At 36.2% G+C, this 72,089-nt stretch overlaps 5 protein-coding genes across 7 annotated transcripts in view; all 5 read left to right on the top strand.

Annotated features, from left to right (window-relative positions):
• Nucleotides 1-12,424: 12,424 nt before the first annotated feature.
• On the top strand, nucleotides 12,425-47,261 carry rnf220b (ring finger protein 220b). Its single transcript, XM_067395614.1, has 16 exons — nucleotides 12,425-13,035; nucleotides 17,181-17,191; nucleotides 32,793-32,801; nucleotides 34,227-34,353; nucleotides 36,270-36,315; nucleotides 36,428-36,496; nucleotides 37,131-37,173; nucleotides 38,967-39,010; nucleotides 39,413-39,528; nucleotides 40,971-41,063; nucleotides 41,165-41,251; nucleotides 41,341-41,393; nucleotides 41,609-41,693; nucleotides 44,578-44,686; nucleotides 46,974-47,048; nucleotides 47,190-47,261. The coding sequence occupies exons 1-16, from the start codon at nucleotides 12,425-12,427 to the stop codon at nucleotides 47,259-47,261; spliced, it is 1,650 nt and encodes a 549-aa protein (XP_067251715.1).
• Nucleotides 47,262-51,862: 4,601 nt separating this feature from the next.
• Nucleotides 51,863-56,087, top strand: guk1b (guanylate kinase 1b). The gene is made up of 7 exons (XM_067393608.1): nucleotides 51,863-51,974; nucleotides 52,078-52,119; nucleotides 55,189-55,285; nucleotides 55,493-55,631; nucleotides 55,711-55,795; nucleotides 55,870-55,955; nucleotides 56,055-56,087. The coding sequence occupies exons 1-7, from the start codon at nucleotides 51,863-51,865 to the stop codon at nucleotides 56,085-56,087; spliced, it is 594 nt and encodes a 197-aa protein (XP_067249709.1).
• Nucleotides 56,088-56,853: 766 nt separating this feature from the next.
• On the top strand, nucleotides 56,854-62,060 carry armh1 (armadillo like helical domain containing 1). 2 transcript variants are annotated; one of them, XM_067393606.1, is made up of 11 exons: nucleotides 56,854-57,543; nucleotides 57,685-57,753; nucleotides 58,025-58,191; nucleotides 58,466-58,662; nucleotides 59,553-59,637; nucleotides 59,727-59,843; nucleotides 60,206-60,272; nucleotides 60,391-60,520; nucleotides 60,630-60,707; nucleotides 61,713-61,794; nucleotides 61,941-62,060. In XM_067393606.1, the coding sequence occupies exons 1-11, from the start codon at nucleotides 57,338-57,340 to the stop codon at nucleotides 61,967-61,969; spliced, it is 1,227 nt and encodes a 408-aa protein (XP_067249707.1). In that variant the 5' UTR covers nucleotides 56,854-57,337; the 3' UTR covers nucleotides 61,970-62,060. The 2 variants fall into 2 exon arrangements, with proteins under 2 accessions (XP_067249707.1, XP_067249706.1); XM_067393605.1 differs by having other exon boundaries at nucleotides 60,200-60,272.
• Nucleotides 62,061-66,308: 4,248 nt separating this feature from the next.
• On the top strand, nucleotides 66,309-71,018 carry mutyh (mutY DNA glycosylase). The gene is made up of 15 exons (XM_067393604.1): nucleotides 66,309-66,612; nucleotides 66,731-66,858; nucleotides 67,053-67,092; nucleotides 67,191-67,264; nucleotides 67,344-67,385; nucleotides 67,477-67,548; nucleotides 67,658-67,771; nucleotides 67,963-68,060; nucleotides 68,846-68,990; nucleotides 69,081-69,171; nucleotides 69,280-69,462; nucleotides 69,568-69,713; nucleotides 69,859-70,008; nucleotides 70,543-70,584; nucleotides 70,709-71,018. Exons 1-15 carry the CDS (start codon nucleotides 66,507-66,509, stop codon nucleotides 70,826-70,828), a joined length of 1,551 nt encoding a protein of 516 aa, XP_067249705.1. The 5' UTR covers nucleotides 66,309-66,506; the 3' UTR covers nucleotides 70,829-71,018.
• A 516-nt stretch (nucleotides 71,019-71,534) lies between these two features.
• The window catches only part of elovl8b (ELOVL fatty acid elongase 8b), a 3,670-nt gene continuing 3,115 nt past the window's right edge, over nucleotides 71,535-72,089 (top strand). Inside the window, exons 1-2 of one of the 2 annotated variants that reach the window (XM_067394651.1) lie at nucleotides 71,535-71,668; nucleotides 72,054-72,089. The exon at nucleotides 72,054-72,089 is cut by the window's right edge and continues 91 nt beyond it. The gene's annotated coding sequence lies outside the window, so the exon portion shown is untranslated. The remainder of the gene's footprint in view (nucleotides 71,669-72,053) is intronic. The other variant, XM_067394652.1, reaches the window with a different exon arrangement.

Genomic DNA, 72,089 nt, shown 5'->3' with positions numbered 1-72,089 from the left:
TGTATAGATGTAACTGGATGCAATCTGTAAAGTGATGATCCCATGATCTCTACTGTGCATTCAAGAATGTGTGCGCTTGTATTTTTTTGTGTACACGTGCAAATCTTGCTTTATTGTACCGACCCAGATTTGCATTTTTATCTGGGAAGCACATCTGTGCATAAGCATAAATCAAGTTGACAAACAGATTAGTAGATTGTAGATTAGTCTGTAGGTTTTTTTAATTGGAGACTTGGAAAGAGTGAGTGAAAAGTTGAGTCAAACCAAAAAATTTAACAATTTTTTATTTTAACGACTTAAACTCAAATTTAAAGGGGTGGTTCATTGCGATTTCACTTTAGTTAGTGTGTAATGTTGCTGCTTGAGCATAAACAGTATCTGCAAAGTTACAGCGCTGAAAGCTCAATGCAAACGAAGACATTGTCTTTTAAAGATATGGCAGTTTAATGCCTACAATTACGACCGGTTTGGACTACAACAAGCTTCTTCCCGGGTTGGTGACATCATAAACCCTGCAATTATCATAAACCCGGGGCAAGGTCATGTCATGTGGCATTATGGAAGCGGAAGAGTTGTCTACACTGGACAAGCGCGACGCAACGCGTCAAAAGATAATAGAACCCATGATAATCAGTGACTGATTTTACAAGAGACAGCATTTCTAAACACTTTGACACAAATACAAACGGAAATACTTACCATTCAGAAAAGTCCTTTAAAAACCGTGCTTGCAGCGGTTCTGCTTCACCCTCTTCATTACTGCTATCTGGGTCTGATTCAGGCTCAATTTGATATGGCAATATAGACGCCATTAGACGCAGCAAGATCATTTTGATAGTGGCTGGTTCTGAAACAGATCTTCGTCTTGTGGTGCCGTCTAATATTATCACCGTATCTACACCAGACGCAACTTTTTTTGCGTCGTGTTGCGCCGCAACAGCTAAAAGCTGTCTACACAGAACGCGACAAACCGACCATTGCAAAGCACTTGGACTACGTCAAAAACAGAACGGGGAATCCGTTTACTGTCGGGAATGTGTTGTGTCGCGTGACTTGCATCACACCGCGCTGCATCCAGTGTAGACAATATCACTGATTAAAATGGATTCTGTGATGCAAGTTGGTGAATGAAGATACTTGCCAGGTCACTACTCCGCTTTATTAATTTATCCAGTGTAAAACCCGGACACCGCCATACAGATGTGGCTTTTTGTTAATGACTGTCCTACTACAGGATTTAACACAGAGTAACAGCTCAATACCAGTTATAAAAGATACTGTAACAGTCTGTCACAGGCAATTCTAGTTGCATTTTTCATCAGTTACTTTAAATTATCCTTTGACTATGTTCTGGCCCGTCATCTAGTGGCGATCACAGATTCAATCACCTTTGGTAGCGCGATTTATTGTAATATTTTATTTCTCATTTGGTCAGAACAAAAGTGGCATATTTGTTACTTACTTGTTCAGATTACATTTTCTGGTGAAAATTCTTGTTTTGGAATACTTCCAAGACTACAATCTGTGATTCCAAAGTACGGTGTCTACCAGTGCAGTGACTGACAGCCACACATTCTCCTCAAAACATTAGATTCATCCGCACTGAGGAGCTGTGCTGATGCACAACCCACATAAAGATGATGATTCTGCAAATAACTGCAATTGCATGTTTCAAACAGAGATGGTGACAAAGAGGCAAAACTTACAGACTGCAGCTTTAATTATTTTAAAATATTATTTTATCCTATATTGATTGCCATCACAAATGTTTCAAACATTTGGCATTGCAATATTCTCGGTAAAACTGCTTTGGAATAATATTTGTTGTGAAAAGTGTTATACAAATAATTTAGCATTTAATTGAAAATGTTTTCTTTTTTGTTTTATACATCTAACAGCACTTTAATAATGGGTATATAAAAAAGATATGCTGTCAACTTAAAGTTTTTAATTTTGGTTATATGTCTCTGTTCTTGCAAGGTGAGCGTCTTATTTGGAAGTCCTTGGCATCACCATGTTAAGGTAAGAGGAGGATGAAGCAGATTAAACTCCTCCATATGGAAGGTTAAGGAGACATGCATATTAATGACACTGATGTGGCACATGATCAATGGCTTTTAATTGCTTTTCCTGGTTTGTGGAACAAAGTGCCATTAACTATTGATCTGCTAAAGAAAAGGCAACTCACGCGCCAGCACTGGGTGAAGCCTGCCATAATGGGTATCAGGAAGGATACAAGAAAGCGGCGGTGTTAACAAGCCATGCATCAGTGTCAGTCCTGGAGGATGCTGTTGTCTTTTTATGCACACCTGGGTAGTCTGCTTGACTGCACGCCAACTGCCACAGCAGGTGCTGCTGGGTGATAGAGAGAAATCCAAACTGATTTTTATTGCAGCAGCTTGTTATAGTACACAACAACTCACAGCACCAGATATTCACAACATGAAGAGACGGGATTAAGAATATATTTTAAATCAAATAGACCAAACAGCTTCTGTTTTGCAGTGTTGATATTTTTCAGGGAAGCCACAAGACTAATGTGATGTGAGGGAATACCTTCATTTTTATGAGCCAAAGTGTATTTGTATAGCTGACATGACATGCTTTTTTCACCTATACAGGAAAGTCAATTTTTTTGGGTGATTTTTTATTTTTTTTTACTTTGAATATTCATGGCAAGTTTTGTTTATATGTGGTGTCACACTGATCTATGGAAGCCCATTTTCATTTCAGAGTGAAAAATAAGATACAAAGGTAATTATAGATTAAATAAGGTTCAATATAGTCACAATAAAGTGCCGCAGGGATGACGCGTTTTTGTAGGCAAAACCCGAAAGCAAGTTAGCATTTTAGGACTTCCGGTTCCAACGCCGGGTTTTTTGAATGGGTTTTTACTAAATCGCATGAAATAAGGTCTGTGGTAAACAAAGCCTCTAAATACTTTCACGTTTTGATCTATGACATAAAACACACCAGTTATAACCCACTTGTGATTTTTTTAAACTTTTACTGTGTCTTAAATTCGGCGGTTGCTAACAAATTGCTAAAAGGGACTACTTCCTTTGGCGGGGACTTTAGACGTCATCATGACAAACAGGACATTTGGACAGCATTTCTCATGAAAAAGTGGATAAGTATTCATACACAGCGCAGATCATAATCAGTGAGCATGTTTTTAAATAGAGTTGTTTTCTAAATAAAGTTTGAGGACGCTTGGTGGTGACGACGTTGATCCACGACCATGGTGTGCTGTAGTCCGTTTATAGCCTACTGTTAACCTTTTATATCTGATGACTTTATTTAGGCTTCAAAATCTATAAATGTTGTGTTAACTTGTAAAGATTATCTTGATAGACAAAACGTGTACGTGCCATAACCCTTTGTTAAACACAGAGCTTATTTTCTGCGATTTTCCAAAAGTCTATGGGAAAAATGAATAGGCTTTCAGTCGAGGGAACCCGTGCGACGCTAACTTCTGGGTTGGCCTACAAAAACGCGTCATCCCTGGGGCACTCTATTGCAAAATATAAAATTGCAATTATTTATTTATTTACTCTGATGAGGAAACAGGTTTCTATACTGATCACACATAAACGCAATAACTTTTGACATGGTTTGTAGTTTTTATTACTGACTTAGCTGAATAAAACATTACATGGTATTTGCATTTACATTACCATTGAAAAGTATGGGATTGGTTTTAGTTTTAGTGTTTTAGTGTTTTTGAAATGAGTCTCTTGTATATGCTTAACCAGCCTGTTGTCACAGTTGGGTAGACAAATGAAGAGGAAAGGGATCTATTGCAGTACTTCTTTTAAATAAACACCATTTTCGCAAATTTGAGTTTTTGTAGTTTACATGGAGACGATAACAGTATCGTTTTTAAAATTTGCACTTTGAAATCCTTTTTCAAAAGTTTGTGTTTTCAGGCCGTTGTCTTGTAAATGAACGGGCAAAATGCATAAAAAGTTTAACAGTTTTCAATTGAAAATGGTGTCATATAAGCAGCCCCTAAATCTTAAATGAAGTTACAGAACTAAACATAACCCTTACAGCTGTATTTATCTGATTAATCTTGTAAAACATAACAACTTTTTGCTTAATAACAATTGCTTAAGGATTCTTTGATAAATAAAATTTTCAAAAGAATAGCATTTATTTGAAATATAGAAATCCTTTTTAACATTACAAATGTATTTACCGTCACTTTTGGCCAAATTAATGTCTTTTTTAAGAAAAAATAAAAATAAACGTGATATTCATGTCTTGTACACTATAAACTGACACTTCACACTTATTGGTGTTTTATTTTATCTGTTGATACAGTCAACAATATCAGATCTTTCAGAGAAGATCTGTTGCTCACAAAAATATAATACAACTACAAATGTCTGCCCTTCAGTATGATTGAATTAGTCTACGCAATCGCAAGCCCTGTGTATGCCAGGTTGGCCCCTCCTGGCCCTCTTTTCTGTTTCTCCTTTTCGTCCCCCCTTCTCTTTTCCTTCCTTGAAAGAGGCTGTAATCAGAAGTAAGTCAAGCACGACAGAGAAACATTTAAGAGGAGTAATGAAAGGAGATTGGGGAGCCATTGAAGAATAACACCCAGGCTGCTTTGCCACTGTCAAATTGCATCAGACTCTAGGTAATAGATTCTCCAGCAGACACTCAATTTCATTCAAAGGGGAGCCCTCTTTATCCCAGTGCATCAAATATTTAAACACTTGTATTAGAGACAGTGTCAGTTCCTCAACTCTGAGCCTAGGCCACTGATCCCCCCACCACCTCAGTTCTTTTTCACTCGATGTCACCCATTCTCAAGGTGTTATCTCTCGCTCTGAAGCTGCATATATAGGCTTTCATTTCATTCCAGATACTTAAAATGGTATTAGCTCTTTTTTCGATATTACAGTCTTTGTTGCTGCCTTGACTTTTCGATTTCTTGGCGAACGGCTTAAGGATCTCTGGAGAAAAGAAGATTGAGGAGTCATGGTGGAAGAGGAGGAGGAGGAGAAGAGAGAGAGAGAGATTGGCAGCAGCGGAGCGTTTGACCAACGCTGTTCAGACTCAGTCTAGCTTGTCAAATCTTTGGACACAAAATGAATTGGCATATCTGCACCCTGCATAGAGATATCTTTCACAGAGGCCAGTGCCGCCGAATTGTGAACCGTTAGGGTAAGTGCTGTTCTGAAGTGTCTTCGACCTAACATTTATCATTACGGGGATTCGACACTCTCAAGAAAGTTATTCATTCACCCTCTTAAATCACATCAGATTGAATCTCTCAGCATCTAGCTTTTCCACTCTACATTAGAGTCTGCAAATTAGGAGAAGGTGCTAGACTACCCTCTCCTCCTTTCCATCTCCCTCTCTTTTACCACTCCCCCTACTCATTTCCTCTCCTCCTCCCCCACGCCTCTCCATCTCATCTCCATCTCTCCCAGCTTCGTCTCCTCCGCCGGGGCCCCCATTAGTTTAGTGACCAACGTTGTATGAAAGCCAGCAGTAATACTGTCCCAATCCTCAGCCGACTGTGACAGCCAGCGGTAATGCCGTCCCCCCGGCTGAGTGGATGGAGCTCTTCCATTAACGCCTCTAACATGGTGACACCTAACCCAGCCTGATATTACGCTCACACACTGATTAGGGGCCGGGAATAGAGCCGGCGAAGGTCCTGGGCGACGGTAGACTAGCCGAGTGTGGCTTTAACAGAGCAAGACCTGTCTCCTCTGCCCCCGCCAGTCACTCACACAGCCGGAATTGTTTAATTGGGATAGCGGGCGTGGGAGACTTGAGTTTTAAAGGGATAGTTCACTTAAAAATGAAAATTCTCTCATCAATTACTCTTCCTTATGTCTTTTTAAACTTGTATGGCTTTCTGTTGGTGCTTGTGATGATAAGTTATGTGACATGCAATAACCAATGAGGTTTCATGTTATTGACGTGTTGCTATATTTGATTTAGGGTCTGTATACATGCTTTGAGCAATCATTTTCTTTGTTTGAGGGTAAATAAAGGTGTAAAAACATGAAGAACCTTTAGTGCATCACCAAGTGCAATAGCGTCATTTTAGTATAACAGTATTTAATAATATTATAGTTTATATCAAAATTTAAAATTAGATTTTTATATTTTCAGTTTTAATTTTAGTTTGTTTTTAGCAATTTTGTGTGCTTTTGTCATTATTATATATATAATTTACTATTTAATGATATATACATATATTATTTTGTTATATATATTTATTTCATTTTTAGTCATTTTGGTAATTCAACTTATTTTAGTACAACAAACTTATTTTATTTTAGTTTATATATATATATATAATTTTATTATTTTATATATATATATATATATATATATATATATATATATATATATATATATATATATATATATATATATATATATATATATATATATAATTATTTCAGTTTTAGTCATTTTGGTACTTCAACTTATTTTAGTACAACAAACTTATTTTATTTCAGTTAGTTGCCAACTTTATTATATAACTATTTTTAAGTGTAAGTTTTTCGTGTTTTGATGTAATATATATATTTTGTTTTAATTCAGATTTATTTCTATCAACGAAAATGATTTTCAATAGCTTTGATTTTAGTTAACAAGAACACTGACTGGAACTGCAAAAATAACCCCGTCTTCCATTGGTTGGACAAACAGAAAAAACTCATTCCATTGATAATATCAGCCCCCAAAATAAAATCTGTGTCCCAATGTTGTTATATTAGAATCAAGGTTTTAAGTATTTAACAATGAAAATGTTACATCACCTTTAAGAATTTATGATTTTTTTTAGCTCTTCAATGATGGACCGTCCTTTTAAGTCACAGAGAGAAAATCACACTGCACTGAAAATCTGAAAATAAAGCCCCACGACACATGCACAAAAAACCTAAGGGGTATTTGCATGTGATAAAATCATTTGTGTTTGATTTAAGAGCGCTGTCCTCGGGCAAGACAGTAAGGTGTTTCTATCACGGCGGCTACACCTCATTGCCTGTGATTATTCAACTCTCGGAGAGCCCCCTCTGCCCCAACACTTTCAGCCCCAAAATAATATCTCATATATGCATTATCCAGCCCCCACGGCGGCCCCTCATTACTAAGGATCATTCCAGAATTAGATTCCGTCCTTCCAATATTGGTTCCAAGAGCTGGTTCCTTTGTACTGTAGTCAAAGGTTAAAATACCAATCACGATAGCCCCGACTGATGGAGCCAGACATTTTAATATTCGCTTAGCTTTGGTAATTGTGGAGGGACGTAATATCATTCTTTCTCCTTCTCTGTGTCCTAAAGGTAACATGTAGTAACGTCAGAGAACAGACGTGCGGCCCGGTATGTCTGTAGGGCTTTTGAAGACATGAATACGGGTGAGGGTAATGACTTTTCCTACACACTTCTCCTGCATTTGTGAAATAAAGCAATTGTGTATTTTTGCTATTAGTCCCTCCGGTAACACTGTATAGCTGGTATAAGAAAGTTGGTCATGTTGTGTTTATTTGCTGCATTACACCTTCAACCACAAACCATCTTTTGGTGTTTCTGTCTGTAGTGACGCCGGGGTCTTTGTTAATCACTGTTGACGCTGTGAGGAAGGGAGAAGACCGTTTGCGCTCAGGCAAGAAGTGTTTGTTGATCATTAGTTTGGGAGTGTCATGTCAATGTCAGCCCTGTGGCGAGGAGAGACAGAGCTTACAGAGGGAGGCGGGGAGGAGGAGGCAGTGGGTTTGGGGGTCTCAGCCTGTCATTGCCTCTCACTGTTACTCACTTCACAGCCCATACACTCCTGATCAGCCCTCTAAGCTCTGTGTGCCCGGACTGTTTTCCTTGACCAAAAAGACATGAGGATTTTGCTGTCCTTTTTAGAAACCCTTATGCATGCTGGCATAAATTATTTCAGTGCAGAATAAGAATAAACTGTTTTTCCAGCGTCTTTCTTGTTTAGAAAATACTCTACACTCTTAAAAATAAAAGTTCTTTATTAGCATCAAGAGTTCTATGAAGAATCTTTCCCATCCGTGTAACCTTTCTATTGCACAAAAGGTTCTTTCTAGTGGAAAAAGGTTCTTTAGATTGATCTTCACATTCTTTTAGTAACTATTCACTGAATGGTTCTTTGGGGAACCCAAAATGGTTCTTCTACAGCATTATTGTGAAACACCCCTTTTGGGAACATTTGCATTGCACAAACGGTTCTTTAGATTATTTAAATGAAGATAAGACTAAGATGTTCACTAAAAGGTTCAAAACCCCATTTTAGAACCTTTATTTTTATGAGTGTATGATGTCAGATTTTAAGACTGCATTGTTTCGATTCTGTTGTGGAAATGTGGTGGCGGGATATTCTGAGTGAAAGAGAACGCGCTGTGAATTTGTAAACAGAGGTGCTGCTGGGACACTGAGGGGGAGAGAACAGGGGAGTATCATATTTTAACCTTTTGTTTCCTGGTAGCAGGCGCCAAGACTCCTGGGAGGAAGCGATCAATGATGGACACCATAATGCGTCTCGCTGTATTCCTTGTCACACTCAAGCCTTCTGCCTGTTTTGGGAGTTCGTCGGTTAACATGCACACATATGCACAGATGGTGAGGCAGTGCAGACAGCTCATCACTTTGACACTTACTACAGCTCTCCATCCTGAGTCTGTCACCAGTCTTTCTTTCTTTCTTTCTTTCTTTCTTTCTTTCTTTCTTTCTTTCTTTCTTTCTTTCTTTCTTTCTTTCTTTCTTTCTTTCTTTCTTTCTTTCTTTCTTTCTTTCTTTCCCTTTACAGTCTTCTATCTATCTATACGACAAAAGAACATTTTCATTCTTAACTCCTCCAAAACTGAAAAAAAAACTGAATATTGAAATAAAGCTTTCTATCACTGCATGATATTATATGAAGCATCTTTACTCACACCGTTCTCTCGCTTGTCCCGAAAACTTAAAAATGGCAATTAAACTCCAATTAGGTTCATGGCTTTGCAGAATTAACTGAACTAATTCGATTCACCACTGAATAAATGAATTTCAAAAAGAAGAGTTAGATTCAATATTCAAAAATGTGCCTTCTAGCATACGGATTTATTCGTTTATTTTCATTTAAGCACTCGGATTATGAAGCAAGAGACTTAAAAGACTTTGTTAATGATCTTGGAAGTCATAATTAGCAAGTCTGAAACCTCTATTAAACTGTGATTTAATTTACTCAAGCTAATACCTTAGTTGTTTATGAGAGAGTAACTTTAGGCCTATTTTATGTTCTCTCTCCATACAGTTTCTCAATATGAGACACTGGCCAATATCTCCAATAAATGTGTTTGTTTTTATTTATACTATACATTAACCAAATTATATATGTGTTGTTATATATAATAAATATATGTAAAGTATTATTATATTTATATTTATAATGTACACTCTAAAAAATGTTGGGTTAAAAACAACCCAAGTTGGGTTGAAAATGGATAAACCCAGCAGTTGGGATAAATGTTTGCCCAATCTGCTCGGTAGTTTAATTTAACTCAGCTATTGTTTAAAAATGACTGTATTGCTTGTTTAAAATGAACCCAAAGTATGTTGGAAATTAACATTAATATGTTTAATAAATGAACATTTATTAATAAGTTTAACAAACAATAATTAAACAATAAGCATTTATTAAATTGCTTATTAATAAATGTTCACATTTTGATTATTATGTTGACTCTATTATATGTCAGATTTTTAATTTTCAACCTTTTGGGTTCAATTTTAAGCCAGCCATATGGTAATTTGTAAATAATAGTTGGGTTAAGTAAAAAAAAAAAAAAAAAAAAAAAAACATTTAACACAATCGCTGGTTGTCCATTTTCAACCCAACTTGGGTTGTTTTTAACCCAGCATTTTTTAGAGTGTAGATATAATGACTAAGTGATCTAAAACAGATATAATACAGGAAGGTTTTCTCACGAATTTTCTACATATTTCAACAACTGAACTTTTGATATGAGGAAAAATGTAATAATAATTTGGCTTGCTGTTTGTGTGTCTTATTTACACTGCATGATTCATATGGGCATCATGTCAAATCAGATTCACCAAAGTGACATTCTGGCCAATATGGGCGGCTTTGGGTGGTCGTTTGTTCTGAGGCCGAAGAGCACACTGTGTGTTGGCATCCCTTAAAATAACATAATTAAAGTCGCATTTGTGCATTCCAACAGGCCAAGTTGTTTTCACAGGTTTATTTGTGCCACAGTTTTCACTAACACTGTTCACTTTGTTTGAAGGATGCCAGCTAAAGTGCATTGAATGACCCTACCACTAAAGGTGCTATATGATGTTTAACCAGCAGATGGACACCCGTGGTAGCGTTTTGAGTCCGTATAGCCTAATACAGATAGAAAAAAGGTATGTTTGAAGCATTGGATTTTTGGGTGTTCAAATTTATGTCTCAGATTAACTGACATCATTCACTGTAGAGGCGCAGAATGGAGATCTACATTTGACAAAATATCCAAGTCGGACAGGGAGGTGGAAGATGATAAATTTAAAGTTAACAGAGCGGGACAGGCTGAGTGGGGAGAGAGAGAGAGAGCGAGAGAGAGAGAGAGAGCGCGCGCGAGAGAGAGAGAGAGCGCGTGGCGGTACAGTGAGTGGCTCGCGCGCATCAACAGAAGTGCGAGCGGATCGGATGTTGACATATCACGCGCATCTGCATAATCTATATCACAGCGGTGCCACGCGCTAAACAGCTCAACTCTTTAAACCTCCACGATTGTTTTCAAAATTGCAAAAAAAAGCTTCTAACGTGTCTTTTTTTTTCAGTCATCTGCGAACTCTTCTGACTGACATCATCTGGACTGTTTAATGTCCGACTGAGATGATTAAGATGTTTGACTTCATTGTGAGTATAATGAGTCCTTCTTTGTTATATTTTACTGATGTGATATTTGGGTGGACATTATGTTTTCTTAAGTGTTTTTGTTGTGTTATTCTACATTTTTAGTTTTATAAGGATCAATTAGCCTACAGTTTGTTGTTGTATGATAGCCTAAGCATTAGTTAAGTTTTCCAGAGTGAAACTTTAAGTGTAAAATGCATCAAATTTTTACGCGGTGTTCAAGAAACTTGTAGCCTATGACATTACTTTTTGCTAGAGATATCTCATTCAGCTGCATTATTACATCTTTTATTGAACTGAATAACACCTGTGTGACCTGAACAAGTCATAAAGCCTGAAAATAGAAAGTTGCACTTAAACTTTTGACGTAAATTTAAAATCTGTCAGAAACCGAAATGAAATAGGCCTTTTTAGATCGAATGTAGTCAAAAGTAGATTTCAGACTCAATATCACGTCTTAAAAGCAATATTTAAAAGCTTATTCTCTGTCTTGAAGAAAATCACTCACGTTATGTGAACTGTTGTAAAAAAAAAAAAATAAAAGAAAAAACTTTTTTATCAGTTTATTTCTATTATAAAAACAATGATAGGCATCTGTTTAATAATTAACTATTTAATTAGCTTAATCTAAACCTCCTTAAGTTTTTTATATTTGTTTTATTATTAGCCTATTATTATTACGGGATGTTATTGTTTAAATTATTTCCAAATGACCGAGAGCGTATATAGGTCGGTCTTTAAAAGAATGTATCCGGGATTTAAATTACTGTTATAATACGGTCTAGTTTTTTTTTTTTTTTTTTTTTCATTTAAAATTAGCAATCCGAAAAGTTCAGTAACATCATTAATCTTAAAACATGGGACAATCTTAAAAAGTGGGATTACCAATGAAATAATGAGAGTAAATTCGGAAGTTTACATTAATAAAAAAAATATATATACAACACGTGACATTTTTTTCTTCGTGGACAGCACAGAATGTTTAAAATTGATAAATGCTAATTAACGCAGAATGGCAGTTCTAATACACTAGACACACAAAAATAATTAAACTAATCATTATATATAGGCCTAGAGATTTTCTGTATGAAAATGCATTTTACAAAGATAATTTATTTTGCATTATTTAGCTCAATCTTTAGGCAATATTAAAAGTATAGTCTACTTTGTTAATAACATCTCATTGGTTAAGTTCACACAATAATATGCCTCCTGAACACACTAGTAGACATTTCTTTTAATAAGGACTCATTTGTAGTCTATTTATTTTATCCATTAAGTATTACTGTCTCAGTCATGTGACACACATCTTAAAAAATGTCTCTGAAATATAGACTTAAAGGAAATTTTACATGTCTTTTGACCACCTGAAGTTGTTTGCAGGATCATAATACTGACTTTTTTTTCCTAAAAGCTTTCTGTCAGAGAATGACTGCTCTGTAAGGCTTAAGCATTGTAAGCATTGAGTCCAGTGCCCTTCAGGCCTCTTCATCACATTACACTGAGTTTGGGTGGACACTGCACTGCTCAAATGGACCTCCATCGGACTGCCTTTAAAATGGAGAACACCTCCTACATGCCCAATCCGCTGACCTCCCCTGCCCTCATGGTCCTGGCATCAACAGCCGAGGCTGGACGAGATGCCTCTGTACCCTGCCAGCCCCCTCGGCCGTTTGGAGTGCCAGTCACTTTGGAAAAGGACATGCACCTTCCGTTCCCCAGCGGCTCATACACCTTTGCCTCCGTGTACCATCGGCAAGGAGGCTTTCCTACTCGAGACTTTCCCACCCCTCTGCTTCACCTTCACCCACAGTTTGCCCCACCTAATCTTGACTGCTCACCACTGGGTATGCTCAACCATGGAGCGGTGGGGGCCTTCCGACCGTTCTCCTCCCCAACTGAGGAGCGTGATGCAGGGGCTTACCAGTCTGCCTTCCTCCCTGCCAAGCGCTTGAAAGGCTGTCTGGATCCAGAGGTATCACCCCACCTCCGCTACACAGATGTGGAGGGAAAAGATTTTGACTTTGGGGGTGCTCATGTCCCTGCTGGTTCTCCAAATGCCCTGAAGGTAGTGGAGGATGCTGGGAAGAAGCTCTTTGGCTTGTCTGGGCTGTTGGCAGAGGGTTCATCTGGCCCAGAGGAGCACAAAGAACCAAGTAAGTATCTCACATCACAGTCTCTGTGATTCAAATGCGAATAGATGGTTATTTTGCGGCACAGCGCATGTATACTTACAGATTTTATTTATATATATATATATATATATATATATATATATATATATATAATGTATAAAGGCTCTAAATATATATATATATATATAAAGGCAAAAAGTACCCCCCCAAAAAAATTTTTGAAAAAGTGTATTATTATTATTAATGTTGCAAAAATATTAAATTTAAAATATGTATTTTAAAATATAATTATAATATATAATAAATACTATATATCATATAATAATTATATATTATTATATGTATTATATTACAATAAATACTATTATGATTATTAATTATATAATATAAAATAAAACTAATTTTTTAAATAAATTTGGGGGTCTTATTGCCTTTATTCTTAAAGGATAGTAACATGCAGATAGGAAAGCAGAGGTGAGAAAGGAAAGGGAGAATGGGATTGGGACAGCAGCCAAGAGCCCTTATATGTCCTGAGCATATGCAAAGCCCACTGTTCCACTTTTTTTTTTTTTTATATAAATATTTATTGGTGCAATTGGAAATGTGTTGTAAACAATATACAGGTTAATACAGATCAGCTTGAGAGTACACAAAGATCTGCAAGCAAGACTTTCATAAAACTAAGTTTTGTTTGTATGTGTTAAGTGTAACTTACAGCTCCTGATTTTGTTATATAAGTCCCATGCAGTCCACAGACAAATGCCAAAAGTAGGTCTAGTCTAACTGAGAAGGCTATAACCGTTAGGCTATGCATGGAATACGTACCAAATCACGAACAAATGATCTTGAGATGACAAAGGCGAAGGATTCGCAAATCTCTCAGCTCTAGACAACTTGTCAATGATAACGAGCAAGAGATGCTGCTCGGCAACCGCGTCTCTGAGTGCGACACCTCCGGCTCAATATCGCCCCCATGCCATCCATCCTGATTTGTTGACAAATGAGTGGGAGAGAGTGTCAATCTGGGCTGTAAGGAGAACGTGGCTGCTCATTACCTTGCTCTGTAATTGGCCGCCGAGGCGAAGGACCCCACGTTCGTGTGGCGCGGCGGGACGGGGAAAAAAACTCTCAAGCTTAAAATCGTAGGACATCAGAACTCCTCGTGGGGGCGGAGGGGTAGAACCTGCAACATGAAAGACACGACAGAGGTGGCTGATGAGACACGCTATATCAGAAATGAATGTCAATAGGAAAAATAATGACTGACTTTGACAGGTAGAAGAGATATTGTAGGGAAAAAGAGCACTACATCAAGGTTCTTTTAGAAAAGTTTTTGCCTCATCTAGAAGTGGGTTACCGACATACTTTGTTTTGAGTGTGACAGAGGATAGGGTGCATATCCATACACCTCAATACACCAAATTAGACTTGTATGTGTACACATGCAGTTGCCTATTGGTTACATTGTCCTTTCAGAAAAATCTAGAAATATATATATATATATGATTTATTTTATTATTTTCATTAAGATTTTACAGAGTCTATATGTTTAGTAAGTAAGTAAGGGTGTTATGCTTGAGAAATAATTTAGGTTCATGAACTTTAAATCAGAGTTTAGATTCATGTGGCCTGATACACCATAACCTGTACACAACCTCACACACATGCTGTTGTGTCATCAGAAAGAGATTTGTCATTTGTCTAATATCTGACCCTTGGGCCATGACTTCAAGCACTGTGTTATTTCAGTGCTTGTCTCTCAAAAACGTTCAAAAGGACAGAGTATCCTCACAGCTGTTTAAACAGTTAGATCTTTTATATTCTTTTCGAAGGACAGATGTCTTCACTGGGCCGAATCATGTTTATTTTCCTTCGGGAGGCATTTTACATTTTTTTGGTCAAGAGCTGATGAGAAAGAAAGAGTAACAGTAAGTGTGGGTAAATGCCTTGTGCCCTGCTGATTTCTGGGCTTAGGCAGTGTGTGCTTGGCATAAACTTTCTCAGACAGTGTACTTGTGAAATTTGCATGGTCAGACTCAGAATGTTAGTGCAAGTAGCTTTTCACTTTTTTTACTTAGATGTGCCTGGGTTTCCACAATACTTTTCTATATTAATACCTTTCTCAAAGTCTCACGAGAACGAGACGAGGCAATGTTTTTAACACTATTTTTAAGAAATCTTCAACGACTAAATATATGACTGCAAAAATAGTCTTTTATTCGACTGAAAGTCACAAAATGGAAAACAATGCAAGTGCATTTTAAAATGTTTTAACTAATCCTAATTAATAGACTAATAGTCACTTACAGGGCTAGTTCAACCAAAAATGAAAATTATGTAATTTATTGCTCACCCTCATGTCATTCCACACCCGTAAGACCTTTGTTCATCTTCGGAACACAAATTAAGATATTTTTGATGAAATCCGATGGCTCAGTGAGGCCTGCCAGCAAGATAATTAACACTTTCAGATGTCCAAAAAGGTACTCTTAAACATATTTAAAACAGTTCATGTGACTACAGTGGTTCAACCTTAATTATACTTAATTATACGAGAATACTTTCTGTGCACCAAAAAAACAAAATAATGACTTTTTAACAATATCTAGTGATGGGCGATTTCAAAACACTGCCTTATGAAGCTTTACAAATCTTTTGTTTCGAATCAGTGGTTCGGATCGCATATCAAACTGCCAAAGTCACGTGAACTATTGAAATTACGAAACACTTATGACATGACGAAGCCTCATTTACTGAAATCACGAGACTTTGGCTCTCCGAACCACTGATTCGAAACAAAAGATTCGTAAAGCTTCGAAGCAGCGTTTTGAAATCAGCCATTACTAGATATTGTTGAAAAGTCGTTATTTTGTTTTTTTGGCACACAAAAATTTATTCTCGTCGCTTTATAATATTAAGGTAGAACCACTGTACTCACATGAATTGTTTTTAATATGTTTTAGTACCTTTCGAAATCTGAAAGAGTTAATTATCTTGCTGGAAATAGAGGCCTCACTTAGCCATCGGATTTTATCAAAAATATCTTAATTTGTGTTCCGAAGATGAACGAAGGTCTTACGGGTGTGGGACAACACGAGGGTAATTAATTAATGACATAATTTTCATTTTTGGGTGAACTAACCCTTAACATTCTACTTTCTGAGTAACAATTTATTTGCAATCTCTGTAAAAAAAAGATCTATCTATCTATATACAAAGTTCTGTCATGAAACTCTAGAAGGCACAGGCTAATAGGTCCTTCAACTCAACTGATTGGTTTCTGCTGTGTCAGTAGCCAATTAACGTGGTCAGCCTTCAAATACTTGGGTAGCATTTGCCTTAGCAGTGCAGCGCGCCTTCAGAAACCCTACACCTTCCCCAGATCCACCTGTATAGATCTGCTACGTGTAATTCATGTACGCTATATTATACAGGAGCAGCATGTCTTACTTGCTCACAGCAGTGTGTCATGTCTGTATTGGCATTTAGCAAGTCCCGTATCTATCTATCTATCTATCTATCTATCTATCTATCTATCTATCTATCTATCTATCTATCTATCTATCTATCTATCTATCTATCTATCTATCTATCTATCTATCTATCTATCTATCTATCTATCTATCTATCTATCTATCTATCTATCTCAAAAGAGAAAATATTCAGTGACGAGGGAAAACATCAGGTTTTCAGTATATGGCAGTATGTTCAGGTTTAGTTTAGGATCATATATTTTGCATCAATAACTCTCATAGTCATCAGCAGGCTTTAAGCAGAAACCCTTAGTATTATAAGCTTGACAAAGTGAGTTTCACGTTCTTGCTATCAATTACCTCAAAGCTAAACATGTGTTGAAGATATGGGTTGATCTGATCCAGTCAGACTGTGTGAATTTGCCCCTTCTGTTAGACGTGCGATCAGCGAATGTGCAGAACCGGTAGAAACACATCTGAGCTAGATAGAATAAACAAGATGGCCTTTAAGTTAAATTTCCCATTGAAATACAGGAGTGCCATTTCATAATATGTTGAACTTTGTAGGGTTTTCCCAAGAAACCATGGGAGACAGAGCTGTCAGTGTTTGGAATTCCGGTTCTAATTGGTTGTTTGGACCATCCTGCCAGTTTATCTCAAGTGATTTGGTGATTCACAGTCAGAATGACAGTTTTATCATTTAAGCTATTTGTCGTGTATTCTCTCTGTGCCAGAGGCTGCTGTAAGATGTCAGGTTTTCATTGATGTTGGAAATTACATGGATCACCTCATTCAAAGAGAGAGACAGAGGCAAACAAAAGTCAGAAGATATAAAGCTTATCAGTGGGACAGCGCCACTGACTGGTGCTTAAAATAAGAATAATTTATATCCAGAATAACGCCCTGTTTATTGCTGCTTATTAGTACAGATGAGACGTAATAAGAAGCCAACTAATCTACGGCCAAGGTGAAGGTGTACATCACCGAACCCTGTTGTGGGTTGACTTTATTGCCTGGGGTGGTGAATTGCATTTTCCATTGTAAATATTAAGTCTTTTGTTTCTTATCACACAGCAGGTACTATCTCTAATCCCCATGATCAAACCTGAATGGTAGGGGAGGGTAAAATTATAAATCTGCCCAGACCCTAAAAATGTTATCACTGCTTTGCCTTCTATTCTGACAGTGCCAAGAGAAGTTAATTCTTGTCTCTATGGCAGTACAGCCCATATGAAGCAAAGTGATTGGGCGGCCTAATTAAGGGTGCCTGTAAGGGACAAAAAAGAGCATATGTATGAGCTACAGCTGGCAGATGCTATAAAATGTGGCTCATTGTGAGAACTGCAGATGGACTGTATTCAACTGGCTGCCATAGAGATCATAAATCTGGAGAGATTGTCCGGCAGCCACAGTGTTGTATTGATCTGCTGAATGTTCCTCTCATCCTCTTTCTGTCCTTAAAGTTAGAGGTTTGCAAGGGCCGTTTATTTAGTTAATAATATATTTTGACCAGCAGGTTTTGCAAAAAAGTCTTTATATTATATTATATTATATTATATTATATTATATTATATTATATTATATTATATTATATTATATTATATTATATTATATTATATTATATTATATTATACATTTAATATGTGTTTATAAATGACATAATATAATAATGTTATGTAATATATAATATACATGTGAGCGTAAGTGTTGAATTTATTTTTGCAGGTGAAACAAAAAAAAAAAGTAGTCATTTACTTTCACTTAATGTGTTTGATGTTAAATGAGGCTAATTTGATATTTCACCTCCTGCTGCTAAAGTAGTTTACTCTCCTAATATTCTGTTAAGTGGGAGAGCTTTCATCCTGGTCGGGGGGCTTGATGTTCTTCTCTTGTTTTCTTCCTAATTCATCTTCTCTGGATGGAAGGAATGTGAATGAGAGGGGAGGTCTGTATACCACCCATACTGTACATCACAGCAGCCTTCAAACAAACTCCAATCAGCCCAGCACAGTTATTTCTTAGTTGCTGTTTAGATACTGCATTTCCTTTTTTTTGTGTGTGTGTGATGTAAGGTTTATTTGATAATTAAAATATTTAGCACAATAACAGTTACATCCAGTTCAGTTTAAGAGTTTATGCATGCCTAATAGGTTTCTATTACAATGTTTTGTATGTTCAAACAGTAACCAGATGTGCAAACTTTTGTGCTCGTGTACAGCAGTTCTGCTATTAAACTTGAATATGTCAGTACGTCAAGCCTAATAATGTTCTTCATTGGCATTAGACAAACACCTCACCACAAATATTCTATCATTGAGATATCATAGTCGTACCCTCTTAAACCTCTAGCATAAAAAAAATCTCTTTTTGTTTTGGCTTTTGACTGCAGATCAGATTCATTAACATGCCAAACAAGGGGGTTGTAGGCCCATTACTGGCAGGATCAGCATGCTTGTCGTCTGAGGGCTTCAGACTCTTGGGGCTCTTGTTAAAGCAGCGCTACTCCACCCAGGGCTTTTATGTGTTATTGGGAACGTGAGACAAATAAAATAGGGGCTTTAGCCCCCGAGGCTCAATCAGAGCTACGATAACAGCTACTTGCCCGGCATTACAAACAAAATTCTGCACTTTTTTTTAAGCAATCCTATGCAAACCCTATTGCATTTTTATTTGGACTGTATTTTAATTAATTAAATAATATGCTCAGTAATGAATCAATTAACAGAATTTTCCATCATTTATGACCAGTGTTGGGGGTACGTAATCAGATTACTTATATCAAGTAACTAGTAATGTAATGCATTACTTTTAAATTTACAACAAAATATCGGAGTTACTTTTTAAAATAAGTAACTCAAGTTACTTTATTTTCTCATTTATTGACTGACATCTCTTCTGTCCCCATGTTGACAGAAATCAGTAGTAGCATTGTGTTTGCTGTGTTAACATGATGGTTATTGTAGTGTTAGATTAAATGTGAGCGTGCGTTTACTCATTTGCACAAAAACAGATTCAGTATTCAAAAACAGTGAAATGAAAACTCAGAATATTAATAAAACCTGCAGTAATTAAATGTTAAATTACAAAAATATACTTTATGTATTTAATCTCACTTTATTAACCAATGTCTTTGCTGCTGACCTTCGAACCTATTTGTGTTCCTTTTTCTGAAGCAAGCATGTTGAACTTCTCTTGAGTCCTATTCTTCTTCAATTCAGAATGGCAGCACTTTCTCCAACACTGTTTATGACACAACACTTCCCCACCATTGACAGAATTTCCCGGTAATCCATGTTTTCAATGTTGTTGGAGTATTGATATGGTAGGGGGTGCTATTACGCATCTTCTGAAAGAGTACAGAATCTCTGGATCTAAAAACAATTTTAGAAGAAGCAGAAACAAGCGACAGAAGCTCGCGCACATGTAAGTTAGTGTGGTCATCAAACATTCAACAGCAGCAAATAAATCAAAACTGTTTTAACGTTACTGAATGAAATGTCGATCCAGGAGGAGGTATAGGACTGTGTAAGCTTTGAGGGTGTTGATGGACTCGATCTACTCTATCTATGTTTTGATCATCGTTCTGAATCCGATTTGGATGTAGTTTTTGACAAAAATGTGATTTTCTCAGCTTTTTGTTCAAAATGTTGCTTTTTTTAAAGGTGCCCTAGAATGAAAATTGAATTTACCTTGGCATAGTTGAATAACAAGAGTTCAGTACATGGAAATGACATACAGTGAGTCTCAAACTCCATTGTTTCCTCCTTCTTATATAAATCTAATTTGTTTAAAAGACCTCAGAAGAACAGGCAAATCTCAACATAACACTGACTGTTACGTAACAGTCGGGGTGTACGCCCCCAATATTTGCATATGCCAGCTCATGTTCAAGCCATTAGACAAGGGCAGAACGTCTGGATGTGCACAGCTGAATCAACAGACTAGGTAAGCAAGCAAGGACAATAGTGAAAAATGGCAGATGGAGCAATAATAACTGACATGATTCATGATATCATGATATTTTTAGTGATATTTGTAAATTGTCTTTCTAAATGTTTCGTTAGCATGTTGCTAATGTACTGTTAAATGTGATTAAAGTTACCATCGTTTCTTACTGTATTCACAGAGACAAGACTGTCGTTATTTTCATTTTTTAAACACTTGCAGTCTGTATAATTCATAAACACAACTTCATTCTTTATAAATCTCTCCAACAGTGTAGCATTAGCCATTAGTCACGGAGCACAATCAAACTCATTCAGAATCAAATGTAAACATCCAAATAAACACTGTACTTATGCGATTAGACATGCTGCATGACAAACTCTTTGTAAAGATCTATTTTGAGGGTTATATTAGCTGTGTGAACTTTTTTATGCTGGTTAATGCAGTCGAGAGCTCCGGGGGCGGGAGCACGAGAATTAAAGAGGCGGCAGCCTGAATCGGCGCATTTATAATAATGCCCCAAAATAGGCAGTTAAAAAAATTTATTAAAAAAAACTATGGGGTATTTTGAGCTGAACCTTCACAGACACATTCAGGGGACACCTTAGACTTACATTACATCTTTTTAAAACATGTTCTTTGGCACCTTTAAATGAAACCTACCCACATTCAAGTGCTGATAAAAAAGAAAGCATGAAGCTAGAATTATTATTATTATTTTTTTTTTTGCTGTTGTCGTTTAAAAGCAGAGGTTCTGTTATGTCTTTTATATATTGAATGTTCAAATATTTATTAAACAAAATATTCTGTGGGTCATTAAAATTTATGTGAAAATGGTGCTGGCTGGCAACCTTTTTAAAAAATGCTGGTGTGGAAAGATTTAACAGCCTGTGTTTTAATTCAGTGGTGTGGCAAAAGAAAATCTTCATTAAATGCTGTTTAAGAGCAGTTTGGACTTATTTAGGCAATAGACAGCTCTTGACACCGCACCTGATTGACCAGCATTGTGTGTGCCAAAGCGGCTCTCTCTGATCTCACATCAAAGACCGGCAAGAGGAAGACTGGAAGCATGTGGGGCAGGCCAAGGTGGAGAGGGAGGGAAGCAAAGTCTGTCGATTGCTGGCTCAGTACAAAATAGTACATCTCGATTCCCATGAGCCCACAAATCACTCAAGCAAATGCAGAGGGCAGAAAGGGCAGAATGTGGGTTTAAATAGTCATTACAGAGGGCCGACAGAGTCAAAGATAACAGGCAGACGATGGCTTGACATCTACCTCTCGGGCAACTGCTCCATGTTCTCCGTCTCATCTTGTCTCTCTGTATATCTCTTAAATGTGTATGCCGTTCAGTTTAAGAGCATGTGTATAGCCTTGCATTAAGCCAGTGATTGACACATGACTGTTTAAAAATGATAATCAGGTTTGAGTGATACTATTGAACTTTAGATTTGTTCATGACTGACATGTTTCTGTGTACGGAGGTCTTTAGAGAGCACCGATTTGGGCACAGTGTTGTTTCTGTGAATGACCCTTGAAACTCAGTCCACCTGTAGGGCCTCTAACATCTGGGGCTGTCATTAGTGACTGATGCTTGGCTGATGTTTGTAATAATATCCAAATGGCTATTCAGCCTTTTTACACAAGTCACACTAAACACGCAGCTGGCTCACCGCAAACCACACTTGAGCTGCGTTTTAGAGGTTTAGACGATATTATGAAAAGATGACACATGGCACTTTTCTCGTGTGTAATGAGTGAATTGGATTCACATAAAACAATGCTGTTTTAATATAAAGGGTTCATAAGCATTTCTAATATAATAGAAGAATGCAATGTTCATATGGCTCATATTTTTCCAGTTACTTTGACTAGACCCGCAAAAAGTAGATACATGATTTATTGTTACCATATTGGTTATTTGCTGATTGTTTTTCCAATGTCTGCCAATATTGGATATTTATTTGTGCATGCTCATTTCCCCATTTTTACATTTACATTATATTTTCCATCATCAGATGTCACATCTTGAAAAACACTAATAAATTAAGGTAACACTTTACAATAAGATTTAATTTAACTACATTAGTTAACATGAACTAACAGCATTTGTTAATCTTAGTTAATGCAGTAACACTATATATAACAGTGCTGTAGTTACACGTTACTTCATGTACTTACTATAGTAAAATCATAACAGTAACAATAACAGTAAATCATGCATAATTATAAGTAACTAATCCTAAACCAAACCCTAACCGTAACTGTAACTCTATAGTAAGCACATGTAGTTAATTAATAGTACTCAGTACTTACGAAATTTCAGTGGTTCACCACTGGGGGGTGTGACTTTGGCAGTTTGATACACGGTCCAAACCACTGATAGATGATGTTAGTTAAAACATTAACTAATGTTAACAAATGAGATCTTATTATAAAGTGTTACTTGTTGTATAGTGCAAAATTAACACAATTTGATGTCATCTTTAGCAAAGCTCATAATAAATACTTATTTTAATGATTATGTGAAGCATAAGTCCCCCTTTTTTAATAAAATCTATTATTTTATATCAGTGCATGCCTTTCAGAATCTATATTCAGCATTCTGAAACATTGGCTCTGATTTCAAAGTTTTCATAACATCAAATATTTGATTTACTGGTTTACAAAGTCTTATTTCATCACTGACCCCTGTGCACCTTGTTATATGTGTGTATTTGCATGGGAGCGTGAAAGAGCCTGGGGAAATGTAGTTTAAAATCTATTGGGGATTTGTGTCATAACCATAAATCAGTCCTTTGCTAATTGGTAAGAAAACAACAGTCAAGCAGTATATAATGTTTTATGTGCCTCTTATGTTTTTACTGCGGTACTAACGAGGGGCTATGTCACAGAGTGGACAGGGAATTAGCCTGAAAGATGGCTGCTGTCCTTAAGCTTCAGTGTTCTTCAGCTTCTGTTGCTTGAGATGCCCCTGATTTGCATGTGGCAATTAGTATGCTAATTGGCCTAATTAGCCCATGGGACCACACAAGCACTGTGGCATTAAAAGGTTCAGTCTCATTATGACTCAACAATTCCCATGAGTTAGCGCAATGAAAAGGCCATCACACCCTCCAGAGCATATCTGTGGTTTTCTTCCTTAAACGTGCTTTGTGTTGATTACTCTTAATCAGAAATTTATTTGAAAGTCTTATAGTTATGCGTTGTTACCGTAGGCATTCGGGCAAGACCTAATTAGGAGAATTTGGTCTCATTAGTGGATGCTAAGCGGGCATTTGATAGCTGCGTCCTGAGCAGATAAGATGGGAGATTGAACTTTTAGCTCAAAGTGCCCTTACTGCTGATTTGTTTCATGACCTGATTGAACAAGAACAGAGACCTGTGGATCTATATCAGCTCAGCTGGCAGTGGCCTTTGTTCCTCTGTGCTAGCAGACACGGAGTATTGGCTCGTGGGATTGCTGGGGTATTGATAGGGGAAGGATGAGGTGAGCACACACACATACACACCCAGAGAATGACTTTGGCAGGCTGGGTAGATGAGGAGCATCGGCTATTGTATTTACTCAGGGCTGTGTGAAGGCTCTGTATGTTTGGTTATCCTTGGCTAGGTGAACAAGGCAGAGACGCTGTCTGCCCATGACCTGAAATAATGTCACCCGTTGACTGCTATTTAAAAAGGTACACAGACAATTGATAAAATGGGACATATGGGACCTTATTAAAGTAAAATATACTGCCACTTTTTTAAAATAACATGGTACAACATAGTAAGGCATGAATTCTTTAAAAAAAAAAAAATGCAAAAGGCCAGTTAACCTTCAGAACAATTTCGATAGTCAAACTAAATATTATATGAGCTGTTTTACTATTCTATTCATTTTAAATGAGGTTTGCACAGTATGTGAGGCTGTTTACAGTAAACATTAAATAAACATCAAAATGAATTATACAAAATATGTAAAAATTTTAAAAATACATTTTATATAGTGCACATTTTTATCACTTTTTTATATAAATATTTATATATTTGTTTGAACATTTTTGTACAATAACTTAAGCCCAATGAATGTAGTCAACAAAATAATAATTGTAAAATTTGAGAAATCGGAACAAGATTTTTCCCAAATTGTCCCATAATGCTGTTGAAAATGTCAAATAATAGCATTTCCTGGATGTCACAGTTTTAGGGAATGTTACATTTTTTTTTGTAATGGGTGAAAATTATGTGGTAACGAGCTAAATATGGAACCACATATAAATATTATGCTTTTGATTTTTTTTTTTTTTTTGTCAAAAATTGTATTGCTGTTTTATGATTTTAATTGTTAAAAACACTTAAATAAATGTTTAATAATCTTATAAAAACTAATCTAATAACATGTAATAAGATATAGATCTTATTTTATATATATATATATATATATATATATATAAAATTATTACAAGATAAGTATATATAAACTAGATATGTATGGGATTTTTAAATACAAAAAATGTACAAAAAATTCCTAATATATTTTTCTCACCTTTGGTGCATCAGTGACTTTTCAGTCTCTTGCGTCTCAATCTTCATGGTTTTACTGCCTCCAAGACAACGCAGTGTGATTCTCTTGCACCCTCCCCACTCTGCACTGCTACCCTCCACTCGTTAGCTGTCTAATTAGCCTTTAGCTACTTAATGAGCTGAACAATGCAGCGTTAGTGGAGCAACAAGCTCAGGGCATGTTAGTGGGCTGGGGTTAAGGATGTTGTGCTGAATTGGTTGCCTGGTGGCCGTTTTCCCATTGGTTGCTTGAATTATGCCTTGTTTTGTGGCCTTTCACAGAGTTAAGTTTTATAGGGTGATGGTTTGTTGCTTTTGTTTGGTTTAAAATGGCCAGAGTAAGATTTGAATGGGCTCCTTAGACAAGTCACAGACACAAATACTCTATCAGTATTCTGTATCAGTGAGGTCAAATTCTTACTATGAAAAGTTTAAATTAACTTTTTAATTTATCAACGTTATTACAGTTCACTGCTTATTTTGGCCATGTAAAGCAACCAAACACAATTCTTTTGTTTTTAATATATACTGTATTTAGTTCTGCGCATGATGCAATTTGATGCAGCTGACCCAGAAGTTGCATATTGATTCTGGCAATCTGATTGGAGCTTGTTGAAGAAAGACTGGAAGAAGAATATTTGGTTTTGATGCATGTTGTTGCAACCACAACAATACATGTAATATAACTTTGTCAGTCAGTGTGCTTCTAGGATTAAAAACCTGCCAAAATCCTACTGACATATAATGTCTTACATAAACTGTCTGTTTGAGTTAAGAACCGAATTCCCAAGCATACATGGTCGAATGCCGTCCAAAACACAGATGCTATTTCAGCCCATAATGGGCTTCTAGACGTTCAAGATGAAGTCATGTTTTTCTGTGCTGCAGGAGCTCGTCTGTGTTAAACTCTCTTCAGACTGGGTGGCCCAGTCCTCCCACAGCTTCCACAGCAGGTGGAAACCAAGAATTGCTATTAAACGAAGGTCAGAGGACTGTCATTAATAACAAAGTGTTTGTGTTTTTTCCTCCATCATGAAAAAAGGCAAAATAGTACAGATTTAACTAATGTCAGGTTCTGGGAATTTGAGCAGTTGAAATTGTATTAACAACCAAGACTGCTTTGCTTCTTTCACACGTTTTTTTGCAACTATTGCCAATATTTTGTGCATTTTTACACCTTTGAAGGTCACTTTTTTAATTTTAGCGAAGTGCACATAAAATGATGCCTTTTAGGAAGTACTATTTGCATCTATGAATATATGATCTTGGGTAACACATCTTCGCAATTCATTTTAAAATCTTAGGTAATTTATTTATCTTACCTGAGATTTTGCACACCGAAGAATTATATCAGTGCCCTGTATTACATATTTCAGTGTCTTTAAACCAAAATGAAATGGACCAAATTTCCTTTCTTTCACCCAATTATTTCTGAATCATTTTGTCAGCTATTTCCTCCGTGGAGGGCAACCTAACGTTAGAGTTTCTCTCTCTGTGTTTGGCACTGGTAGAGACTCCAGTGAGGCAGTTGTGTGCTTAGGCTGACTGTGTCTCGCTGGCTGGCTCTGAACAAGCACAGGCCTGTTCTACCCCGGTGGCCAATAAAATGAGAAAATCAACCACTGTGCCACCATCCACAGGCCAGCCAGATAAATACACTTGTCTCTGTGTGGATGTGTGTCAGCATGGCTGTTGTGATCCAAAGATTTCATCCGACTGTTCAAAGAGTGATACAGGAAATCATTAAAGGGATAGGTCACCCAAAATGAAAATTATCTCATTTTCTCACCCCTTTTCTTTCGTTTGGCTTTTCCAATTGCAAGTATTTATTGCAGAAATTTCAAGCTGCTCCTTTCCATACAATAAAAGTGAATAGAGATTTTTAGTGAATAACTTTAATTTTTAAACTATCACATGACTTGGAATGTAGCACTTAAATAATTTAGTTTATGATATTTTTTTGAGCTTCACCATCCACTGTTCTTGCATAGAAAAGAGTTTGTTTTCCACAGAAGAGAGTGTCATACGGGACATGAGGGTGGGTGAGTAAATGATGATTTTCATTTTTCTGTCCCTTTAATCAAGTCCACTAATGGTGTTATTCAGATAACTTGCAGGTGCGCTTAATCAGGGTGATCAATTTTGCTCTTTCATCCTTGGGTTATTATTAATTTTCAGAGTGCTTCCGGCTTTTGTGAAAGCCCTGTTACCCTCTTTGAGGATCCTCTGATCACATCCTCCAAAAGCTGTCACAAAATCTGTATTATTCCAAAACAAGTTCCTCTTCAAAGCATCACAGGCTTTCTTTACCTTGTAAGGGTGGCTGTATTTGACACAGAGAGTGCAAGGCTATCTTGATCTTATCAGCATGTATGTGGGAGTATGTTGCATTAGATTCAAATGGATTATTATGGTCTATCTGCCTCATTAGTTTGAGCTGCTCACACCTGCTCCATAAGAATGTATTGAATGAGGGTGGGTGAGACTTATATTGAGGGAGCATAATGACAATCATATGGTTATTCTGTATTTGTAATAATAACAACGTACAGTGTAGCTTAGCACCGTACCTGTGTGGTTGGTGGCCAAACCATAAACAGGAACACACAAAACTGTAAAAAATGTGTATCGATACATGCGTCTGTGTGTATTTAAGAATGTTTGTTGTGTATTTGGATGTGTGTGTGCATTTCTAATTGTTTGTGCATGTATTTTACAGTGAGGCTTAGTTCAGCTCAGCCCCTCAAACTCAAGGTTTATGAGGTGTTAGCTGTCACTTCATTGACTCCCGACTGGCCCATTACACTCCGTGCAGACAGAGCTGTCTCAGGTGGGGAGTTTGGGTTTGGCCCCACACACACTTACACAAATGAATACACAAACATACATAGTCAGAAGCATTCAGATTGAGTTACACTTGAATGTTTTTAATACAAGATACAAGTAAATAGGTGTGTAAAAAAAATGATATATCTCATTTTTATATATAGATTTTTTAGAGTATTTATTGATCTCTGTTAATTTATAAGTATATTATTGTTCATTCATTATTGATCATACATTAATGTTCACCTAACCTAAGTCTCTGAGATCCTGACACCTCACACTTCTGAAGACTCCAGGTAGGTTTCAGTACTGGGAAATGGTGGCGCTGGAGACTAAAGGGTTCCTGATGGTTTCACACTTAATTCTTCACCTTAACTCTTAATTATTTTGCAGTTAACGTGTCTTTTCTTCTCCAGCTGTTTTTGTATGACCCCGCTGACCCAATGAGCATTTCACTGTCCAATGGTCATGCTTTAACTGTGCAATTTCTAGTATTACATTAGTATTGCGTCCTTCTCATGAGTATTTAATAATGATGAGTTAAATCTCTTTTTTGGCTCATTTTATCTGTAAAAGAAAACCTGCCTAATAATTCTGCACACCTGAATATAGGGCATTCTTCAATTCCAGCCTTCATGAACAATTATATATCACTTATAAATGATTAAAAACAATATTAATAGTAGTTATTAAGATTGATGTGGATTGGAATTGGTAAAATGAGCTTGGAAAAAAAATATGATCAGAAAATCAACTTGCCTAATAATTCTGCACTCCCTGTATAATTATTATTTATATAATATATAATTATTTATTAAGTCAGGATTTAAACTTCAAAAATCCAAATCCTAGATACCACTTAGTGTCCCCTCAAAAAAAAAAAAAAAGTTACATGATAGTCCTGTACATGGGTACACATGCACTTGCATTCCCTTATTTGCACACAGAAGGTATGTGCATACATATGCACTCTCTCTTTTACATTTACACCTTTGCATCCACATGTTTACACACACACACACACACACACACACACACACACACACACACACACACACACACACACACACACACACACACACACACACACACACACACACACACACACACACACACACACAGGTGTAGTACAGATATTTTAGTTACTCTGTCTGTGTGGACCTCAGACAGGACTGTCTCTCTGGTTTGCAGGTGTGCATCTTCATTTGGCCAGTTTCTCAGACTTGGTTTATTTGAAGTGTCTGCCTTCACAGCCCTGTAACTCTTGCTGATGAGTTCTCGGGGAGACCATAAAAAGGCAGCACATACCCGTCAAATAATGGGAGTTTATCTCAGAAGGGAATGATAGTGTATGACCATCTCTCCACAGTTTGAGTCATGACACATGGGATGGATGATGGTTAATGAGTGTCATTAGAATATCATGCTGACTGCATCATATTATTCCGGTGTGTATTGCGTAATTGTTCCTCCAAAGGCCTGACCTTACACAATGCCATTCATTTTCCCCGGTGTCATTTTCTTGTTGTCTTTCTCTTGTTTTCTTTTACACACACTCTCTCACATAGTGGTCTCTTGTTCATCACTACTATTGATCTGACAGTCTCTGTTATTTAAGATTCCCTGAATGCTCATTAATTAAGCCTGTTGAGGAGATCTAGAGAATAATTCCCACCCTCAATATCAATTACTATCAAAATAACCTTTTGAAAAGACACACTGTAGCCTAGTTGTCTGACAATAAAAATCTACAGCAGATTTCTTTATTAGCAGCTGCACAGATATATGTGTTTTATTATAAGTAAAAACCTTTTTTTTTTTTTTTTTCAAATAAAAATAGTTTTTAACAATGTCCTTCACAAAAATCTACATATTTTGAGATTTAAATCTATGTTGGTTCTCTGTAGTCGGATTTCCTGAGAATCTTAAAGATTGCATGTTTGAATACCTGCTTTTCTTGACAAACCTGTTAATGGAACATTCTATTTCGCAAACCTCATAGAATTGCTACTTTTGAATGTTCTCTAAACATTCTGAAATAAGTTGTAACAATTAAAAATATTCGATGATTGTTCAACTAAAAATGTTCCTTGAACGTTGTATAGATAATGTTTTTGTGCTAAAGTTTTGAGAACATTATTAAAGACAGATAACTTTCAAATGTTCTATTAACATTACAGGAAGAAACGTTTGTCCATAATTTTGAGTGAACTTTTCTAGAACATTAGGGAAGTTCTGAGAATGTTCCCAATTAGCTGGGATGGAAGAAAAGCTAATGGAAATATAAGTTTCATGATTTTATTTATTTAATTACATAAATTCATAATATTTCATGCTTTAAATGTGTAAATTCCAAGAGATTTCATAAGAGATTCACTTGAGTCTGAGCTCAGGGAATCAGCTGTATTTGTTGTCACTTACCTGTCTTCCTGTAGGGCTGAACCTGGTCTTAAATGTTTCTCCAGGGCTGAACTCTTTGGCACAGCACACAGTTAAAGGCAGCAATCAGCTCTCTGGAGTGATGAGTGCCACAGCTTTATCAGCCAGCTGTATAGATGTCTATACCTCATCTTTATGAGGACATTTATGATGGAGGGATTTCTGAGACACTGATCTCTCTCCTCTGTATCTCAACCTAGAGTTTCATGTTTTTTGTGTGCTTTGTTGTTGTTTATGTTTACTAAAATAATATGTATTGTTAATAATATCCTGGAAAAGACATTTATATCTAAAGTTCTCTGTGCTCTTTACTAGCTGCTTTCAGTATGTTTGCTGTTGCATAGTCATGTTAGTTTTAATTTCTATAGTCCTTTGATATATATGTGTACCATTATTTTTGCTTGGCTGGAATTGTTTTAGGGGGTATATTTGAATATTCACTAAATATTCATTAATGAGACACTGATTGGCCAGTAAAAGTATGTGGGCAGGAACAGAACAGAATGAGCTCATTGACTTGACAGTAAGGATGTTAATGGAAGCCATTTTCACTTTAATCTAATAGGTCGCTTTATAGTATCGAACACGCATGTCTCTCTTACAACTGCGGCCGAGCTTTGTAGGATTTATTGTAGTAATATTTCCACTCTGCCTTTCATTTCAGACATTGATCACCCTCAATAACGGCAAACTTGGACTTGTTTCCACATGTACCTGGTCCAGTGCCAGAGTGATTAAGCTGTTTCTAAGCTGATTAATGAAAGAAGGTCTGAATCAAGAAAATACCTTTGAAAATGAAGGAAATGACTTTCCACAGCAGATGTGTTGCTACATTGCCTATTATGTTGCCTATTAAATAGCCGTTTTCAATGGCCCATTATTTTCCTCAATAAAAACACTCACTGGAGCTTGCATACTCCCCTGCACTTCAGAAAGCATATTGAAGGAACGATGAAATCCCCTGTATAAAATGAAACATTTGATGTCTTAAACACAAACCAGACGGGTTCGGGCTACTTGACGGGGCTTCATGGCAGGTGTGGAGTGGGCCAATTCTGGTTTATAACTGCCACTCTCCTCAGAAAGCCTGCCAGGGAACAAGCCCCCTGCCAGTCGCCTGCCTCTCGCATGCCCTCGGATTACTGAAAGGTTGCACCCATTATGGAGTTATTGAAAGGCAAAATCATGGCAGAAACCATTAAGGGACCTCCTTTTACTTGACTTCACATTAGGGTTGTCAAAAGTACCGACTTCGGTACCAAGTCAGTACAAAAATGTGACAAAATGTGGCATTCGTAAACACCTCTGAATGGCCATTGTGTTCATGCGCTCATCAGATATGTGATTGGCTACAATGATCATCGCTTCAAAAACATGTTTTTATAACGTTTTTGAAGCGTTGATCATTTTAGCCAATCACAGACATATCTGATGAGCACATGAACACAGTGGCCAATCACTGTTTAAGAATCTGCTCAACAGCGCTCAAAATAGGGGGAAATAATCACATTTCTAATCTGATATCATCACATTTCTAAAATTTCAGTACTGACTTAGTACCGAATTCTGTACTTTTGACAACCCTACTTCACATTCTATTCTATTCTATTCTATTAGAATATAATTTATAGTTTTTCATATTTAAAACATTCTACATGGATTGCTGAACGTAAGAAACTGATACTGTATGTGGTCTCAAACCTCGCTGGCTGTCTGAATTTTAAATTATGACATTTTGAAAAAGCCATTGCAACCAATACAGTTCACGTCAATCAATTACAGAGAGAGAGCCACGTTCATCTGGCCTCCAGTAATATGACTGTTTACCCCTTTGCATGCAGCTCTGTGAAATATAAGCCTCTAGTATTGTCTTTTTTTGGGCCTCTGACATATTGTCGTAATGTGACAGAAAGCCAGCATGAAATGTGGCATTTTGGAAAGGTCAGTTCATGGCCGTCTCAGAATTCGTCTCCCATCATGACGATGACAGTTGTCATATGGATGTTGGCATGTGCAGTCATCCTATAATAAAAAACGGGACCATCCATATCTAATTTTTTTTTTTTAAGAAATTAATACTTTTACTTAGAAAGAATTCATTAAATTGATCAAAAGTGAGAGTAAAGACATCAATAATGTTACAAAAAGATTTCCATTTCAAATAAATGATGTTCTTTTAAACTATATTTATCAAACAATCCAGTTTCCACAATATTATTAAGCAGCACAAAAGTTTTCAACATCAGCATATTAGAATGATTTCTTGAAGAATCATGTGACACAGTGGAGTAATGGATGCTAAAAATTCTGCAGAAATATTAGTACATATATATTTAATTGTAATGACATTTTACTGTATTTTTGATCAAATAATATAGCCTTGGTGAGAGACTTCTTTCAAAAACATTACAAATCTTACCAACCTCAAACTTTCAAATGGTAGTCTAAATTAAATTCATTAATTAAAAAAAAACTTTTCATAATTGTAATTCCCAAAAATAACTGTTAACTGTGCAATGTTAAAGGTGGTACAGAGGATGTTTTCGTCGACTGAGTTTTTTCAAGTGAACGCCTCCCAAAACTGTGTTTGTTTACCACCGGCATTCGCTGTGTTATTAAGCCGGGCACACATTTTACGACTAGCTAAAACATTCTAACTGTGCTCAACATACAGCGATAGTTTCCTGCTCCTGAAGCAGATTTATATACTTTCACATGGAATTTGAACACCGACTGTAATCGCAGACTGAACGCAACTGGCTCTGACTGGACGCGTTTGAGCGCGATCAGTCATAAGTATCAATTTACATTTATAATCGGCCTTACAATCGTTAAGCCGCGCACACACTTAGTGGATTCATTATGTCGGACTCACCGCAGGTAACTCATAATCTGCAGTTGTTACTCCTGTCTCCTGACAAAAACATTGCATGTGGCGCAGGTAGAGTGTGGAAAGTTACTAGAGCGCGCAGCTGCGCCTCTCTTACAAGGAACGTCATGGCAGTGATTGACAAGCCAGAGGGCCAATCGTTCACGCGATGATCACGTAAACGATTGGCTGATGTTTTTGAGGCCCTACCTCATGCACAGATGATGTATATTAATAATATTCCTTTCAGTGCACCTAATAAATAGTCTTTTATCAGTTAGTAAAGACAGTTTCAAGTAATATTGCAAAAATGTATAAAACAAAACATCCTCTTTACCACCTTTAACAGTTATCAGCAATATAGGCTTTTATGATGCAACATAAAATAAAAAAAATAAATGTAAAAAATACAGTAATTTCTTTTGTTTTTAAATTTAAGCAGTTTATAGCTACACTTTGGTGTTTAGGTTTTGTTCTGTGTATATTAATTAAGACCGTGTATCCATGTTAAGGTTTAACATTATCATTTTGGAGTTTCTCTCAAATGCCCCCCATGAGAGAGACTCCAGCAGGAAGAGGGAAAAAAGACATGCTCATCCCAGAGTCAAATCAAATTCCTTTTATCATCTTGTTATTTGCAGACGTTATCTGTGCAGGTAATGTGGTTATAAATTCAATTTGGGCCTTGGGATTTCATTGTTTACTGATGTTGGTTGCCTTTAGGCAGAGATGCAAGCAGTTAGTACTTGTCTGTGAATTTATTTGAGCTGTACCATAGATGAAATTTTAAAAGAGATGGGACTCACAGGGGCCCGACTGTCACTTTCTCAAGGGCATGGCTCTAAGCAGCACTTGTGTGCAGATCCATGTTTTATTTAGGTCTGTTTGCTTTCATTTGGCCACTTGTTAGCCTTTGATGACTTTGCTATGGGACAGGTAGTGCTACTCAATGTCATGACTGTATTGATGAGCTTTATTTAGATAACGAATCTGCCTGGACTAGATGATTTTATCATTGAAAAGAATTCTCGTTATTGCTCATTTTAGGTTAATAATAATAAAGAATGTCTTTGTGCTTGCATCTCTTATCTGTCTCTCCAGGTAAAATAAAGGGCCTATATGACACTCAGACGCCCATGTGTCCGATCTGTCACGCTGTGCTGCGGCCAGGAGAGCTGCAGGAACACATGGAGCAGGAAATGGAGCATCTAATGCAGCTGCACAATAGGTACACACCTGAAACAGTCTCTTAAATTAGCTTTTTATTTCCTGATTCACAACCATTATTTCCACTCATTTATTTTGAAGTGGTTCTTGATTGTGTTGTTGCCATAATTTAAAATCCTTAAAAAGAAAACAATTTATTTTTTATTTTTATTCATTCAAACACTATAAAATAAATAAATAAATTATTTTTTATTTTATTTATAATAAATACAATTTTATTTACCATTTATTTTTATAGAGTAAGAAAATAATATTTTTGTGGCTTTTGAATGTATTTTGTTGCCATAGTCCAAAATCCTAAATAAAATGAAGCTATTTATTTATTTATTTATTTATTTATTTATTTATTTATTTATTTATTTATTTATTTATTCATACATACCATATTGAAATAAATTCATCCATCCATTCTCTGCTATGCCATGGGGTTGGTGGAGCCTATTATAGAAATAAATATTTTTATTTTTATTTTTATTTATTTTTTTGTTTTTTTATTTTTATTTATTTATTTATTATTTATTTATACATTTATTTTATTTATTTTTATTTTTTATTTATTTATACAAACCATATCTAAAAAGTTCAACTCTATTTTATTTTATTTACAAAAAAATACAGTTTGTGTACCATTTTCTTAAATAGAGTAAGAAAATAAAATATAATATCCCAGAGCTCTCTCAATTTTTCTAATTCTTGAATGTATTTTGTTGCCATAGTCCAAAGTCAATATAAACAATAATGTTATTTATTTATACAAATCATATAGAAACAAATCCATCCATTCATGGGGCTGGTGGAGCCTAATATATAAATAAATAATTTATAAATTAATAAAAGCTTTAAAAATAAACCCAGTATCCCAACGCTGTCTTCTATCACACTACCCCCCCCCATTCTCCACCTGCTATTCTCATAGAGAGGGCAAAAATGAAACCCGTCATGTTCCTCTGTAATGAACATGATACAATCCATATAATGACTGAGACAATCAATAATCTATCAGCCTCCCTCTGCTTTGCTCATGTCTTCTTTTGTTTTTCCATCCGTCCAGCTCAATCTGAGATCATCAGCCGATCAGTGGAGGGTTGATTCGATTTTTTTTGAACTGCCTCAGTCTCTTTGTGTCGGCCGGGACATGTAGTCAGTAAAGTGCCACTGACAGTCAGCATGCTCTTCTGTCACTCTTACTCAAATCTCATCCAGGCTCATGAAAATGCATCGCCGCCCATAGTAAAGAAATCAAAACTGGAGACAAGAGCCGGAAAGATGGAGGAAGGGCAGAATTAAAGCAGATTGAGACAATGAACGCACACAAACCCTGTAGCCTGTCCCTTCCAAAGGCACATTAAATGCTTCCAGGTCTTGATGGCATATTTATCTACAGCCTCTGGGCATGTGCACCATGCCTCCACCCCTCTCCCTGTCTCCTCCATCATTGCAACATCACAAATTACAAGCTGTTACATTGTTCCTGACATTTCACAGCCAGTCAAGCTCAAGGCAGTCCTCGCGAAAATCATAGCAAGCTAATAATGTGTTTCCTCAACGTTTGCTATCAGCATCAGACGAGGCAGGGCGGCACATTAGCCACTCTGAACACATGAAAGATTTCTCCAATAAAGAAATTATAGCCATAATCTGCTTAGTGACAGAGCTGTGGACAGTAATTGTGTCAAATTGAACTCGGCCCCAGGGTGTTTTAGAGCCTGCCTGCTGTACAGAACCTGAATGGAGACAGCTTTATAAATATATTATTTTTATTTTACTGTGAAGGAAATGTATGCAACCTGATGCCTTGTTTCTGAGCATGTTTGCATATTCCGATTCACGCTTTGTGTTTAAAACAAGGCTGAGTTTTGTTGGTAATGGGATTGTGCTGATGAAATATGTGTTAATAACACTCTCTCCTGTTTACAGTCAGGGTCCCGCACAAAAGGAGTGTCTCGCTGCTGGGCCGCCCAAGGTACATTCTCTCCAATGTACTTCACAACACTTGTTATATACAATTTATTTATCTCTACAGGCAATAATAACCACCCTACCTCTCTCAGTCTCTGTTTTCTATGCACATAAAGAGAGAGGGTTCCTCTTCCGCCTCCTCTCCACGTCCTGCTGATGAGGCTGTGCACTCCGACAGGTACCAGGTGAGTACAAAATGCGTGTTATATACATGTCTACTTCTCTTGAGGAGCATATTGAACTTTAATTAATTACAATTCGAATCAAACTAATTTAAGAGTGGACCCAGTCCATGTTACATGTCAATCAAATGTTTGAGGCAGCCCTCAGTGTAGTGCTGCCATCTGCTGGAGTTGAATTGAATTTAAAATAATGTTTCTGTTCTAAAAAAAAGTGCATTGTAATTACATTCTGCTTTCTAAAGACTATTCTACATTTATATTATTATGTAATTAATAAGAAATAAAAGCAAAAAAAAATTGATGTAAAGTAAAATTGTCCACATAATATTTTTATAATTAATTTAGCTTTAGTGCAATGACAATATGATAGTTAATTATTTTTCAAACAATGTTGTCCTTTCACTTACTATTTTTACCATTTAGGTTTGCAGAGTATCATAAGTCTTTAGCATCAAAAAGTTTCAAAACACATTAAAGTCTACATGAATTGCTTTTAATAACCTATTTTACTTCAGTACCATGAAATATTTGAGAACTGGATATTCAGTGAGAATTTTTTTGTCAGAAAACCCTTTAGTGTAATGATATTGAAATTAAGGATGTTGTCCTCTTTTTTCTTCCTCTCTTTTTATTTCAGACATTTTTGCGAGTACGAGCAAACAGGCAAACAAGACTCAATGGTATGTTGTCAATGACTTTCAGTATCTCGCAATATTCTCTCAGGATTTGTGTCTTTTTTATTTTGCATTTCAGTCATTGCCTATGCAGGGTTATAAACATGCATGAGTTTTATCCCATAAATAGATGTTTATGATGAAATCATCTATCTTTGAAACTGGTTTTCGTGATCACAAATTGTCCTCAGACAGCACTGGTACACTTTCAGTCTTAAGGCCCTGACACACCAAGCCGGGCCTTTGTTGAGCATCGACCGGCCTTGTTTTTGTGGTGTGTTCTGCACCATCTGCACTAGTTGGAGCCTGTTGGGGGTATTTTGGCTGATTGAGTTTGTTGAATCATCAGTATGAGTCTAAAAATCAAAAGAGAATAAAAGCCAAATTGATGAAATCAAGCAAAGAAGTCAAGGTTGTTCTAATTTTATGTCAACTTACCTGAGCATTCCAGTGTGTTAATATTTTCATAACAACATGAGCTGCCTGGAATGAAGAATGTGATCAACACATTTACATTTTGTATACCTGCAGTCCTAGTTTAGGTTTCCCTTTTTGAATGACGAATCTGAACTACTGATACCTGCTTATATAGACATTTATGTCCTTACACACAGGCGCAGAACGCATATGCTAGTTAGCTGTAGTCTTTGTGGTGTGTTCAAGTGCAACTTAAGAGACGACAACACAGTCAGCTTTCATCGATGCTAGTTCTTTTACGTCAGCTTGGTGTGTCATGGCCTTTAGTTCAAACAGTTAAAGCACCACCCCAACCTTTGACCTAGCACCCTCACAAGCAGAGCAGATTATTGACCTTTTTAACCTTTTGATATGTTAACAGTTAAGGAGCTCTGCTGGTGCAGGTGCTACGCCAAACAGAAAGTGAAATCTATTCATCTTTGGTCTGACTATGGATTTCCACATGTATCTTCTTGCCCACTGTCTGGTAAGATATTCTCCATACATGCCACACAACTGCAGTATTTAAAGAGGCTTTATCAGCACTGATTCAAAACAATCTTTCAAGGAGCGAATGATTGTAGAATCATGAGATGGTGAAAATTATATACTATTTAATGCAATATTACACCCTTTTGCACAGTAATACTCAGAGTATTAAGTCTTTGTACTGTGAAGTATTGGTACTCTATCATGTTGAATTTTTGATCATTTATCAGGACTGTTAATTTTTATGTTATTTCATTAACATCCAAAAAAGGTGCACTGGATGATTGGTCAAACCTAATTGATCAGATTCTCTCTCTAATTAATGATCCTTTTTCTGTTATGGTCAGCTTCACTGTGATTGTAAGAGGCTCAGCTCTGTTTCTACTGTGCTTTTTGACTATATTATGAGCTGAGGCTCCTAAAGATTAATGTCCCTTAACATCATTAGCAGCTCAGCAAAACAGAGATTTTAATGGAGTGGTGGATACCGTTCCACCATTCTGAATTTTACTCCCTCTATGTGTGTGTGTGTGTGTGTGTGTGTGTGTGTGTGTGTGTTCGAGAGAAGGAGATGCAGAGAAATCTTTTATTTGTCTTTATTTTATAATCAGATAAACAGATCAGTCCAATTCCCTTGCCATTTATTTATCTTTTGTAGGCCACAAAGGCCTTTCTGTCTTATCAGTTTATGTCAGCTTGAGATCGTATATATATTTCCATCATAAAACTGCCAGTGGAGAAAAAACAAATCAAAACAATTGATTTATGCTTCATTTTTTTCAGATAAGGTAATATGAAAAGTACCATGCATCAATAAAAATCAGCGTTGTTGTTGTTGTTGTTGTTTTTTACAGCACGCATTGGGAAACTGAAAAGACGGAAAGCAGAGGAAGACCAGGTATGATGGAAAAGCAGCTTATTTGTCATTGTGCATGTCTTTGTAAGTCAATGAACCTTCCTTCGCTTGTAGTCTGTAGTTTCTCTAGATCTGCTTTCACTGACAGATCACGGGCTGTTTGTGATGTCTGTATGACTGACAGGCGGCAGAAGACGTGCACTCAGCTGTCCTGTTCTGCAAAGTCAGCCGTATTATGATGTATAAGACAGGTAGATGTGGCCAGAAGGATCAGACAAACTATAAACCTGCATGTGAAATGTCTGGTTCCTTTTAGTTTCTGATTCTTTCAGCTGTGACCTAATGCCAAGAGGGCATTCACGGCAGGTAGCAGATGAAAGCAGTGTCTCGAGGCTGGTGGAGACATTTCCACCAGAGATACTGATATGTGTGTGTTTTCTACAGAGAGATGGTGTTTGTGTTGTTGAAGATGGCTCCATGCTGTCAGCCGGGAGGGAGTTTGAATGGGCTGAACAGAGAAGAATACAAATGGTTTCTGTTCTCAGAGGCTTTAGAGGTACAAAACGCACACAGCAATTGAACTACACACTAAATACTCAGTAGTAGTCAGAATGGAGTTAGGTATCAGATAAGAACAAATTTAATTAAATGAACATTTATTTGTATGTCGCTTTTCACAATACATATCGTTTCAAAGCAGCTTTACTGAAAATGCATGTCAACATTACAATTTAGAGTAATCTGTTATCAGAGTTGACTGTCCAAATTATGTGATTTTAGAAATGTACATATACAAATCACACAGTTAGCTAACAATGTATTAATTTAAGCAATGTATTAATTTAGGTAGAACCAATGAGCTCATGGAAGTAATGAATACATATTAACAATGATTAGGAAATGTAGCAAAATAAACAATAATAAAAACTGATAAAATTAGAGAAGAGACTTGCTGTGTTTTAAAACTGCCTACAGAAAAGAAGTCAGTCCCAATGGGGGGAAAAAAAAATGCAATACTAAAATGTATCATTAAAAAATCAGTGCAAATAAAAACTGATTATTTTATCCAATCTCTAAGCGTACTATATTTTTATGCTTTTAATTTAACAGTAAGCTTAGTGACATGCTAAAATAGAGTAATAGTCAAGTCTAAAGGCTGCGAAAATCACGGAAAATCTGAAAAATCTCAAACTGGATGACCACGAACACAATTTTTTCGGCTAAACGGAGGGAAAGACTGAAAGAAACTGCCATTCTGTCAGTTTAAAGAGTAGACATAATACGATACAATTTTTTATTTTGTGATAAACCTACACTTACAATAACTGTTGTGTTAATAACCCTCTGTTGATCTGGGGATACAAAAATGTCGATGTATAATCTGTAGTTTTCACGAAATCCCTTGAGCTGTCAAAAATTCTTTAGCTGACAAATAAACATGAATTTCTCAGTCCAGGTAACACAGAGAGTGAGTAAACATTGTTTGAATTTACACTTTAAGTATAAAAATCGGCAAAGTTACACTTTAAGTGCTGTTCAGTCTTGAAATTAAATGCAAAAGCCAAGTCAGTCTGTGGAGTCATTTCCTATGCACAGCGTACCAAATCAGTCACTTATGAGGTTCAGTGACCGCCAATGTAAGCAGCAAAGCAGCTCACTTGGTTTTGCAGCAGAGCTTGTGTGTGTGTGTGATTAGTTCACAACAGACACGTGAGGTAATGGGAGTGGTGTTAACCTCTTGAGAAGGAGATTACTGTAAAATACCTTAGCCAGGGGTCAAAAACAGAGACAAAGTCAATCACAAAGAAATCAGAGGTCATACAGTCCCTTTTAAACACGTTTTTAGTTTATTAGCACTTTGCAGTTCATTTGTATCGTAACTTATTTTTAAAGTACACACTCTCTATTCCTTTGGCATGTGAAATGCACTCTTGTTTTGTAATAACAATCTTAAGGCTTTTTGTTTTCCGTCCTTTAATGAATGCTTATTTTAAATGTCTTAAGGTTTGGTGAGCAGTACATTGAAAGAGCACCAGGACAGCGATGTGGATCTGGATGTGGACGGTGATGATACTTTGGAGTATGGAAAAGCCCAGTATCCTTATTTATGCTGTAGCAATGAAGTGCATTGATCTTTTGATTTTTCGTGAAAGCATTTTTGATAATAAGGAATGTTTCCTCAGCTAATGATATCAGATACACAGAGGCAGATGTGATTCCCTGTTCAGGAAATGAACCCAGAGACGCAGAGGAGAGGCAGGCATTAAGAGGCGCTGTTTTAAAGTATGCACAGATACAAACAGCACACATTTTATTAGTGCTTCTAACTACTTTATTTTAATACTTAGTTTCTTCTGTTTTTGCTTTGAAAGTGGAGAGACAGCTAGCAGGTTATCTCCAGAACAAACCAAGTCTGCAAACTCAGGTGAGCCAAGAGATGTAGTTGATGTTTTTCACTCTAATTCAGATCTTTATTGCTTTTGTGTTGGGTGTAAATGTAGCTTAAATGTATATTTTATATATATATATATATATATATATATATATATATATATATATATATATATATATATATATATATACGGTATAAGCTACATATATTGCTTGAATGAAATTAATAATGGTGTTCCTTGTCTGCAGAAGCTCCAACTACAAGTAATGGAGAGTTTGACAACAATACAAGCACAACATCTCCAAGAACCTGTAAAAACAGCGAGTTAGAGATGTAAGTGTACCTTAAAATCGGCATGAAATGAAAAATCACTGTATCTATTTTTACATGGATGTTATATATCTGAACTATTCATACATGCATGTTTTATTCTTGTATTTTTTATCTTGTAATGTAAATATAACCAGATCTTCTTATATGCCGGACTTCTCAAGTTACTTTGTCTGCTTAAATCCCTCCTGCAAGCTCATGTTAATCTGCCTTCACTTTTGAATTCAACAGCCATTGAATTCGACTTCCGTTTCATACACTTTTAGGCGCATTATTTGGGTATACATCAATGGAAATTGTTTGAAACCAATCCTAATTGATTGAATTGGTATACTGTTGGAGCTGTGGCGTAGTGGTTTGTGCACTTATTTCAGCCGCACTGAGCTGTAATGCTCATATGGGAGATGTACATAGGTTATGATTCAAGTTCCTTCACCCACTCTCCTACACGTTTTTCCGCCTCCGTCCCAGCCTCTCCAAATTCCACGTCATTTTCTTGGAAGAGACCTCTGCTGGATCATGATACAGCACTTCTTAAATCCTGTTGGGATAAGAGATTTGAACTCCCTCTTTGTGCACTGGGAGAGATTTTTATTATACATTACTATTCGTGCAACTGAGGTCAAGTTTGCTCATGGAAGGGACGCATGAGGAATCATACATGGCTGACCCATTCAATAAGAGTCACACAAATCAGTTCTTTCTCAGCGGAGTTACATTTTGGCAGGTTCACTGAAGTGTATTTGACTTATGTTACAGAGTGAATCATTAATCAGCTTGATTGATCCATTTATCAGTCGAGGAGTGTCAGATTGCAGGGATACTATGAAATACTTTTTTAAATGATCATAAATGTATTATGTGGCAGTGATTTGTAGATATTTGCATGTACACCTTCAGGTTAGAGATGTTGCATTATCACTATTAAAATAACAAGGCCTCTCTCTCTCTCTCACACCAAAAATTCTGTTTTATATATATATGCTGTAAATTTGACAAGGGCCAAATTGTGATGGCTAGAAGACTGTGTCAAAGCATCTTCAAAACTGCAGCTCTTGTGGGGTGTTCCCGGTCTGCAGTGGTCAGAATCTATCCAAAGCTCAAATTGCTCAAGAAGTTAATGCTGGTTCTGATAGAAAGGTGTCAGAACACACAGTGCATCACAGTTTGTTGCGTATGGGGCTGCATAGCCGCAGACCAGTCAGGGTGCCCATGCTGACCCCTGTCCACTGTTGAAAGTGCCAACAGTGGGCACATGAGCATCAGAACTGGACCACAGAGCAATGGAAGAAGATGGCCTGGTCTGATGAATCATGTTTTCTTTTACATCACGTGGGCGTATGCATCACTTACCTGGGGAACACACTTTGGACAATGTTCTGCTGGAAACCTTGGGTCCTGCCATCCATGTGGATGTTACTTTGACATGTATCAACTACCTAAGCATTGTTGCAGACCATGTACACACTTTCATGGAAACAGTATTCCCTGGTGGCTGTGGTCTCTTTCAGCAGGATAATGCGCCCTGCTACAAAGCAAAAATGGTTCAGGAATGGTTTGAGGAGCACAACAAAGAGTTTGAGGTGTTGACTTGGCCTCAAAATTCCCCAGATCTCAATCCCATCGAGCATCCGTGGATGTGCTGAACAAACAAGTCTGGTCCATGGAGGCCCCACCTCACAACTTACAGGACTTAAAGGATCTGCTGCTAACATTTTGGTGCCAGATACCACAGCACACCTTCAGGGGTCCAGTGGAGTCCATGCCTTGATGGGCCAAGGCTCTGTTGGCAGCAAAAGGGGGATATTAGGAAGAATATTAGGATTACACAATATTAGGAAGGTGTCATAATGTTATGCCTGATCGGTGTGTGTGTATATATATATATATATATATATATATATATATATATGTATATATGTGTGTGTGTGTGTGTGTATATGTATGTGTATATATATATATAATGTATGGCATAAGCTTTCTGTAAGATTCTGGTTTGCAGCACATTTTTGTGCCTGATCCATCACCACTTTCCAATAGGTATTTAGCCTGAGGACGAGGGCAGTTATTTCATATTTCCACCAGACAGCTACAAGAGAAAAACCAGCATTCATTATGCTTATATTTGGCAGCTATTACATGAGGCATTTTTGATGGATCACTTAAACCCCCTGCTGTCATAGTTCAATTCCTGAGAGCTGATTAAATGGGGATGCGTTGGCCAGGATGTTCCTACCGGGGATTAGGGGGCTCTGAGCGAACGTTATTTAATTGTGGGGAAGTGGAAACACTTGAGTGAGGAAGGGTTAGTGAGGCGGGAAGGAGGACCGTTCCTGACAAATGACAGTGCGCCGCGGGGCGCTTGCAGCCCAGCCCTGTGTGGACACGCTAATAAAGCAATTACACTGAGACAATGTTTGCACAATGCGTTGACATGTCAGTCTCTCACCTGCTGTGGGAAGTGCTGCATCTTGAAGGGGGCATCTTATGCTGTTTGTGACCACACTAAAAGTTTTATTTTTGGAAATATATTGTAATTTTATTAGGCCTACAAGTTACTACAAATTTCTGTTGTGTTTGTTTTTACTTTAGTCATTCATTTTATGGCTAACCAATCAAATTTGGCAACCATTTATTTGAACATACATATATGCAGTGTACGGCCTTCATATTTTACTGTGGCAATACAATCTAGGGACATGCACACTCATGTATTACAATGTTGAATTTTCTTCTGAATGCACCTCATTTAATGATGCAATCTGTCTTCCGATTACCGTTCATGTGTAATTTAGAATTCATAACATGTGGCCTTCAGCGACAAAGCCCTCAGCACGCTGTGACTCTCTCATCATTCTCTGATGGATTTGTTCTTTGTTTTGTTTAGCTTATCAGATGACCCCTCCCTCAGTACGCTGGAGGCCCTGAAAACACGGATCAGAGATCTAGAGAAGCAGTTCACACGAGGGGACAGATTCAAGTGTCTCATCTGCATGGTAAGATTGACCTGCTACTTACATATTTATTAAAAAAGGACTAAAAGCATAGTAATAACTAATTGCAGATAAATGTTCATAATTTAATTATATGTATACTTTAAATGAATTATATACACACTACCGTTCATAAGTTGGGGGTTGGTAAATTTTTTTTTTTTTTTTATGTTTTTTAAAAGAAGTCTCTTTTAATATACTCACCAAGGCTGGATTTATTTGACCAAAAATTCAATAAAAACACTAATATTGTGAAATATTAGTACAATCCAAATAACTGTTTTCTATTTTAATATATTTTAAAATGTAATTTATTTCTGTGATAGCAAAGCTGACTTTTTAAGCAGCCTTCAGTGTCACATGATCCTTCAGAAATTTGTGCTGATTTGGTGCTCAAGAAACATTTCTTATTCTTATGTTGAAAGCATTGTGCTGTTTAAAGGTGCTAAAGAGGATGTTTTGTTTTATACATTTTTGCAATATTACTTGAAACTGTCTTTACTAACTGATAAAAGACTATTTATTAGGTGCACTGAAAGGAATAATATTAATATACATCATCTGTGCACGAGGTAGGGCCTTAAAAACATCAGCCAATCGTTTACGCGATCATCGTGGCTTGTCAGTCACTGCCATGACGTTCCTTGTGCGAGATGTGCGCGGCTGCGCGCTCCAAAAACGAAATGTTTTTGTCAGGAGACAGGATTAACAACTGCAGATTATGAGTTACATGCGGTGAGTCCGACATAATGAATCCACTAACACGACACAGAGAATGCCGGTGGTAAACACTCGTGTTCCAATACTCCTGCACGAGTTATGGGAGGCGTTCCCACGAAAGCAGGGGGGGTTTTTCTTACGCATTCGCTCATTTCAAAAACTCAGTAACAGTTTTTGGTTTCTCAGTCGACGAAAAGATCCTCTTTAGCACCTTTAATGTTTTTTTTTGTGGAAACTGTGAACATTTTTTTCCACATTCCTTAAATGTCTCTACTGTCATTTGTTCAATTAAACCCACCCTAGCTGAACAAAAGTATTAATATCATTTAAAGTATTTACTCTTACTGACCATATAAGTTTTACATATTAGTGAAGTTCCTAAATGTAATTTCGGGAGGAGTGAACCCATCTAATCTTTCAATTAAAGGGTTAGTTCACCCAAAAATGACATTTCTGTCATTAATTACTCACCCTCATGTCGTTCCACACCAGTAAGACCTTCGTTCATCTTCGGAACACAAATGAAGATATTTTTTGTCATGCTGCTTACATGTGCAGCATTGACCTATACTGAGTCGGCATTCTGACGTAGAACCTGGATGTGCTGCACTGTCTCTACTGTCTATGGAGGGGACAGAGAGCTCGTGGATTTCATCAAAAATTTCTTAATTTGTGTTCCGAAGATATACGAAGGTCCTAGGGGTGTGGAACAACATTAGGGTAAGTACCTAAAGGTGATAGAGAGGATTTTTTTCATCGACTGAGAATCCAAATACTGTTAGTGAGTTTTTGAAATGAGCGCATGCGTAAGAACAACCCCCCTCCTTCACAGCTCATTTTGTGGGAACACCTCCCAAAACTTGTGCACGAGTATTGGAACACGAGTGTTTACCACCGGCATTCGCTGTGTCGTGTTAGTGGATTCATTATGTCAGACTCACCGCAGGTAACATATAATCTGCAGTTGTTACTCCTGTCTCCTGACAAAAACATTGCATGCAATGCATGTGGAGTGTGGAAAGTTACTGGAGCGCACAGCCGCGCTCGTCTCTCACAAGGAACGTCATGGCAGTGATTGACAAGCCAGAGGGCCAAACGATTGGCTGATGTTTTTAAGGCCCTACCTCGTGCACAGATGATGTATATTAATATTATTCCTTTCAGTGCACCTAATAAATAGTCTTTTATCAGTTAGTAAAGACAGTTTCAAGTAATATTGCAAAAATTTATAAAACAAAACATCCTATTTAGCACCTTTAATGACAACATTTTCATTTTTGGGTGAACTACATCTAAGCTCGAGTTGAAGCTGCTTCCTCGAGCCCCTTCACTGTGGACATCAAGCCAAATGCGTTTAATCTTAATAGCTTAAAGATTACATGGGCAAATGTATTTTTTGTTTTAAACAATAAATCAAAAAGATACACTGTTCAGAATTAAGACAGTATGCATTAAAGCTCTTTTATTACACTAAATATATGAATATAATAATTCTTATCTAACTTAAGATTAAGCTGATGTAGTTTAGAATTGTCTTATTTATTTTATTGTGTAAATATAATTTTTTCAGGACTCCTACACAGTACCTCTGACCTCTATCCAGTGCTGGCATGTCCACTGTGAGGAATGCTGGCTTCGCACCCTGGTGAGATAAACACCAGTATAATACTGTACTTAAAAAAAGATTCTCAGCACAACCACATGACTTGAATAAGTGAACCCTGTGCGTTCAGTTGTTTTTGATTGTTAAATGATTCATTCTTCATCGGTCCCTCTTTCCTCGCAGGGAGCAAAGAAACTGTGTCCTCAGTGCAACACTATCACCTCACCCGGAGACCTGAGACGAGTGTATTTATGAAGAGTTATAGCTGTCCTGTCATCTGCCTGTTTGCACTCTACTCAAACGGATTTCTTTTACTAAGAAGAACCTCTCTGGGCCCATGCAAAACTTAAAGTACGTCTTGCCCAAAAGAATCATTTAAAAAGTTCCTGTCGGAACGCATCCCGGTTACATGAAGACCACTGTGTTCATTTCTTGATGAAGTATAAATCTTGTAACAATATTGTAAGGACAGTAAAACTGATCACAAAAAGTTGTTTATATGTACAAAACCTTGTTTTATAAAATATTAAGTTATTCTCATAGAGCAACCTGTCAAATAGTTTTGTGAATGTTTACAATGAAGAATTCTTTTCTAATTTGAATCTAGCAGTGTTGATATATTCAAAATGGTTAACAGTTAACATTTGAATCATTCATAAACTGTGTTTTGTGTAGAATGTGCAAAAAAGCAATGAATCTTGTACATTTATTTTACATAATTAGGTAACTGTAATTTAATAGTGAATGGGATATTTTACAGTAAATATGGCTTAAGATAAATGATCATTTCAGCCATTTCATGTGATATAGTGTAATTGTTTATTTCATGCATTTAAAAAAAAATAAAAATTGATGCTCTTATTCTAAGCATGTATGAAATCTCAAAGACACTAAATATGATGCAAAATTACAAAGCCATTCTCACAAGGCTTGTAAATTCAAAAAGTGCTAATTTTATCACACCGTTCACATGCATAAATAAAAATCATTTTTACTACAATGTTCGGCAACAGATACTCTGAGTTGAGGTAGTTCCCTGTATATTTTCAACATTTTTTGCTCTTGTACTTCAACTTTTATCTAAGATGCTGTGTAGATGTAATTGTCTACATTCTTGTAATGAATTACACTGATATTTGTATTGATATGTATCGTACTGTATGTACAGCAGAGTTGCATCAAGGAGCTGCCCTGTTGAGTTGATTCTTAATGCAGTATATGGATGTTCAGGTTGATCTCTGCTTAGCCCTCACTCTCAACTGCCAAGCAGAATAAAGGTCTCCTGACAGAGTCACTATAGGCTATGACATTAGCACTCAAGGAACTCGGATCAGAACTAACAGTAAAAGAGTTTCCTTTGTGGTATTTTAGCAATAGTTTTGTTACTTCTGACTCTCTAGTCAAGTTACAACCGGTAACTGAAAGATTGTGAAGCACTTTTTGATAGAACTGAAATAGAATGAAACACAAAACCAGCTTTGTTTTATGAGTATGTATTTTGTATAGACTCATCTGTTTTTCTTTGACAAAAAATAAAATAAACTAAAGTTATTGTCTACCAAATGTCATTGCTGTGCCCTAAAATGTTTTTCACCATCACTGTGACTGGTCCTAATGACAGCGTTTGTTGGATGCTTTTATTCAAAGCTATAGTACTCACATTGCATTCATATGTAAATCAAAGTCATGATTGTGGCATTGCTTTAGCAGGTGAAAAACCTCAGCATTTCCTCTTGCCTTTCAGTCTTTTTTTGTAGCATCACAAGCCACCTGGCCGGTCCGTTATAGGCATTCTTAAAGATGGCTTTAATGAATGACCTCATAAAAGGATGTCTGAGGCAGATGTCCTGATGTATCTCTAATTAGAAGCAGTATACGGACACTGGATTTAGGTTAGCATTGGATTAGGCCAGCCATGTGTCTAATGCAAAGGAAGTTACATGCTGCACTGTACTCACAGTGAGTTTTACCTCAAAACTCCCTAATGTGACAAAAAAAGAAAAATGCAAAGTTTTGGAATATTTACACTTTGAGCCCCAGCAAACCTAGCTAATGTTTTAGTTGTCTATGCATTGTTATATTCTAGATAATTTAATATATATATATATATATATATATATATATATATATATATATATATATATTTTTTTTTTTTTTTTGCTTTGCTTTTTTGATAGATCAGAATTCATAAATGCAATGGTTGTTGAATTTAAGTTTTAAAATTCCATAAAAATATAAGCACACTTTAAATATTCTTTATCACTTTTATGGCATCGTTTCTGTTTTATTTATTTCTATATTCACATATTCAAATATTTATATAATATACAATTATATATCATTTAAATTTGTCTTATGTCTTGCAATACATTACAATGCTATTGTAATTCCTTATAGGGAAGATTGGGGTTAGTTGTCAGACTTTGTAGTTATATATTTATATATAGTTATATTTATTTAGCTATATATAGAATATTTCTCTGGCTGGGTGTTAATATAGACAGGATTTGACAAAAAGCTTTTAAACATTATTGCTTAGGAAAAACAAAGGATTACTAGACTATTAAAGGCTTTTCAAAGTTTAGTATGATTAGTAACCCACTATTATTTTCATAACAACAGATACACGAGAGATGCGATTTGATTGGCTGAGAGTCACCGGAGGAGGTGGTAATTGTAGCTGGCAGTAAGCTGTGGCAGTTAGTCAGTGAGTTAGAAACACACTTACATAGTCACTTCATCTAACCTGCACAGACAAGGTAAGAGCAGTCTTGGTTTTATTTATTGTGATTGTAATTTAAAGAAGAACATTATTATTAAAATAAATTAAAACTAAACTAAAATTCATCATATCATGTGTGTGTGTGTGTATCATGGTAAACTTTAGTTTTAAAATTTCATATTGCCTTGAAAATATAAGCACACTTGTGTGCTTGAGCCAGAAACATTAGAACATACAGTAGCCAAAATATGACATCAAGTCTCAAGGAGATCTGTAACTGGGATATTTGATAGAATAAACAGAGAGCAGTCAACATGAGAACCGCTGTATGTCACTTTAGTGTTTTCCCAGATCAGATTGTGTGTCTAGTTGGTTTGTCTAGTCTCCTGCAGAGTCCCTAAAAAATGGACCGGACATGATTCCAGACAGACATTGGAGAAAAAATTAAGATGGGCATCAGGTCACTGGGCCTTTGTCATTTGGCTTATGCTGGGTAATCCTCTTCATTGGCCTAACCTGACTTCATTAAGACATTTTCATGGTACTTTACACGAACATGTAAATCCTTTGCTATTATGTAAATCATGATAAATTGCATTAAAGACGCATTATTTTCAATATATTATTTTTATTACCTGTTTTGAGGCGCCCAGAACATCAACACATTTTACATTTTTAGAGTTACTTTAAAGACTTCCATGTTTCAGTTTCATTTAAAACTATGCAAAAAAAGAAAAATTATGTTTTTTAGTCAGGAAATTAGAAAATTGTCTTTTGTTTTACTTCATGTGCCCTATTCTCCATTACAAGGCCCAGTCCACAGACCTCAAAACAGAATCACTAATCACCCGGATCAGTGGATTAGTTCCTGAGCTTCTCTGTTGGAGAAACGCAGCCGTGCAATAGGCTCAGTGTCTGTCCATGTCGGCTTCTCTAGCTTATAGCACTCTCTCTCTCTCTCTCTGCTGGGCACCAAGACAAAAGCTTCCTGCTTGACCTAATCCATGTTCGACACGGAATTTAAATTTTTTTTACATTTTTTTTGTTTTAAATGTGATTTAATAATAAATACTTTTATGTATACTTTAAGTATAAATTACTCTTAAATACATCTTTTATAGCACTTAATGTAAGAATGTAGCATGCTACAGTATAACTATATATAATAATAAACTGTATCTTTCTTGAATTTTGATGATTTTAATAGTCAAATGTACAGCACAAAATCCTCTTTGCAAAGAGAACCCATATTTAATGTATTCTATTTTACATTTTTAAAATGTAAACATTTACTTGTTTTTGGCGATGAAGACATGTCACGCAACCTGTCCATGTTGGCATCTATCTAATTTGGCTCCTTGGTAGTGACAGATGGATTTACACTGAAATACTGTAGAGTCTTATTGGACAAATGGTTTTTGACGTCAAGATATGGGAAGCATTTCACCTCAGTTGTAAAAGTTGATATGCCTTTTTATTTTGCTGTCCTTTTATACAATATTGCTAACATTTGTTTAATTACGCTACGATTAAAAAGTTTGGGGTTAGTAAGATTTTTTTATTATTAATTTATTTATTTTTGAAGAAATTAATATTTATATATTTAGCAAGGTGATCAAAAGTGACACTAAAGACATTTATAATGTTACAATACTCTTCTATTTCAAATAAATGCTGTTTTTTGAAATATCAGGATTTCCACAAAACTATTCATCTGTTTTCACCATAAGAAGTGTTTCTTATTTTTAACCAAAGCATATTAGAATGATTTCTGAAGGACCATGTGACACTGAAGACTGGAGTAACGATGCTAAAAAATATTTTATATCGTAATAATATTCTGCAATATTACTGTTTTTACTGTATATTTGTTCAAATAAATGCAGCCTTGAATACTATATATCTTATTTCTTGGAGAGACTTATTTCAAAAGCATTAAAAAGAGTGTATATTTAAAAGTTTTTCCCATAACCCTATTAGAACAGACTTGTGACTCACTGACATTTTGTGTATTTTATTGACCAAAAATCAAGTCAGTGAGAGTTCAGCATATCATACAGTAAGTGGCTTAAAACCAACACATCACATGCACTTTAACAAACAAATGCATCTGTTTTGATTCTCTGGCAGAGAAATGTCAGGACCCAGGCCTGTAGTTCTGAGTGGTCCGTCAGGAGCTGGGAAAAGCACCCTGTTGAAGAGACTCATGAAGGAATATGAAGGGGTTTTTGGATTCAGTGTCTCGCGTATGTATCAGCATTAGAGACAAATTAATGAGATACAAAACAAGTAACCAGATGCCAAGAATTCTGAACGAATAATTTGATAACTTGACCACCTTTTTTCTAGACACCACCAGAAATCCTCGGCCAGGAGAGGAAGATGGAAAAGGTAGGGCAGGATTTCCACTTCACAACTACTCTATAATCATTTAAAGGCTTGCTTTATCAGTGAAACAAAAAGGCTTTCCCTCTACATTCCCATTCAGTTAGAGCAGTCCTCTACCCTATCTTACTCACACTCCTTTGCTGCTTCTTACTCCCAAGTGAACTGTTTAAATTCATTTCCAAACATATCACCACATTTCACAGGGGTAAATTTCTCTTTTTATTCCCCAATGTGCCTTTGTTGTTTTCTCTATAGGGCTGAATTGTCTCCCATTGCTTCTGGGGGCTACATTACTTCCTGTAGCAGACATCCTATCCTCTGAGACATCTGAAGGTGTAGATTTGGTTTGCATTATTGGTCGTAATTGGTTATCACTGATTATTCACATATTTCATGTGATGAGAGAGTAATGGGGGTTACTTTCATCTTTCTCAAATCTAAAACTTTGTAAGCCAATTACATTTTAGGCCAAAACGACAGCTATGATTGTTAACATCACATGTTATCCTTGACATGAATGCCAGTGTGCACTTTGGAGTAAAAAGCCTTTGAAAATAGCCCCCTGTGTTCCCTAGTGGTTTTCCATGTGATGTGAACTATGACATCGCTTCCCCACAGCACAGATACCCAGAGACAAATCATTAGCATCACAACAACCTTAAAATTATTATTTTTTTGGGACAGTCTTAAGATATTAAAAGATTAACCTGAAGATAAAAATATACAAAGAAATAATAAACAATAGCCTATATAAAATCTGTTATATGTCACGGGCAAACTCTGCGTAATTATTTTAATAATTTATTAAAATTTACTTGTATTAAATTTACTTGTATTTTCCTCAGCTCTCAGAGCGTTTTGGCTAATGTTCTGGCAAGTTTCATTCAAGTTGTGAACAAAACATAATTTATTCATCGTTCATGGAAGTTTTTCTTTTTTTTTTCTGAAAGCTTTTAATTTGACTTTTCATAACATTAGCGAGCCGTCTTAGTAGGCCCTACTTATTTTTTGTTAGCTGATTGTTAGCAAAGGACAGCTAGACTGAAAAACAACAGATGAAAAATAGCTTAAATAAAAATACATTATGTTATTATTTGAGACTTAAGAGATGCAACTATAACCAACCATTGCTAATTTCATAATTTTGTAATTGTTATGATATTTTGCCACATACTTTGTTATGCTAATGGGTGTTGCAGTGCTGCCACGGATGTCACTGTTTTTCCCTCCTGTAGCTGTGAATTGTGTGTCTTTTGTTGTCTGCAGAACCATTCCCGTCCCGCTTTAGATCCCGTCTGATGTGCTGTAGTGGAGTTAAACCATCAGAATGGTATGAATCCAGCACCACTGGAGCTTTCTCATGGGCTTTACATGAAGGATTGTGTCTGTGTGTGTGTGTGTGTGTGTGTGAGAGAGAGAGAGAGAGAGAGAGAGAGAGGGAGAGAGAGATTATAAATAAATTTATGAGGAAAACTAACTTTTTTTTTTTTTTTTTTTTTTAGAAGTTTTACTCCCACCATTTTGTAAGATAGGCTACCTATTTTCATACGAACGGAGATTCTGAAATAAACATTTGGCGCCCCCCGCTGACCATAACAGAATTTATTTTTAAATTCTTTTTTATAAAAATAGAACAAATAGATTTACAAACAAAGCATAGCATAAGGCAGTGCAATACAAAGTGTGACATTAATTAGTAACAGGGGATCTGAAAATAATATCCTAATATTTTAAACATGTTAATGACTTTTTGTTTTTTTAACAATTTTAGAGAAGATATAAAACAATCAAATTCCACTAAAATACCTTAAATATTGGGGATGAATTTAAGCATTTTTGTTTATGTATATAAAAGTTTGCCAGCAATATGAATAAATTAACAATGTATTCATTTACATTTACATTTATGCATTTGGCAGACGCTTTTATCCAAAGCAACTTACATTGCATTATACTATACATTTGTATCCGAGTATGTGCAATCCCTAGTGCCATGCTTTAACCATTGAGCTACAGGACCTTTGTTAACATTGTTTTCATAGTACACCATAATATCCTTTAAAGAAAAACAGTATTTATCCTTTACTAGATTAAAAATAAATTCTGCAATTTCCCAAAATGTTGGGTAATTTTACAGTCAAAAAACAATTTTCTCATTCTCATTTTTACAAAAGGAGCATAAATCATCAATATCAGAGTATCTTGAAATTATTGATTTAACATGGTAAATGGTATGCACATTTTTTTAATGTATTTCTTTTGTTTTGTTATTGATACAATATTTAAAGAGGATTAAATCACAAAAAAAAAATCACCTTCCAATTAATATTATCAATAATAGAGTTCCAAAAGAATTTTCCTCTAGGTGTTACTTTATTTTGTTTTTGGAAATAAATATGTTTGCTATTGCATTTTATCAATCAGTTCAAGACCGTTTAAAATTAATTTAGGTTTTGTCATTATTGTAGAGTTATAATGAATATGACTTTTAACACGATGAACAAGAGTAGGAGGAATAGCTTTAATGACCGAATTATATTCCTTAAAATGCACAGGGATAACAGAATTTTGTTGTTTAGTTTAGCTGTGAAAAGACTTTAGACGTCACCTTTAAAGAAATACTTTGTCTGAAAATGAAAATTCTGTTATCATTTAATCTCCCTCCGAAAGTTATTTCTTTCAAATATTAATTTTAATAGTTTTTAATAGTCAGTACCTGATAATCTACATTAGAACATGTCAAATAAACACACTTTCAGTTCATTTGATAACTAGTAACAGACCGACTGACACTCTAAAACAGGGGTGTCCAAACTCGGTCCTGGAGGGCCACTGTCCTGCAGAGTTTAGATCCAACTTACCTCAACACACCTGCCTGGAAGCTTCCTGTATGCCTAAAAACCTTGATTAACTGGTTCAGGTGTGTTTAATTGGGATTGTAGCTGAACTCTGCAGGATAGTGGCCCTCCAGGAGCAGGATTGGACACCCCTGCTCTAAAACATGTTTTATTAACAGTCATAATTTGGTTGGTTTTATAATTAATCATCATTTCTTTCTGTCCTCAACCCCAGATTACCACTTTGTCACCAGAGAGAGCATGCAAGAGGGAATTGACAAGGGCGAGTTCATTGAGAATGCGGAGTTTTCTGGGAATATGTATGGAACCAGGTACATATTATTTTGGAAATTGTCTGATCTGACATCTGATACCACTTTCCTCTTAATCTGCTTCATAGTTCAATGCTACAATACTATGTATTTCTTTGTCTTCATACCAATGCCCAAAAGTAATGATTTTGAAGTACATTCAGAAACTTGCTGTTCATAACAACAAAAAATGAAATGTTATTGCTCATCATGTACCATCACTTGCAGCAAATCATCCATAGAGGACGTTCAGGCACAAAACCTCATCTGCATCTTGGATGTTGACATACAAGGAGTACAAAACATCAAGAAGACTGATCTAAACCCCATTTACATCTCCATTCAGCCACCTTCAATGGAGATCCTGGTGAGTTGATAAAAGGTTTATACAGCTTTTAAATGGTCATAAAACACAGGAAGATGGTTTAGAGTATATTTTTGTACAGGAAAAGCGTCTGAGGGACAGACAAACAGAGACAGAGGACAGTCTTCAGAAGCGTCTGGAGGCCGCAAGGATTGACATGGAGCTCAGTAAGTGACGCTCTCAGTGAATCAAATGTGTTTGAGAGAAGACCTTTATCCCCTTGTCATTTTCTCCTCTGCAGGTAAAGAACCTGGAGTTTTCGATATTGTGATCATCAATGATGACCTGGAAGAAGCCTATGAGAAACTCAAAAGTGTTCTTATTGAGGTAAAACTATTTCATCTCTGTAAAAAGATTGTGTTGGCATGCATCATTTTATTAATTGAATAAATATACAACAATGAGTTGTTGTTGTTTTTCCAACAGGAAATTCAGAAGGTGCAAGATGCCAAGAAGTAGGAGAGGATAGGCGGCACGTTTTACCTTTTTGCCCGACAACACAGGACATGAAGCCTTTTTTCCAGCCTTGTACGGTGCAATTATAGTGTAAATTCTCATGTTGGTTCACTTAAAGGGTTAAACATCTAACTCTCAGTCGAGGACTCCTCTAAACTCTATGTTTGCACCTTGAATAATGAAGGAATAAAACTGTATGTTAACCCAGAATGAGTTGAGTAAGCGCATTGATGACAATAGTTCGTTTATCATTAGCATGTTAGTTCTATAATAGAGAAATGATTGTTTTTCAATATTTGTGATCTTTGTAGAGAGCTAAACTACAGCAGGTTTGATTCTCAGGTAACGGGTTTAAATGTGTTCGCCTGAATGGTTAGTTTGAGTTGCACCTTCATGTTTATACATTTGTGTTAAATAAAAAATAATGTTATTATTGGTTTAGCTAAAATAAAACGAATTATATTAAAGAATTTATACCTTATCTTTTTTTTTCTCATTCTCTGTTCCCCTCTGATTCATCTCAAAGATAACTAATTCACTCCATTTCATGTGAAAGAGAAAGAAATAAAGTGAATAATCTCTTCACTGATTCTGTTATAAATAAACTACGTTAATGAATCACATTTTCACACTCTGACCTCGAATGTTCCCAAACGGACACCGTAAACGTCACCATGGAAACCGCAAACATCGTTGTAAGAGAAGGTGAGGATGGTTTCATGCTGTGGTTTGTAAAAACGTTGTTACCTGGTTAACAAAACTGCTATACAATTGTTAAAATTTGTATACTAAAGTAATGAATTTTAATTTTCTGTTTCGAGTGTGCGTTGTAAGTTACAGCAAATGGGAAACAACCACAATCAGACGAAAGCTGTTTTATTACCGTAAACAAAATGTAAACCGGCTAAGTAATTACGTTCTCGTCTTTCTAATAATGGTGAAATTGACAATATGCGAGGTTTATTGGTTTATTTTTATGTTTAGACATAAACAGTGTAACGTTACAGGCTTCTTAAACTGTGTTTTTTGTGGCGAAACTAGTTTTCATAAACACTGTATCTCGTAATATGACTTATTTTATCAAGTTGTCGCGTCTTTATATGTTTTTATACGTCTAAATGTATTATTAAATTAATATATCAAATGTTCTAAATCTATTAATCACACTTTCCCAAAGTACAGTACAAATATGTTTGTACGTTACATTCGCTCATATTTTTTCATGGTTCTCCACAGTCTGAAATGCTTGAGTCATGTCTAGCAGTAAAGAGCAGACATCCATCAGTCAGGTGATGAGTTTCCTACATGAGTGGGACCAGGGCTGTAAGACGGTGCGTAGTCAAATGCTGAGGGACTTTCTGGCCAAGAACACAGGAAAGACATGCCCTGAACTGGAGCTTGAGTTTGCTCAAGTTGCCAGCTTGTTCCTTGCTCGGCTCACTGCCTGGATAAGACTAACGTATCCACACATATGGTCATGCTTAACCTATCTGTGCTCTAAAAAAGTAGATACCTCCTGAATGTCAGACTAAAACTGCAGCAGGTTTAATTGTGAGATTTCAGTCATGCCATGTATGTATCCTTAAGTTTTTGATTCCAGCTACATGTTTGGAACGTGTCTAGACCTTCAGTTGAGAGCATTGGGTGTTTTCCTCTCTGCCAATAGCAGGTAAAAGACTAACTGAATGCAGTGAATATAGAGTTCAAATATGCAAAGTCAAAACAACCATAATGGTTTACCTACAGTGTACTGTATGTTACATTACTGTACACAATAAAAAGCTCGGCTTTAGCAGTAAAACTTCAAAACAAGGGAAAAATAATGGCGAATATAATGCAAAATGACAGCTTTTCAATAAATAAAGCAAATACACAAACACCAGAAAACAGAAACACTTTCTATCCTAACATGGTATCCTTTTGTTTGTATGCATGATCAGTCATCAGTACATGATTGAGTTTCTGGAGGTGGGTGGAGTGCTGACCCTGCTTGAGATTCTCAAGCAAGACAAACTCAAAGAAGAGGATAAGACCGAGGCTCTTCACCTGCTCCAGATCATTGCCAACTCGGGCCAAAAATATAAAGAGCTTATCTGTGAAAGCTACGGTACTCACACTGCACAAACACTGCACAAACTGACAAAAAAGTGCAACAGTTCCAGCTCATTTTTCAGTGACATTGTAAAGAATGAGCGTTTGCAACATTTCCATAAAATATTGTGAGGTTAAAACCTTGCATGATCCAATCTGGATATGTTTTGAAGGTTGGGGATTTTGACAGACAAGTTCTGACATCTTTACACTCACACACACACACATATTATACAAACTGGCTCATGAACTGATTTCATCTCTCGCATCTGTTCTTCTCTGATTGACAGGTGTGAAGGCCGTAGCTGAATGTTTGGCCAAGTCTGAGATGGAGAGGACTCAGGGGACGGCCGCCGCCTTGCTAGAGTCTTTGGCCCATGGAAACGCCAAATACCAGAATCAGGTGTACAAGGGCCTGGTCGCCCTGCTGACCTGCACCTCACCAAGAGCACAGCAGCTTGTTTTACAGATTCTGCGTATAGTTCAGGTATAACAGTGTTGCAGGATGACAATTAACACCAGAGGATTTTTTTTTAATTGCTAAAAAAATAAAATAATAATCTCTACTAATTTATATTTATATGTAGTAGCCAAAAGTGATGTTTTTAATGACCTTAGAAGTTTGATTAAACCATCAAAATATGAACAAAATATTTTATATATTTAAATATTTGAATATGAGCGAAGAACAAAACACTAAACGTAGTCAGGGTATTTATCTGACAAAATTATTTGGCAAAAAGGCAAACTACATCTACAGGTTTTATTTTACTATGCAAAATATGCATAGAGAACAAAAGCTCATAGGAAAAAGCATACAGGTACATTGACTACAGCATATTCAGTTATTACAATTTTGTTGGTTCTCTCTTGTTTTTGCATATGTTCATAATTTCTTTGTATGACAACCTGGCCAAAAAAGATGCCAGCACAATTTGACTTTTCATTGTGTTATCACAAATGAAACAAATGAAACAACTACGCAATATGCTTATAAAAATCACTTTTGGCCACTACTGTATGTTTGTAAGGTAACATTAACTTTTTTATTAAACATCAATATTTAAATTAACATTTACTGTATATGGGAAAACTTGTATATACCTGTATTGTATGTGCGTTAACTGGTCACCATTTTATATCATCTATTAGCTGTTTTGCAAGTCACTTTAAACATCCTGTCATGTGACAAATTGATTTTTAAAAGTTTAAAATATTTAAAATAGTCTCATGATGATCTCATGAAAACTGCATTTATAATAATTTTATAAGAACTAGAAAAATAAAATGTTTTTAATATAGGTTTCGACAATACATATGGGATGTCATGCTGCTGTAATTGCATGAAATGTCAGCATGTGATTTTTTTTTGTCCAGCCCATTATAAAAACAGCCCATCATAGCATAGTGGAACCCTTACTAAATCTGCTGAGGTCCCTGCATTTAGAAGTACAATATGAAGGCAAGTTTACATTTCACATTTGGCATTATTTGTTGTCTACCCTTCTGTGAAGCTCACGATTTCTTTTTCACTTTTATTTTTACTTCCAGCCATAGAACTAATAACAGAGCTTATGCAATCAGAGGTTAGACCGGCTCTGCTCAGGGGTCTGGTTTCTTTTCTCAAACCAGCTAAAGAGAGAAACCCCAAACACAAGATCCTGGAGGGTATGATCTGTTGCTCATTTTCTCTTAATTAAAGCAAGGCATAAAACTTGTGCAACTCCCAGGGTATTTGTTGTTTGCAACTGAAACAGTGGTTCTCCAATAACAATACTGCTTTGCATTATGACCATGTTGCATCATGGAGACGTCCTGAATTAAACCTCTGAATTGTTACCTTTTGGGCTTTGTAAATTTATATGGAGCAGATGCAGACAAGATGAGAAACAAACGTGGATTATGGCTTGAATTAACATCTTTCTCAGTTATTGATTTGTCTGACATGAGTCATAAACCTGAGAGTCTTGTGTTGTATTTGAGATTCAGCTGAAACAGCTGAAACAGTTTGAGTGTTTTGTTAGATACAGAGGTGGCCAAAATGACTGATTCATTCCCTGTGCTCCTCCAGCAAGCAGCTTCTGCAAAAACCATCAGGTAAAATCAGTGACTTTAAACAATGGATACATTCAAGACACACTGCATGCAAAATATTATATAAGGCATGCCGATCTGTGTGTTTATTATGTACTGTATATTGATATGATTGTTACAGGATTCTGGCACAGAGAAATGAGGAGATATCTAAAGAACTCCTCTCTCTCAGAGTGATCCATCACTTACTGTATGCAATGGGTAACCAGGAACATGCAGATGCCCAGAGACAAGCCAGCCTGGCTTTGGAGGTACAATTAAAACATCCACACTCACTCACTCACTGTTCATTCTGCATCAGACATAAGTAAATAGCTGTATTGAGCAAGAATATGATATTAACGTGTAATGTCTGTTTAGCATTTTGTGCGCATGTATCCAGTGGTGGAAGAGCATGTACGCAGAGCAATGGGCAGCACACTGTTTGAGTCTTTTATGGTGAGGTCATTTCCTGTTTTACTGTTTCACACACATGGGTTTTTTGATTTTTTATTGGGACATTCCATAAACATAAGTAAGGGATAATCCATGGCTAGCTGTGCATTAAAAGATTTTAATGCACAATGTGGAGCTAAAGAACCACTTGACGCAAAGCTAGCTGTGGATTATCCCACTTATACCATGGTCATTTGCCAACAATGACAAGATGAAGCTGTTATTGATATTTGCAGCACAATATTTTACCAGAAGGGTAAAAATGAAGGTTATTTTCATCAGTTATGGCTCGTTAGATAGCATTCTGCCCGCTTTGAATCATATGAATTCCTTGAATCAGTTTAATTCCTTTAAAAACAGTGATGTTATCCCCTTGTTGTTATATATTAGATATATAATGCAGCGATTCAGTAGCTAAGCTATTTTATTAATAAAAGTCGAGGGGTAGCGTTGATAAGTTTCAGTGTTCCTGAATGTTTCTGCATGTGCGCAACGCAATCTCTGTGTTTGCGAGTGACATATCCTTCAATAAAATTAATACATTGGTGATTAAACTGACTTGGAAGTGGAACTACCTGTGCATAAATGGTTTTATTGCACACCTTCCAGCCAATCAGAATAGAGTATTCAGACAGACCATGGTATAATGATTTTTATACTGTACAAACTGTATATTCTATCCCCTAACCCTAACCCTACCCCTTACTTACCCATGATAGAAAACTTTAAGCATTTTTTCACTTAGTATATTTTTATAAGCTGTTTTCCTCATGGGGACAAAAAATGTTGAAATGTTGACATGATTTTTATACTGTACAATCTGTATTTTCTCTATACCCTGACGCTAAACACAACCCTCACAGAAAGCTTTCTGTATTTTTACAAAAAACATAATTTAGTATGATTTATAAGCTGTTTTCCATATATATAATTTGCCATTTTCACTTTAACAATGAGTCAGTATAAAATTTACTTTAAAGTGTGTGTTTTTCTTCATATTGTTTACAGCGCAATGCTGATGAACTGCTTTTAAACATGGCTGACATTCAAGCTGACATTTTGCAATCAAATAAAGTAAACATTTCATTTGGTGAGTTGATAAATCATGAGAGAGAGAAAGCTAGATCGATTGTTTTTATCATTATTTGAATGAAGAAAACTCATTTGCTTAAGTTTGGCCATTGAAAATATTTGTATATCACAATGTCCTTTAATTTTCCCTTTATTTTTCTGCAGTGCTTGAGGAACAGATTTCAGGTTCTTGAACACTGCATGAAACAAGCTTCAAAATAAGGACAAAATTGTTTGTGATATTTTGTTATTGATGATAGTGTTTTTATACATAAAATAATAAAAGTGATCCAAAAAATATTAAACAATCTTCTGTATTTCTTTACAAAACTTTATATATATATATATATATATATATATATATATATATATATATATATATATATATATATATATATATATATATATATATATATATATATATATATATATATACAGGGCTTGACATTAACTTTTTTGCTCACCAGCCAATGTGGCTAGTGGTTTTCCAAAGTTACTAGCCACTCAGCATTTTCACTGGCCACAATTTTGCTGTTGGGAAATTACATTTTATATGATTAAATTTTACTCTGGCATTCTTAAATTACTTGATTTTGTGTCATTTTACTTGATTTGCAAGATTTAAAACCCTTTCAAACTTACAAATGCAGATTGACCACCCAAATCAAGACTATACATGAGGAATACAGTTATTTTTGTTAGGCTATATAAAAAGAACAAAGAAGCAAATTACAAATAGTAATTTAAAAAAAAAAAATTCAGATACATATGTTTATTTAGCAAACATGTATTTAACATTTTTTGATGTTTGATTAACATTAATGACAGAGGGGTATTTATTTGGGGGCTGCTGAATGCATGGACGTCATATACTGACACATATCCAGTTTTTACCCACCTGTTTACGTCCACTTAGCCGTAAGCCATAGCCGACTGTATTCACGCGAGATACTGCGAGATACAGCGTGTATTCAGACGCAAGGAGAACTGATCGCGCACGCGAGCGCTTCTGTTGTGTCATTTAGCGCGATTCCGCCTATCCCACCTTCATAACCGCAAGTTAATCGATAAAGAATTGTGACTGAATTGTAATTTTGTGATACGACGAGCTTGGCTACTTTTCATTTGGCTGTAAACTGAAATTATATTCAACCCGCCAAAGTGGCTAGTGGGAGTGGCTGTCTTACCCGCCACAGCTGAAATCTACCCGCATTTGGCGGGTTGGCGGGTGTTAATGTCAAGTCCTGTATATATATATATATATATATATATATATATATATATATATATATATATATATATATATATATATATATAAGCATCATAAAATATGCAAATTATATTATTCAAATTAATATGATACTATATCCATGTTATGATACTATATCCAGGTTATTAGTTAGGGTTGAAATGCAACACGCATTTTTATACAGTGTGTATGTAACGGGGACCCTGCTCTGTCGTTCTGGGTTCTTTCAAGGCAGTGGTGTAGTCTAGTTTTTTGTAGTGAGTATACTGTGACACCCCCCCCCCCCCCAACCCCCAACATATTATATTGTAATAATTAAGTTATAATAGGCCTACTAGGCCTAACTTAATTTTTTTTTTTTTTTTTTTATGTATTTTTTGAAATATAAACATTTAAATGGTGGCTGCCAACTTGATGGATTTATTCAAACAGTCATTATATAGGCTATTGAAGAACATTAAAAATTATAATTAATATGTAATATGGTGCATACATTTAGCTAAATGCTCCTCTCAAGAGTTCATTTTTGGTCATGAGTTTATGGTCACTGAATATTGAAATTTGTTCTGAGGTAACATTACAGGCATGAAAATACAACGGGTCAGGGGTGAAAAAGGTGAGAAGGATATTACCCCTCTAGGGGGGTCCGGGCGCATGCTCCCCCGGAAGAAAAATTTTAATATTCCACATTTTAAAGCATCAATCTGATGCATTTTGAGATGCTTTTTTTGCCAACCTGGGGAGAGCTGGAGAAACTTAACTTCAGCCATGAGTCAAAAATGATTATGGCCTCCTTACTAAGTATTATGCAAGCCATTTCATGCCAGCCTGTCACTGGGTCTAACATTTACAGTATATTTGGGGGAAGAACCTAACGCTATGATTGGTCGAACTCTTCTTCTTTTGCTTTTGCTTGATTTGAGGACTGCGCGTGCACAGAGGCGTCATCAGGTTTTTGCGTAGTTTAGAGTTACAAATCGTACCAGCGTACTTTGAAGTCAAAATGCGTATCCGCTACGTAAATTGTGTACAGATTGGCAGGTCTGCTTATTAGAACAGTGGACCACTTTACCTTCTGCCTTGTCAGTCCCCTCACCTCAAAATCTAACTCCTCAAAAATGGTAGCATTAGCTAATAGATTTCCACCGGAGCTTTAGCTAGCTGGCTAACGTTGTGTTCTCTCCTACTGTGTTCAATGACTCAATTCATCAAGTTGTAGCTAACGTTAGCTAAGTCTATGTCAACAGAGCTCTTGGGTAACTTATATACCAGAAAATATTAAAATTATTGAAACCATTCAGGGCTCAACGCTAAGGATTTTTTCTGCTGGCCCAGTTGAGCCAGTAGTTCAAATTTTTACTTGACCCGCCGAAATTTTCCGGGCCCCACAACAAAAAAATTAATAAAAGTAAAAGACAAGAAAATGGGCCTATAAAATAAGCATAGTTATTGTTTTCATTGTTTTTGATAAATTTAACCACAATACATAAAGATTATGACACCAAAACAGTAAGTAGTAAAATAGTAACAAATAATCAAATTACGAGTAATAGCACAAATAAATACAACAGAACAAACATATAAATGAAATGGTGCTTTTCAAGTTTTTTATGTAGGTTTAAACAGAAGATTTTCAGGTAACGTTACAGAAATTGTAATCTAATGTATAACTATAGAATAGATAACTTTATTAAAGTTAATCAAGAGCAGTTGCAGATGCATAAAAATGTTTTTAATGTTCAAAATATAAAACGTTAAATACTGTTATTTTAAATTTTTAAAAATGAAGACACTTTAAATGTGAAATTTAACCCTGCCAGTAGGTGGCAGCGAATCACTGTTAATGAGCGAATCATTGAGATTCAACCGATTCATTCAAGCGGCTGATTCATTCAGGAAGTGTTGCTCAGAGACGCAAAACAATTCTGTGGACTTTGGAACTATTTTCGTTGGTGAAATACAGCGAAACAGAAGATTTGGTGTCTAAAATGTAAGTCACTTGATATTAAGTTCTTGTTCATTAAATTGTATGCTGAATAAAATCAATATCACATTTGTAATCATGCTAATATTTGGAGAAAAACGGAGCTCTTTGTGTAATATTGATTAACTTTATTAAATTATATATGAAATATATACAGGGCCATTTTTGCCCCCTTATCTTGAATTTTGGGGGCATTTTAATAGACTAAATCACGCAGTGAAAGCGTACACTTTAACCGTAGGTAACAATAACTATGCTGTGTCTAGTAACATAAGACTGTTTTTGTAAAGTGAGGGACATACTCGATAATTTCAGATCGTTAAATCAACAATTAGCCTACGATATTATAGACGATATATACGCACACCCTACAGCACTGGCCCGATCGGGCAAGTGACCGGTGCGTCTACTGTCCCGAGCGTCGTTCACACTGGCCCCGGGCCATCGGGCAGTCCTGTCGAGCCCTGCCCTCACTCACCAAATTCAGTCAGGTAAGTCGCCGAGGCCAGAGTGCTTTCAGCTTCTGATGGTGGTCTGTGATGCAAGGCCCTTCGCGTTAATATTTCCATGCACTCGCGCGCTCTTCTGGCACGCGCATCTGTTCACAGTTCACTGAATCGCAGGTCGCAGTTCACCGATTTTCATGCCTGAACATTAGCCTAAATTTGACGTTACGTGACATTGTTTACAAGCTGTTATTAACGTCTTTCCGCAGTTGAAACACCGATTATGCGAATACACAAGACATGATATGGATTTCATTAAGTTGTTCTGTATCTTTTAACATACCTTTAGAAGTTCATTCATGTTTATTCAACTCTGAAACTGGTATGAAAACGGAGTAGAGGGTCAGTTCATGTGTGCTTTACGCTACCGCTTCTCTTGAACTGATAAGGCGTTACACATCAAAGAGCGCCAAAATGGTATTTGTTTTTTTTTGTTTTTTTTCGTTGTAAAATGGGCAGAATTTGAAATATGAAACTTTGTTTCATGTCAAAAGCAACAAACCACAAATCTTATTGTGATTTATTGGATGGTTACGTATCCTTGTGCTTTTTTAAGTGGGTATACGGAAATCCTTGATCTTTCCTAGTGGGTATACGGCGTATACCTGCGTATCACGTAGACTACACCACTGTTTCAAGGCCTGAAAAAAGGTTGAAGATTCATTATTCACTCAGCACACACAGGCTTTTGACTACGCCCACGTTTTTTAAATATGCAGTGACGAGGCGTTCCAGAGTCAGCTATTGGTTCAGATATGCCCCGCCCTTCAGGAAGTGAAATAGAAGGCGGGAACGGTACTGCTGCATGTTGTGGGAGATTGCGTTACTGTATATCTTATCTAAAGACTTGTTTTGTGATTTTTTTTTAAACACAGAGATGTACTCTTTTCTGTAATAGCACCCGTGTGCTAATCAATTTGTGCTTGATCTTAATTTGAACTTTTTAAGGAAGTTGTTTTTAGGTAACATTAGTGAAAGATTAGTTCAGCGCTATGAGCAGGTTAAGATCAGCAGTGCAGAAGGGGAAGAGAGCGGCTCTAGAAAATACAGAGGTGGTCAAATCCAGCAATAAGAAGAAATCTAAGCCTGCCATTAAAGGTGAGTGGTGGTGATCTATCTGTGTGCTACTGTGAGACATTAGACTTAAAGGCAACGCCATGTTTGTCTTTAAAATTTGGTAATGTTTGAATTTGTCTTGATTTCTTATTCCCATCAGAAGAACCATCTGAATCTGAACCTTCATCATACCACTTTTTCCATGATCCATCTGAAATCTCTCTTTTCCGCTCTCACCTTCTGCAGTGGTATGATCAAAATAAGAGAGAGCTTCCATGGAGAACATTGGTAAAGGCATTTGATATTGTTAATTATTAAATAACATAATCGAACACAATGTAAATAGTTTTGTCATGTGACTATGTATATTTATAAGGGCCCATCATATACAGCTATTCTAAATATTAAACAATTTCTTGACAGGTAGTTGCAAAACTTTGGTTTGATTAGGATTGTTCATTCTTATGCTGTAATCCATACAGGCCATGACAGAACCAGATGTTAATATCAGGACATATGCAGGTATGAAACTAAGAGTTTTAATGTCATGATGATCATAATAACCTAAATCCTTATTATTTTTTAATTTGTTAATGATTTATTTCTCATGCCTTTCTCAGTGTGGGTCTCGGAGATCATGTTACAACAGACTCAAGTTGCCACAGTGATAGACTACTATAACAGATGGATGAAGGTAGGCAAGCTCTTTTGGTGTGATTTTCTCCTCTCACAGCTGCCACATATTTATGCTGTTTCTGTGTTTTTATTTTTAGAGATGGCCAACCGTGGAAAAACTTGCTGCAGCTACACTGGAGGTGATGGCTAATCTATAGACATACACAAAATAAACAGACAGAGACATAGTGAGCATCTGACAGTGGTGCATTCATTATTGTCTCTCTGCAGGAAGTGAACCAAATGTGGGCGGGTCTTGGATACTATTCTCGAGGACGCAGGCTGCATGAAGGTGCTCAGAAAGTAAGTTTAAACAGTAATGCAGAATCTAGATAAGATTTAGATGTTTGACTTTTTATATTGTAATCTGCACATATTACAAAGACCGGTTTTTCTTGATTCATTAAAATAGGTGGTATCAGAACTGAATGGACAGATGCCAAAGACCACACCGGGACTACTGAAACAGCTGCCTGGGGTCGGACGTTACACCGCAGGGGCAATTGGTTCTATAGCACTTGGACAGGTAACTTTTTTTTATTGATGCATCTGATTTGGACCACTTTCAAATGTGGTTCTTAATTGAATTTATTTACTGGTGTGATCCACTAAAATCTATTGGGGCAGCACTGAATTGTCAGGGTATTAAACACTGTGGATATTTTGCTTTAAGTGATGTTTGCTCCTTTGTTTGCAATGGTGTTTGTTGTTCTCCAGGTGACGGGTGCAGTTGATGGAAATGTCATTCGAGTTCTGTGTCGTGTTCGAGCCATAGGAGCAGACAGCAGCAGTCCCACTGTAACCGATGCTTTATGGTACTGAAAGATCCATCAAGTTGATTTACTGTTAAGCAAATCTAGATCTAAGTTCAGGGCTCCGGACTGCGACTAAAATGCTACCTTTTTTCCTGCCGGTGCAACTAAATTTTGTTCAATTTTGTTTGCACCGTCAAAATATGATCCAATTTTTATGTTATTTTTAATGTGATTATTAAAGATGAAGGAACACTTTGTGGCAAACAAACTTTAATTTAAAAGACAAGAAATTACTAGTATAACCAGTAGATGGTGACAGAAGAAGCACTTATTGGCTTATTGGCCATTTCCACTCCCTAATATATGGAGAAAAGTTGGAAAACTCACAAAGTCTCATGAAAAACAAAAACTTTTTTTCAAATTTGTGACTGAATTACACAGAAAGCAAGTAAAGAGTGCTCATTATATAATCACTGAAGCTGTTGGTCAGTTCAGTATGGTACATTTAATAATAGTAGAATATTTAAGTTTTTCCCCTAAAAAAAAAATTTGGTTTTTGCATGTTATTTTTGTCAATAAAAGTTAATTTTATCTACATCTTAATTCAAGCCCAGTGCTTTTACTGTCATGTTTCCAATAAATAAATGTGTAATATTATTAGTAACTACACTTATTAATGCAAAACAATTGTAATATGAATAAATTACCTTTATGATTAAACCCCCACCTAGCGCCACCTTCTGTAGATCTTAGTGGCACCGGTGCCAGTGCTCTCAAATGTTAGTTTGGAGCCCTGAATTTGTAAAATGTTGGATTTAATTGTGATGATTATTGGCCTATTTCAGGAAAATTGCTGATACACTTGTTGACCGAGAGAGACCTGGAGATTTTAATCAGGCTATGATGGAGTTAGGGGCCAGAGTCTGCACCCCAAAATCACCTCTCTGCAGCCAGTGTCCCATTCAGACCCACTGTCGTGCCTTTAGGACGGTACTGCTGAACAGCTATTACCAATATACTTCCTTGTAAAACTGTCAAATAACCTAGAATTTATCACATTTTCTGTCTTTTATATTGCAGGTGAGCATTAAACAAGAGATTGACTCCAAAAGACTTCTAAATAAACTTGCCTCAAATCTCAGTACCTCTGTTCCTGACATAGAGAATTGTTGTAAGTCTTCTGTTGAAGAAAATATTCTCTGAAATTATTCATACTTATGTATGAATATGCTCATCAAATTAAAAGCCCTGTCTAATGTCTGTTCATGTTCTCTGACAGTGGCTGCTGGTAGCTGTAACTTGTGTCTATCAGAGGACTGGGACCCTCAGCTGGGGGTGCAGAATTATCCAAGAAAGCCTGCTAAAAAGGCTCCACGTGCGGAGCAAACCCTAACCTGTATAGTGGAACGTAAGCGGATCGGAGAAGAGATGGAATATCTGCTCACTCAAAGACCAAGCAAAGGTGAATGTTTCGACTGGATGAATTAGAGAGAGATTAATTTCTTCCAGAAAATGTAATAAAAATGCACAATTTTGGATTTACCGGCATGTTGTTGGACTCTTGCAGGACTCCTGGCAGGGATGTGGGAGCTACCCAGCATGCTCTTGGAAGCTGACCTCCCTAAGAGTAAATATAAAGGATTGATATGTGACATGCTGCAAAAACTTCTGGAAACATCCCTGGACACCCACTCAGTGCAGTTTGTGGGAGAGGTTGGTGTTTTCCCACCATCGTATATGCTTAGTTTCAAACTGATCAAAATTGAATTGAGATGATTTACATCTTTGGTCATGTTGTGCACTTCTTGTTACAATACACTTATTTGATATTTACCATGTCTTCCATGTTCTCTGTCAGGTGGTTCATATTTTCTCCCACATCCATCAAACCTACATTGTCTTTTCCGTGCATGTGTCTGACTGGTCAGATGGAGAGCGAGAGCAGAAGACCTGCTGGCTCAGTAAATCTGCTCTGCATGAGGCGGCTGTATCCACTGGGGTTAAAAAGGTTTGTGCTTTTTGTTTTGGGTGTCATAGCAAAGCCAAACTAGCCAGAGATGTTATAGTAAACTAAAACTAAAACTATCGCGATAGCTTTCTCTATTTGAAATAAATATGAAATTAAATAACATAAATATTAGATTGAAAAAAATGGAAATGCTGCCTTGGTAACTAACTCTTAAAATTAGTTTGTTGAAGTTCTAAAATTAACTGGGATACAAATAAATTAAAGGTAAATATAAATTTAAAAATAAAGGCTAATTCAAAATATTAATAAATACTATAGTATATGAATAATACTAAAATAACACTGAAACTAACCCAGAGGAGGCCATTTCAATACATGTGTGTGTGTGTGTGTGTGTTGTGTGTGTGTGTGTGTGTGTGTGTGTGTGTGTGTGTGTGTGTGTGTGTGTGTGTGTGTGTGTGTGTGTGTGTGTGTGTGTGTGTGTGTGTGTGTACAAGAAATGTGTATATTTATATATGTGTTGTTATTGCTGTCAATCATATGTATGTAAATCTTGTATATTTAATTACACAGATTATGAAGCTCTATGAATCTTCAAGCAAGGTGGACATTAAGGTATGTTTTCCTGAGTTTGCATGTGCTTTATATTTTGCACTGTTTGGTATTAATTGGTATTGCTATTAATAAATCAAAAATGTGTTCTTGTCCTTTCCTGTCCTGGTATTTCACACTCTTTCAGGAAAAGAAGAGAAAACCCGGCCCTGAGAAACGTTCAAACAAATTAAAAAAGCCCACTACTGGAGGACCCAAACAACTCTGCCTCAGTAAATTCTTTTCTACCTCAAAGGCAACCGCTTAAAGCCAAACCTGCTGACAAAAGCTACTCTGTATATTAAGTTATAGGATTTTTCATTATTGTATAATCTGTGGTTATCATGTAAATTTGCCATCATATAAAGAGTCACATATTACCTGTAGCTGTTTTTTTTTTTTTTTAAACAAGATATTCATTGTTATGCAGTATGTTTTTAAGTAAATAATGTGTAAGAACCCTGATTTTATTATTATTATTTTTTTAAAGTGTCTATTTTTTTATTGTTCTCCAGAATAAAAGACAGCTGTTTTTAAATAAACCTGCCCTTATTTCATGATATATTTATGTACTATATTTTTCACTACATTGACTAATTTTGCAGGATACTTTTTTTTTGTTTTGTTTTTTTTTTAACAGCCTTTAGCCAGACTCAGATAGGTAAATTAAATAATATGGTCATGTTCATTTCATTATCTGCGCCCTGAATACTCTTCACTGTCTAATACTGGATTGTCAAAATAAGAGTTAAGACATATTTTTAAAACGAACATGTTATTGTTTATAATATAATACATATGTGAAAAAGGCTTTACAGCTTCAGAGCGTTTAAGGTTTTCTCCTTTGGTCTATTTGTTTAAAATTCATATTAATATGTCTGTTTTGCTCGGCAACGGTGGGGCTTTTAACTGTGAAATGTGACCTGTTAAAACTGGGTGCAGTCCAAAGTTTTTCTTTCAATAGTTCAGTGCACTTTTGGATAACAGCTGATAACACACTATTTCCCATATTACTCATATAATTTAGTGAAAGTTCAAAGTTCCCATCTGACCGTGCGCTTGATCTCAACTCTTCCACACACTGCGATACATTTATATTTGTCCTCGGGTAAGTTTACCGGTAAATTTATGTTGATTGCAAACTGCTGTCAAAATATAATCCAAAAGAAAAAGATATTTGCAGATAATAAAAACGCACCATGCACTTTAAATTTCATTAAAAAAAAAAAAAAAAAATCGGCTTTTTTCAATAAAAAGTTGCAAGAACGCTTTGGATAAGTTAAAGGTAGCCTATCACTCAAACCATTGTGTTCAAACATTCCTCGTCAATAAGGAAGTTATACAATCTTTGCATTTTCATTATATCAGATCTTATTAACAACGTACAAACACAAGATATGTTACGCTAATTTGATATATTATAGAAAGATGAAAACATTTTTGAAAGGTACTATATATAGAGTGGTAATAATAAAAACAGCTCTTCTTTTTAGGTGTTTCCCCTAATGCTAGTCTTGGAAATTTCATTT

The sequence above is a fragment of the Chanodichthys erythropterus genome, chromosome 9 (assembly GCF_024489055.1).
Source record: "Chanodichthys erythropterus isolate Z2021 chromosome 9, ASM2448905v1, whole genome shotgun sequence".
Lineage (NCBI taxonomy): Eukaryota > Metazoa > Chordata > Actinopteri > Cypriniformes > Xenocyprididae > Chanodichthys > Chanodichthys erythropterus.
Note: the sequence above shows the minus strand (reverse complement) of the source record. Positions and strands in the feature narration are given on the sequence as shown.

Excerpts from the sequence above, each read along its gene's own strand:
- rnf220b (XM_067395614.1), top strand. The coding sequence starts at position 12,425 with ATGGACCTCCATCGGACTGCCTTTAAAATGGAGAACACCTCCTACATG. Across the intron at positions 41,394-41,608 it reads AACCAAGTCTGCAAACTCAG|AAGCTCCAACTACAAGTAAT; the intron begins GTGAGCCAAGAG and ends CCTTGTCTGCAG. Across the intron at positions 44,687-46,973 it reads TCAAGTGTCTCATCTGCATG|GACTCCTACACAGTACCTCT; the intron begins GTAAGATTGACC and ends TAATTTTTTCAG.
- guk1b (XM_067393608.1), top strand. The coding sequence starts at position 51,863 with ATGTCAGGACCCAGGCCTGTAGTTCTGAGTGGTCCGTCAGGAGCTGGG. Across the intron at positions 51,975-52,077 it reads TTTTGGATTCAGTGTCTCGC|ACACCACCAGAAATCCTCGG; the intron begins GTATGTATCAGC and ends CCTTTTTTCTAG. Across the intron at positions 52,120-55,188 it reads AGGAGAGGAAGATGGAAAAG|ATTACCACTTTGTCACCAGA; the intron begins GTAGGGCAGGAT and ends CCTCAACCCCAG.
- armh1 (XM_067393605.1), top strand. The coding sequence starts at position 57,338 with ATGTCTAGCAGTAAAGAGCAGACATCCATCAGTCAGGTGATGAGTTTC. Across the intron at positions 58,192-58,465 it reads GCTTATCTGTGAAAGCTACG|GTGTGAAGGCCGTAGCTGAA; the intron begins GTACTCACACTG and ends TCTGATTGACAG. Across the intron at positions 60,273-60,390 it reads GCTTCTGCAAAAACCATCAG|GATTCTGGCACAGAGAAATG; the intron begins GTAAAATCAGTG and ends TGATTGTTACAG.
- mutyh (XM_067393604.1), top strand. The coding sequence starts at position 66,507 with ATGAGCAGGTTAAGATCAGCAGTGCAGAAGGGGAAGAGAGCGGCTCTA. Across the intron at positions 66,859-67,052 it reads AGCTTCCATGGAGAACATTG|GCCATGACAGAACCAGATGT; the intron begins GTAAAGGCATTT and ends TAATCCATACAG. Across the intron at positions 67,772-67,962 it reads GTTCTATAGCACTTGGACAG|GTGACGGGTGCAGTTGATGG; the intron begins GTAACTTTTTTT and ends GTTGTTCTCCAG.